The 72089-nt window shown below is 42.3% G+C and overlaps 1 protein-coding gene across 1 annotated transcript; it reads left to right on the top strand.

Moving 5' to 3' along the window:
• Window positions 1–14168: 14168 nt before the first annotated feature.
• Window positions 14169–56507, top strand: LOC144817789 (uncharacterized). Its single transcript, XM_078674605.1, has 3 exons — window positions 14169–14311; window positions 18691–18813; window positions 53643–56507. The coding sequence occupies exons 2-3, from the start codon at window positions 18729–18731 to the stop codon at window positions 55694–55696; spliced, it is 2139 nt and encodes a 712-aa protein (XP_078530731.1). The 5' UTR covers window positions 14169–14311; window positions 18691–18728; the 3' UTR covers window positions 55697–56507.
• The last annotated feature ends 15582 nt before the right edge of the window (window positions 56508–72089 follow it).

Genomic DNA, 72089 nt, shown 5'->3' with positions numbered 1-72089 from the left:
TATAATGCGCATGGCTGCCTCAGCAACTAGGCGTCCCAGCACAACCAGAAACCCAAGGAAAAAAACAGAGAAACGTAGAAGCGACTACACCTTAGACAGTAGGAAACAGCCAAGTTTTTAGAGACTTGCAAAACGCCACAAGATGAGGGATATCACTGATATGCGCTGGTAGGGAGTTTCACAGTTTGGCCGCCAGAAGGCCGAACAAACGACCCCCAGCCCTCGCTCTCCAGACTCGGGGGACACAAACAAGCCCACGATTGGCAGATCTCAGAGCTCGCCTGGGCATATAGTGCATCAATAGACCAGATATCTCTGTAGGTGCTTGGTGCATCAAGATTTTATGAGAGATGCACAGCACCTTAAACTGAATGCGTTCTTCAATGGGCAGCCAGTGTAGACTAGGAAGCACATGTGGCACCGACTGAGATCTTGGTGGGGCCACTAACATACGTGAAGCCGCGTTCTGAACCCTCTGCATGCGTTTAATACAGGCTTTGTTGGCACCCAGATATAAGGAATTACCATAATCGAGCCTAGCAAGAATGGAGGCCTGCACGATAGTTTGGCGCACTATGGTAGGAAAAAAGTAAAGCAAGGGCCTCAATCCTTTCAAAAGCCCAAAGCAGGCAGCGGCAACAACTCTTGTCTGTTTCTCGAAAGTCAGCCCAAACACCCAAGTTCTTTACAACCTCCTTGGGTTACGGGGCGTGTTTAAGATGGTCAGGCCACCATTGTTCGGACCAGAGCTCCTGGTCCTTGCTGAACAATAGGATCTCGGATTTGCTGGCATTTAATTGAATACATTTAGCCTTCATCCAGTTTGAGATGACCGACAGATCCTCCTTAAACTTCTCTAGATTGGTACGACAGTTTTTTGAGAAGGCAATCACCAGCTGGGTGTCGTCTGCATATGACACCAAGGACAACCCCCTGCCTCTAGCCACCTCAACCAAGGGACTCACATAAAGGTTGAATAACAGCGGGCTCAGGATAGAGCCCTGAGGCACCCCATGGCGCAAGCCATGGTCCTGAGAATGGAAAGGTGGCACTGAGACTTGGAAGGATCGCTCTGCCAAGAAGGAACGTACCCAGTCCAACGCACTGCCCCTGATTCCAGCCACCCAGAGGCGATCGAGAAGGATCGAATGGGACACTGTATTAAAAGCGGCGCTTTGGTCCAGTAGGACCAAGGCCGCAGATTCCACCATATCCAGCCTGCTCCGGATGGACTCCGTTAAAACCAGGAGTGCTGACTCAGTGCTGTTACAAGGGTGAAACCCATGTTGGGAAGAGTCAAAGATGTTACGCTCGTCGATGTATTTAGTGGAATTCACATGCGCCTCCACCAACTTAGCCATAAAAGGCAGCTGGGATATGGGGCCATAATTCCGAGGGTCTTCCGATCTAACAATGGCTTTTTTAGCAGTGGAATGACTTTTGCATGCTTCCACACCCTAGGGACGGAGGCTAGTTTCAGAGACAAGTTGCCCAATACAAGACCAACCGGGGCAATAAGTGGCTGCTGCTGGTGAAAGTGGGTTGATGACAGCGGGTCAGCTGGGGAACCCGACTTAATTTTAAGGCATAAGGCCTCAAATTCCGGGGGCAACAGCAGGGGGAAGACTGACAAACAGTTATCCTCCATGATGCCCGTCCCTACAGGCACAACGTTCTCAGCAGGGGTATTCCCTTTGGAGAGGTCCTGGTAGAACAACTCCACTTTAAATGGTCTTGGCGGGATTAGAGCTGGCCAAGATTTTAATGGCTACAAACTCCGCCCGCATTTCGCGAATGACCTTATGATATTCCTTGACTGCCGCTCTATATACTACTTCGGCAGAAGCCTTGTAGGAGCGGCGCCAGGCACGCTCAAGTTGCTTGCACCCCTTCTTTGCCTAAGTTAATGAGTCAGTGAACCATGGATTTGAAGGCCCACGTCCCTTCCCTCCCCACTTGGCCGGGATACAGCTATCTAGACCAGCCACCAGCCAATCGTGAAAGTGCAACTGCGCCCCCTCAACGTCTGGGGAAAGCTGGGGTCTGTGCTCCGCTAACCAAGTTGCGACCATCTCCTGGTTTAGCTTGTGCCAGGCCCGTTTTTCCACAAGGACTGGATGGGCCACATCCACTCTACCCTGCCACTGTAGTGAGAATGATATTAGTGAGTGATCCGTCCATGTCTGAGGGACAGGGGAGAATATTTTTAAACAACTCAAATTGGAAAAGATGGGGTCATGCAAATGTCCAGCCGCGTGTGTACTCTCAGGAACAATGCGGCATCTGGAAGGCTTCCAGATCCCCTAAAAAACTGGTGATCACGGCCTTTCCTTCCAGCTCGAGATGCAGATTAAGATCCCCCACAATGGTAAAATTTTCCGCCTTACTAGCCATTTGTCCAAGTTTGTTCACTAGGTCCTCTTGAAATGTTCCAGAAGGCCCAGGAGGTCTGTATATTAAAAGACCGGACATAGTCAGGTTGCAGCTGAGCTTAATTTTAAACAAAGCACTGCTGTTCCTTCCTTGGTCAAGCTATAATAGCAATGCCAACTCCTCTCCCTCCCTCTCAATTGATACTATTTAAAGTATATCCCTCAGGGAGGGCTAACCATGGCACTGCCAATGTTTCCAGGGAAAGCCAGGTTTCTGTGAGAAAGAGGGCATCTGGGTCCCCGTCCATAAAGAGGTCAAATACTTCAAAGTGATGTCTCCACCCACTTTATCCCAGGGTCCGGACCCGTACATCATTGTGTGTCCTCAAATATCCAGCCATCTGCTGTATGGTCTCACGTCTCGGATAGCACCTCACGCTAATTCTTGGCTGGCTGGCAAGTGCAGCCTGCATCTCAGCCAATCCAGACGCTGCTCTAGCAGCAGAACTTGGATTGGCTTTAGCAGTAGTGTGCATGTTCTGTTTAGGGCCCAAAGATTTTTGCGACCAGCGCGAATATGCGCACTAGGCTGCTCATTAGAAGAGCGGCATGGAACAACCGTCGGTCTTCTAATGAGCAGCCTAGTGCACATGTTCAGGCTGATCGCAACATTTTTAAGCCCTAAAATGGAAAATGCGCACTCCTGCTGTGTGCTCCGCCGGCCACCTACTAAATTCTGCACTTACACTGAACTCTGTCCTACTGTGGCTGCCCGCCCCCTTCTGAGCTGACTGCCTTCTGTGAGTGACTGAGACTGAGAGAGTGATGGTAGCAACAGCACGCACGCTTGAAACTCGACTTATTTTATTTATTTGCGGGTTTGTATAGCGCTTGAATCAACTCCAACGGAGTATCTCTGCGCTTAGGAGCCAAGGACATGAGAGAGCAGGCTGTTAGTGATGGAATTTAGATCTGATTGCAGAACAGCAAGGTTTTAAGCTGTTTCCTGAATTTAAAATGCTCTGCGCATTGTCTGAGGGACAAGGGGAGTTTGTTCCATAGTAGGAGGCCCGTAATTGATACAGCTTTACCACCATGTCTTGCCTTTCCGGCACGGGGTACCACCAGAAGACATTGGTTGCTGGATCTAAGAGAGCGGGTGGGAATGTATGGGGCAAATTTCCTTATCAAGTATGCTGGTCCGTGTCCGTTGAGGCATTTCTGTATCAGACAGCATATTTTAAACTTCGTTCTCTGCCTGATTGAGAGCCAGTGCAGTTGGTCCAGAAGAGGTTGCGATGCTGTTCTAGGGGGAGCATTTAGGACTAAACGGGCTGCTGTATTCTGGATGACTTGTAGTTTGTCCAACACGCTCTTGTTAGCAGCAAGTAGTAGGCCATTACAATAGTCGATTCGACTTAACACTAGAGCCTGTACTAAAGTTTTCCGGAACGAATCTGGAAGCAGGGGAAAAAATTTCGTAGTAGGTTGATGGTATGGAAACAGGAACTTACAACGATGTTACTGTGTTGCTTTAGTGACAATTCTTGATCTATCTTTATTCCTAGATCCTTAACAACCTGTTTGGGTTCATGAGCCGCTCCTAGGTCTTGTGGCCACCAGTCTGGAGACCATAGCATTTTGGCCTCCCCGAATAACATGATCTCTGTTTTGTTAACATTGCACTGGAGGCAGTTGGTAGACATCCATTGTGCTTTAGCCTTCATGCCAGATGAGAAGGAGCTAATTACTTCAGTGGAGAGAGATTTAAAGGGGAAGAGGAGTTGAGTGTCACCCATGTATGACACAGGAACGAAGCCATACGTGCGCATCACTCTTGCCAGGGGTGCCACATAAATGTTAAAAAGGGTTGGGCTCAGACAGGAGCCCTGTGGCACCCCTTTTGAAATCTCCACCTCCTCTGAACGGTAGGCACCCATGGTGACACTCAGGGTGCGATTAGTTAGAAAGCTCTTTAGCCAGGCCAGGGCTTTGTTCTTTACGCCGATGTTAGCCAACCGGTCAATTAAGATAGTGTGTGACACGGTGTCAAGCGCTGCCGACAGGTCTGATAGTACCAGGATAACGGCGTAGCCCTTATCCTGGTACATGTGCAGATCGTCCGTAACAGATAGAAGGGTAGACTCAGTGCTATGCTTAGGCCTGAATCCGGATTGTGAATAATCCAGGCCGCCAGCAAGTTCAATGTATTTGGACAGATGATGATTAGGGTGTTTTTCAATCAGTTTCCCTAAGAATGGCAGTATTTAATTAGTGGGGTATGAGATTGTACAGCGGGGCCACTGAAATATCGAGGGGAGACACAGGTTGGTTTAGAGATTGTATTTTTATTTGCACGTTTTTAAAGAGTTCCTCGTTCCTAAAGTGCTTGAATATAAGGCAGACAGCAGTCTTGAACTCTTCCTTCTGACTTGTCTTCCCGGGAGTCACTCTCAGCATCTCACCGACCGGGCAGGCAAACGCCAACCAAAACAAAAGAAATAAAGAGCTTTAGGAGACGTGTTACTTGACCATACGTCTCTAAGGGAACGGGTGTGAGGAGTTACCGAAGGCTGTCACCGGACTAAGGACAATAAACCCCGAGGGGGGGTGTAGACCAGGAATGGTGAATGGTGAGAGGAACAAGTACAAAGAAAGAAAATCACCACCAGTACAGCCCCGTGACCTCCCTGTAACTTTACTCAGTCCCTCCCCGTGAGAAAGCGTTCCGTATACGACCCCGTACCTTTTCCAGCCACACTTCCCTTGAAGCGTGGCGGGGCGATTCGTGGTCTCATTGGTTTCCTGGCTCCTTGGTGTTTTCGTCCCTTCCGTCTCCTACTCGAATCGTCCGTCCTCCGCTCTCCTCCGAACTTGCCATCCGTCCTCCGCTCTCCTCCGACGTCGCCTCTTGTCTCGCTTCTCCAAGTGTCTCCTCCTCTCCAACACCGGCTTTCGCCCCGACAGGTTCCGTGAAGGCTTCCTTATCCGCCTTCAGTCCGCTTGATTGGTCCGCGTCGGGTGACGTCAAGATGAAAGGCTCCTCCTCAGGGGAAGCCCAGGCTGAATTAAAGGGCCCGTAGGCATCCTGTGGACGGGGTGGAAAGGAACAGATGTGAAAGTCCTCACCCCGTCCTACCTCGGCAGTGGCCCTGTGACACATCCCTCCCCGGGATTTTCCCGATCGGGGGAAATCGGGAAACGTGACAAGAAGTCCACATTCCCCTGATCCGCACCCTTCCGATGACGGACGTCGATTTGATACGGCTGCAAGGCCAAAAACCACCGGAGGATGCGTTCATTATGACCACGGTTACGCTGCAGCCAAGTTAGGGAAGCGTGGTCTGTATACAAAATGAAGGGAGAGGATATGCATCCTGCTTAGAGACTCGATTGACCGCTCGAAAGTCAATGCAAAACCGGATGCTGCACGAGGACCACAGGCAAGCACCAGTTGCTGTGTGATGGGCCTATCATACCGGATCATAGCATGTTGTTCACTTCATTCTGGAGGGCTAGACGTCGCGCCTCAGGGATGCGGTACGGTTTTTGTTTCACCACAACACCAGGGGGGTGGGAATGGAATGTTCCGCTAGGTGGGTCCTACCTGGCTGGTCTGAAAACACACCGGGATAACGAAGGAGGAGGGAGAGAACCTCTTCTTTCTGGTTTGTAGTGAGGTCTGGGTTGATCGGGGTATCTCTGACAGTGTGAGGAGGGGTTGAGGCAGTAACAACCGTATGAACGGCTTGAGGGGGGTACCAAGCCAATTTTTTTAGAATATTGATGTGGTACAATCGGGTCTTGTTTCTCGATAGCTGTAGCAGGTAGGTAGTACGCCCTATCTTCCAGGTAATCTTGAAGGGACCCTGCCATTCCTTTTTCAACTTATGGGTAGAAGTGGGTAGCAAAATGAAGGCCCAATCACCTACACTCAGTTCTCTCCATTTTTTTCCTCGGTCATAGAACACTTTCTGTTTTGTCTGAGCAAGGGATAAATGGTCATGGGCTAAGGTGGCTTGTGGAGCCGGGTTTGTAGTTGGCGGGTGTAGTCCAAAAGAGCCTCGGCTCTTGTGCCCCCTCTTTCTCCCAGCTATCCTTCGTGATCTCCAACAATGTCCTAGGTTTTCGTCCGAACAGTAACTCGAACGGAGAAGTGCCCAAACTAGCTTGGGTCTGGCTGCGGAGAACAAAGAGGGCTAGGGGAAGCAATTGGTCCCAGTTTTTACCATCCCCAGACAGCAGTTTCTTTAGGGTGAGCTTCAGAGAACCATTGTAATGCTCAACCAATCCATCTGTCTGAGGATGGTAAACAGAAGTCCTTATGTGTTTAATCCGGAGCTGTTCGCACACGTGTTTCATCAGGTGAGAAACGAATAGGGTACCCTGATCGGTAACGATCTCCCTGGGGAACGCCATGCGTGAGAACACCTCTATTAGTCTCTGTGCGATGGCAGCCGAGGTGGCAGCCCGGAGGGGAAAGGACTCCGGGTAGCGGGTGGCGTAATCTACCAACACCAGGGCATATTGGTGTCCCCTGCCGGATTTGGGCAAGGGCTCTATGAGGTCCATCCCTAACTTGTCAAAGGGAGTACCGATTATGGGTAAGGGATGTAAAGGGACTGGGGGTGGAATGTAGGGGTTGCGTCTCTGACATATCTGACATTCTTGGCAATATTTTTGTATCTGTGCGTACACTCCTGGCCAAAAGAAATGTTGGAGTATGGCCTGTCCTGTCTTTTCAGCCCCAGATGTCCGGCCAATAGATGAGCATGAGCAAAAACAGGATCTGCTCTCGAAACCAGAATGGGACCAACAACTGGGGGATCTCATCTGTTTTTGCCATTCTTTAGAGCAGACCGTTTTTCTCAATAAAAGCGGGGTATACTCGGGACAGGGGATTCTGGTAATCACGGGCTTTTTGCCAGGCGTTGGTAAGGCTAGCGTCGTTTAGTTGGGCTGTCCTGAAATGAGTGTCCCTCGCCCAAGGCTCTGACAGAAGTAGGGAATCCAAAGTTTTATTTAAGTGTTTGAGGACTTCGAGCATAAGGGAGTTGACACACGGGTTATCGATCCCTATGATGACTGGTTCTGGGAGATTCGACAATACCCCAACCACTACCTTGGTTTCTGTCCCTGCAATAGTATAGAGCGTGATCTTAGCCACGGGGTACTTTTTGATATCTCCGTGGACACACCGGATGTGAACAGTTCTTCCGGGTACAAGACAAGAAGGCACGACCAGCTCGTGCCTTACCACAGAGTGCTTACATCCCGAATCCAATAAAACCCTTACAGATTTCCCATTTATGGTCACACTCATTAGAATACTGTCCCAGTATCTTGAGCGTACAGAATAGAGCGGGGCGCATAGCTCACGTCCATTGGCTCTTCATCTTTCTCCTTCCTCTTCCGACAATATCGGGCAATGTGGCCCCACTCTCCGCATTCATAACATTGGGGCCCCGAGGCGGTGGGAATATCAGGTCGTGAAAATCGAAGACTTGGAGGTTCCGTTATCCCTTTTTGAGGCTTCTTGTCTACTTTCCCGGAGGTTGTTTTTTTAGCGTGTTTCTCGGGTTCCCTCATGTATCGCCGACCCTGGGCCCTGGCATATGAAGTAGCCATCTCTATGGCATGTTCTAAGGTTAAGCCTGCATGTTGTTTTAGCCAGCGTTGAGTGCCCTAGGGAAGGGCCTCTAGGAACTGTTCTAAGTATACCTTGTTCATGACCTCTTCCATGCTGGATTCTCGGGGTTTAAGCCAGAGGTTGGCTGCCTCCTTTAATTTGTAAACAATGTCTTGGGGAGGTCCCCTGGGGTCCCTCGTTCCTGGCGGAACCTCAACCTGTGCGTTTCTTCGTCCACTCCTAGTCGATCCAGGATATATTTTTTTACCACGGCGTAAGCACAGTTTCCATCCCTGTTCACCATCTGATAAGCCGCTTGAGCCTCCCCATTAAGAGGGGGGCAAGATAGAATGGCCATCTATCCCCTGGCCACGCACTAGCCCTAGCGGCACTCTCAAAATTTAGAAAGAAAGACAGGGGTTCATCCCCGGGGGCATATTTTTGTAGGGGGACCACAGTACCAGCGGGTGGAGCGGTAGGTCTTCCCTGTTCCAGGGCGGTCATAAGTTGGGTCTGCCCCTCCGCTAGCTTGAGTAGGTTATCTGCTTGGGTTTGTATGGCGTGGGTAATGGTGGTCCGGCCCGCCTCTGCTTGGGTGGTAGTCTGTCCTATAGCCCATTCTAATTTTGCCTGTCCATCCTTCATTTGCTGAATCAGAGTCTCCATCCTTTATCGGACGGTGGTTCGCCTCTCCAGGCTCCTATCTGGCTCGCCACTTGTGAGATTGTACAGCGGGGCCACTGAAATATCGAGGGGAGACACAGTTTGGTTTAGAGATTGTATTTTTATTTGAACGTTTTTAAAGAGTTCCTCATTCCTAAAGGGCTTGAAGATAAGGCAGACAGCAGTCTTGAACTCTTCCTCCTGACTTGTCTTCCCGGGAGTCACTCTCGGCTTCGCTCCGACAGGGCAGGCAAACGGCAACCAAAACAAAAGAAATAAAGAGCTTTAGGAGACGGGTTACTTGACCATACGTCTCTAAGGGAATGGGTGTGAGGAGTCACCGAAGGCTGTCATCGGACTAAAGACAATAAACCCCAAGGGGGGGTATAGACCAGGAATGGTGAATGGTGAGAGGAAAGAAAATCACCGCCAGTACAGCCCCGTGACCTCCCTGTAACGTTACCCAGTCCCTCCCCGTGAGAAAGCGTTCCATATACAACCCCGTATCTTTTCCAGCAACATTTCCCTTGAAGTGTGGCGGGGCAATTCGTGATCTCGTTGGCCTCCTGGCTCCTTGTCTCGCTTCTCCAAGTGTCTCCTCCTCTCCAACTCCGGTTTTCGCCCCGACAGGTTCCAGGAAGGCTTCCTTATCCGCCTTCAGTCCGCTTGATTGGTCCGCGTTGGGTGACGTCAGGATGAAAGGCTCCTCCTCAGGGGAAGCCCAGGCTGAATTAAAGGGACCGAAGGCATCCTGTGGATGGGGTGGAAAGGAACAGATGTTAAAGTCCTCACCCCGTCCTATCTCGGCAGTGGCCCCGTGACATGGGGTAACGCCCAAGCACCCTAATGGACGCTGAGCTGCTGGTGGCAACTTTGACTCGTCCTAAGGTAGCACAGAGGGTTAATATTGCCTGCTTAAAAAACATGCTATTATATACAACAAGGGAAACCCAAAGTAGCAGTAAGTGTGGGACCTTGGGGGTATGCAATATTTCAAAGAACAGTGGTCCCAGACATCAATCACAATTTAAAAACAAGCTACAAATAGACCAAAATTGGAATCTTTGTTCAATGTCCAGCCGGACATATTTTAATAATAAATATACTCAAATGTAGCAAAATATACAGAAATTCCTAAGTGGAACACAAACCTGCGTCCAGCTACCACATATACACAACCATAAAAAACAAACAATTACAAGGCAAGAAAAAAGTCTGTCAAGTAATCAAAGAATTGGAACAGACAGTTATTAATTACATACACATTCTGTGATTTACACAGTGGAAAAATGTACAAATCATCACGTGTACAGTGTCGACGACGTTTCGATCCTTATTTAATTCAGGACCATCATCAGGACATATCAATACATGCCTTTACTAAATATTTACAAGGATTGCCGTACACAAATAACAGCAGATACAATAAAAGAAAGAAAACAACACAATGGAAGAAACAGGGAAGGAGAAAAAGGGGAGAGAAAAGAAAATCCATGAATTAGTGCATTTCAAAATTAACAACAATGTCAATTCATTTTAAAAAGATCACGCTCTATACATTAAAGTGTGTACATATCAAACCATGAAAATACACAATCTTAGAACCATAATTACACTGACAGTGTATGCTGGAGTCTGTTCATATCAGAGTTTGCGGCCATATGGACAACCCCACAAATCGAGGCTCCTCCATTGCATTTAGGAAAATCCAGTATTAAAAAAGGAAAGTCAAGTCTCTACATTTTATATATTAAATAGGCCAGACGGGTTCCCAATTCACAATGAAAACGTAGTTTTCTATGATAAATGTTCTTTGGACTTGATGCTATTGATAGTAGAGGAACTTTCGAAAGTCTTGTTGGAACTAGAAGAAGAGATTAAGAACCTTAAAGAACAACTGAACAAAATTCATGATTTGGATAAAACACTAGAGGAGATCAATCAGAGACTAGATCGATACGCTAAAGAAGTGAATGAGAGAAAGCTAAGAAAGTATCGTCGCGATACTTTAGACTACAAGTTAGATGAAGTATATTCATGGGCCGAAATATACCAACAAAGAAAATGGCAAACTCAACCCAAACAGAAGCAATCTGTTTACCTTTGAGTAAACATATTACAAAAGTCCAAAAGTAACATATTTTTAGTAAGCTTGCCAGCAACTTTTCTTTTCTTTCCATTTAACGTGAGTGTTGTAAATAATTGTACTCTGAAAGGTTCATGTATGTATGCTGAGGCATTTATATTCACCACTTCAACATGGCTGCTGAAAATGAACGTGATATCTTATCCATGTACTTGTGTCTCTTTATTCAGAAACGTCTGCTAATTGATTTAATCTATGCGTCAGTTGTGCCACGTCAAGTCGATACTGAGGTGGTTGCAAGTTCCAATTTAGGTATCATAATCCGGCGGTTTACTGCCTTTTTTCATACAGTGACCTAATATTGCACTGTAGCTCGATGGTGTGAAACACGTAAAATTGGGCACATCACTATGCTCTAGTGTCCTGTACTTCGCGTGAGGAAGTACTTACATAACGTACTCTTATGCACTATTGCAGTTCATAGATGGCACCCATCCGGCTCACTAGATAGTCCTCGCTTCCCCTCGCGCATCACATGACCTTGATCACGTGATTCTCTGCGTCCCTTTAACTACATTACACGGCGCGGCGCTCAGATTGAATATCACCTCCCCGGATGCGCCAGACCCCCTATTACGGGTGCACCAGTCCATGCCATTGGTAAGACTTATTTTTGTCGTCCTTACATTGAGATGTCTGAGCTGAATGGGCTGTAAATTATTGATACTGAGTGCCCCTTTGGTCTGTCCCGCTCTGCTTTTTTAGGCAACTGACGGAAATTTACCGAGCTCTTCTAATGGTAGAAGCCTCCTTCATGCAAATCGCCTTTGTATCTTCAAAACGCGATAGACTCCCCATTTCCGGTACTGCCACCTTACTTGACTGGTAAGAGAGCCTTCCTAGTACGGTGTTATTCTCTACTAAGCTTGGGAATCAGTATATATTTAGAACGCCCTGCGTTATTTTTTCTGTAGGTGTGCATGATAAAAGCATTTGCTTTTCTTATCGATAATCGCGATTCGCCACTCCCGTATTAAATCTGAGGAGCCCCAGTCTGGTAAGCGACCCGTGGTGATACGTAGAATTTCTGAATAAACTATGGCTACGTAGCTATATTGCCCAGTACTGACCATTATGCTCTTGTGTCCATTTAGGTGTAGATTGATCATCCTCCCATAAAATAATATTGGGAGAGTGAAACACAACTAGAGGTACGTGGTGCCTATTTAATATATAAAATGTAGAGACTTGACTTTCCTTTTTTAATACTGGATTTTCTTAAATGCAATGGAGGAGCCTCGATTTGTGGGGTTGTCTATATGGCCGCAAACTCTGATATGAACAGACTCCAGCATACACTGTCAGTGTAATTATGGTTCTAAGATTGTGTATTTTCATGGTTTGATATGTACACACTTTAATGTATAGAGCGTGATCTTTTTAAAATGAATTGACATTGTTGATAATTTTGAAATGCACTAATTCATGGATTTTCTTTTCTCTCCCCTTTTTCTCCTTCCCTGTTTCTTCCATTGTGTTGTTTTCTTTCTTTTATTGTATCTGCTGTTATTTGTGTATGGCAATCCTTGTAAATATTTAGTAAAGGCATGTATTGATATGTCCTGATGATGGTCCTGAATTAAATAAGGATCGAAACGTCGTCGACACTGTACACGTGATGATTTGTACATTTTTCCACTGTGTAAATCACAGAATGTGTATGTAATTAATAACTGTCTGTTCCAATTCTTTGATTACTTGACAGACTTTTTTCTTGCCTTGTAATTGTTTGTTTTTTATGGTTGTGTATATGTGGTAGCTGGACGCAGGTTTGTGTTCCACTTAGGAATTTCTGTATATTTTGCTACATTTGAGTATATTTATTATTAAAATATGTCCGGCTGGACATTGAACAAAGATTCCAATTTTGGTCTATTTGTATCTTGTTTTTAAATTGTGATTGATGTCTGGGACCACTGTTCTTTGAAATATTGCTTAAAAAACATGGGCACAATGCAGGTCGCAAAGTGGGTTACTGCTTTTGTCAGAGAAATCCGTTTAATACTTGCAGTTTATAGATTAAAATCCTAATATTGAACAGTGAGCTATTAACTGTCATCAAAGTACTGTATGGAATAAGTGATAGAGTTATTCATTATCCAGTCTTTCATTATTCAAATGCTATAAAAAGGGTTCTTTTGGGTAGAAATACATTCTTATTAGTAAAGAGAATCGCCAACCATTGTGATAAGTTTTAAATGCTTGGTTTGTGCTTTTCCAGTCCAAGCACCATTAATCTATACTTCCTACCAGTATGGGTGGCATGTGACTCCTACACCTTGTAGTCCTCTGTCTTATGCAACATTTTCGGTACCCTGATTTAGGCACACATGATAAACTGTCTCTGTGTAATATGTGTGATGCAAAGTGCTCTGACACCCTCCACCGTATGAGTGGGGCAATAAAACAAATGAAATGCATGAGAGAGATATTGGTCATGGAGACTCAAGGGACACTGTTAAAGGGTGGTAGTGAGGGAATCCATGGGGGGTCATTGAGGCCACCAAAAAACATGGTCCCACCGGGTGTCACCAGCGCTAAAGAAATTTAGGAAAACATTATTATGCTCTCTTTTTTTAGGTGTTCTGTAGTAGGAGCTGTCAACCCTCTAATTACTTCCTAATTTCTTGCTTTTTTGGCAATTAGTATAAATGTTGGGAGGTCTTTATTTTATAATACCTATTTAAAAAGTAAATATGTTGCTTTTTTTTCTTTTGTTAAAATTCTTGTAATTTGTTAAGTGGACCTCTGCTTGAGTACCTCATCATAATAAAATGTTTGTTCTTTGTATGAAATGCAATACTTATTAATGGTGTTAGATAAATCAGTGTATGTTTTAGAGCTGTAAAGTCACAGTTCCTAATCATGCTTAAACATGTTGTCACTTTCAACGTCACTTACAGTCTTCCAGAAGTTAATGCTTGTCCTGTGCACCCAAACCTTCAGTGACATCCTTACTGCACAAACCTGGGTATCTGCATCTGCGGAATTAAGTGATTGGTTTGGAGAGTGCAATTTTATTGTGGTGGTCAAATATGATTTAATGCATGGACAGGGCTCTGCTATGCTTAATTCAATGTGTGCGACCAATTTTGGATTTGGTCACATTTTAATCACCTCTTACTCCCACAGTTAGGTCTGAGCTCCACATGACAGGCCTAAACTTATTAAAACCAACAATTATGCTCACAAATATTTGCCGAGATACCTCACTGTCTGCTGGCGCGTTGCAGGTGATTGATAGCTTTGATTGTGTGGGAACAGTTTTTCCTCTCAGACCTTCCCAGTAATTTGCATTGCAGGTTCTATATCAACATAGATCTATAGTACTCCATCATCACTCACTGAGTGTGAGAGATCCCTCCTGAGCTGACGGAAGATAGCAGCAGGCAGCAGTGAGACCTGACACCATCCCTCACTGAGTGTGTGAGATCCCTCCTGAGCTGACAGAATAGAGAAGCAGGTAGCGGTGAGACCTGACTCCGAGTAATCAGACAGAAGGTGAGCAGAAAGTAATTTGACTGGAGCGGCTTCTCCTCAAGAGCGGAGGAGTAATGCCCACCTACTGCGAGTGCAGCAGTTGCACACAAATAAGTAAAATGGCATATCACTGCCATTTTACTTATAAGCCACAGTGTGAGTGCAGGAGGGAGGACTCAATCATGAGATTACTGGATTACAGCTGCACCTGCAGTCAACATGTTGGGTTGGCCAGTTTCTTTGCTATGGCCATCCGGACATGTGAACTGTAGACCAAGTAACCCATGGATGTGAAACAGCTGGGAGATTGCTGGCACAGGTACCAAGCACTGTATGAGAGGAGGTCCAAGATTAGTTGTTGAAGTCCCCCCTGTTTCCTGCTCGTGAACGCTAATCGGGGAGAGAATTGCCTGGGGTGTAATATCTATGGTGAGTTTGGCGCCATCATGCCCCACCATGTTTTTATAGTTCTAGCTGGATATTCAAGGTGTATTCTCTTTACAACTTTATGATGTTTGAATAAATCAAAAAGCTGATTTCTCCGCTGGAATTTTCAGCTTAATGTTTGTTTGAGAAAACAATAGCGACAGGAGAAATGTATTTGCAACAAATGTTTTGAGAGCAACTTACATTGCAAATCCTTCTTATATGTGGAAAGCATGTCCTGCATGACATATATAGGGAACTTGTTGACACATAAACCTACAAGACGTATTCTTCCATCATAAGTGGTCCCATCAACTCATTAAAATACCCTCCCTGATATTTCCAACATAGGACCCGAAGAGGTTAAGACTGGTCTTTCCCGGAGGATCTCCACCTTGCAGCCCTTTAACGACTTAGTGAGCTTCTCAGATTCTGACCACCAACATGCCTGACACTATCTACATGGATCATGCCATCCCCTCAAACATCCTTGTCCAACATCACCACACAGGCCTATAGGATACTTCTCCCTATGATTGTGATTATGGGCTGATTGGCACTGTGGCAACAGCACACTATTGTGTTCCCCTCTCTTCTGAAACATCAGTATCCAGAACGTATCCAGAACACCTCTACTCGCCTGATCCTCAACATCCCTCGCCGCAGCCAAATCAAACCCCACCTGAGATACCTGAACTGGCTCCCCATCAACAAGAGGATTACCTTCAAACTCCTCACCCACGCTCCCAGGGCACACCACAACACCAGACCAGCGTACCTCAACGGCCGACTCAGCCTGTACACCCCCACCTGCCAGCTCCGCTCCACCGACCTCGCCCTCGCCACCGTCCCCCGCATCCGAAGAGTGACCGCTGGCGCCAGATCTTTCTCCCACCTCGCCCCCAAGAGATGGAACACCCTCCCCATCGTCCTGCGGCAGACCGAAGATCTTCTAACCTTCAGGAGACTTCTGAAGACCTGTGCATTCGAACAGTAGCAGCCCCCCACCCCCCAGCGGCTTGAGACCCTCACTGGTATGTAGTTCGCTTTATAAATGCTATGATTGATTGAGTACACTCCTCCAATGCTCTGCGGTTCCACTAAGGCAAAAAGGTACTGCCCTCTTCTAACATATATGTGCACTCCTGCATTACATGTCTCATCTATAGAGAAATTCTGTGATAGGTCACTTGTGTTTCTTTCAATGCTCCTGAGATCAGCCTAGACTGGCCTACGGCATATGATGTCATTCTGTTGAAATCTGGCACAGCCCTGTCACAGAGTATCATTTCTGTTCTCAGATGCAACAAATTGTACATAAATCAATCCTGGGAAATGATGCCTAAGAGCAGGTGGTGTGAAGACATGCTGGCATTAACCTCTTCTAATAATACATGACCGGCATGACATGTCAGCATCTGGCTACACACTTCTGTAGCTGTCTGGTGGCAGCAGTAATAAGTTCAACACTACCAGAAAAATCAGATGAGATGGCCACAGATACTTTCTGCTTCACAATTTTAAATCAAGGATCAATAGCGCCACTCCCTAAATCTGGTGTATTGCAGGCATGCCATATGTGTGAAAGGCTTATTTTGTAAAATCATTTGTATAGCAGATGTTGGCAGTACTAAGTATTTTAAAGAATAAAAGCTTTTACCCACTCTATTGGTACACAATTCATCTGTCTTAGAATATTCAAAGGCTGAGCTGGACAATCCAAAAATACAACTTTTATTTTTTTAGTGGAACCCTCTTTCGTTTAAGTGTTGGCAGTGGTCCTCTGGACCTGCTACCTGCTCTTCAGCAAACTTTTTGTAACATCCACAAAGTGCTTGGGGTCCTAAGGGGGCCTGTGCCCTTTAATGGATGCATTACTATCACCTTTGAGGTGTTAGTAAAATATAAATGTTTTGCGACCAGACTGAAGCTGGGAAACATTAATACATAAGATACCAAAGCAGTATTTGGAAGGGACGCCTGAAGTCATCCCTCTCTAGATACCAAACTGGTATCCATGTGTCCAGGTTTAGCAGTCAGTTTAAGTTTTCTAACTTCGAAAATGTGCTTGCCACATAAGAAAATGAATTGTTACAGTTGTAAGCCTTTCATGAAAGTGTTTGTGTCTGTAAAAATCCCGGCATTAAAAATAAAGTCTGCAATGTGCTGCTCTGATGTAAAACTGCTAATTCTCTTGTAAATCACTCTAATGCCTTTGGGCCAAGTTTGCGCTATATAAAACTGCAAAAAAATACAAAAATAAATTAAGTGTGGCTGAGTGGTTGATTGCTTGTGCGGACACAAGTATGCTGAAGTGGCCCACAAGACTGTGTGTCTCGAACAATACGTGGCAAACAAATGATTTGAGTTAAAGCTCACATCCTCACTCCTATTCGTGACACACACACGCATTATTCTAACCCACACATCCAAACAGCTGTGTAATGTATAGAATGTAAATATGTATCAATTTAATGCATGTTATTTTACATTAACTTCGCACCTTTGATATTATAGGTTTGTATCACCCAACTAGCCAGAAATACATCTATGTATACCATAGGTTCACTTTGTCAGGAAATGAAGGAAAACAATAAATCTTGAATTTTTGGGATGCACCTAGCACATTAGTAATGTGCACAATAAGCTGAAATTGCAAACATTTATTGTCTATATACCAATCAGCTCCTATTGCCAAATATAGTACTATGGGCATACCAGATAGGGCTTGACAGGTGCAGATTCAAGGGCACCCCTCTTCATGGACAGATATTTTGACAGCTGTGCCAGGTGAATATTTTGTTGCTCCACTTCAGGAAGGAGGGAGATGTGCCCCTTCTGCATTGCACCCCTCAGCTCACTCACTCCATGTAGGATGATAAACATGTCCTGTACCCTCGGGGGCTAATGACTCGCTTGAGTGAAGGGGTGAGAGTCTGTGGAGATCTGAACTTCCCTCCCCCTCACTGCAGCCTTACAGCACGTCAGTCGGACTGATGCACCACAAAGCATCACTCCCTCCCGAGCACAGGAGCTGACCGTGTGGCTCCCTCCCTCCTTCACTAAAGCTGATTCCTATCAATTGGAATGTTTGGCCACAGATTTCTAAGATTTGTCTGCAATAAAAATCAATGCAGAGTGAGAGCAGCTCAAGGATCTGCCTCACCATGTTTTATGAGCTGCCCTTTGGACTGCTAAGAGCTACTGTCACATGCATGAAGAAGGGAGTCAGCTGTCTTTTTAATGACAAGCATTGTCAAAGCCAATGGGTATTGCCTTTAGGACCTATTGGCTGTGTCACTTGCTTTTAGTGGTGCTGCAAAATAATAATATGTAAAATAATGTCCCTTATTCCACTGACATGCACATGCGTCAGAACATGCGCACATCAAGATAATGAAGCTGGCACCATTTAAAGATGACAGATTCCTTTCAGCATGGTGAATTAAACATGTTAGATTTTCTTTGTAAAAGCACCTCTCATAAAAAGTACCACAGGTCTTGAGAGGTTGGGGGTGAAGGATGGATAGGGGAAAGCAGATAATAGAGGGAGGAGGGGAGAAGCTCAACAGGGAAAGAACACAAAGACGAGAGAAGGCAACACAGAGTTTGGGAAGTAGGAGAGAAACATAAAAATGTGGGAGAGCAGCACAGGGGAAGAGAGGCTCACAAAATAGAGAGCTGGAAAATATATGCATTGTGGGGTGCATAGGAATAAAGATAGGAGGCAGAGGAGCTCGAAGGGGAGAGAAACAGATGGATGAGAGAGAGAAGCACAGGGTAGAAAGACGAGAAAGACTCTCATGTGCTCATCAAGTTAATGATACAGCTGCAATTTTTTTTATTTACTGATCCATGATGGCAGTATTTTAGACATGCTGCTGCTCTTGATTGTTGTAGCTTCAGATAGGGTCTTAAGTTGTCTGTATTTACTCCATAAGTGATAAATTATATTTCTCTGCCATCCTATCCAGGAAGAAAACTTGGACAGCAGATCATCAGACCCGGCACCATGAGACCCCGAATACTACCTTACTCTCTGGTCATCGTGCTGTCAATCCTGGAAATGTCCTTTTCTGGCTCAGTTTCCATTTACAGTAAGTTATCTGACATGGGAGCCTGGTGTTACCTCATGATATTCGGTGATTTCATGCAGTGACAATGATGATCATGACTCGATTGGACATCTCCTCCTCCCACAGATAGAGGGCAGAGGCCATCTCAGCTTTACAAACCATACTATGAACAAGGGATCATAGGTTGGGTGGTCGAGTAATTCTTTTGAAGTATCCAAGATTTTGTCAAATCAATGCCACACTCCACATATGCTAAAGCTCTCAGCTTTAATGATGTCTCCTTACAATAGTGAAATCAATTACCTTTTTTCCTGAAACACAAATCCCTGCAGAAATGGCTGTGACAGATACTTCTACTGGAAGAGGAAGTTGAAAATTATATTTCAGAAGAACATATTGCAGAGCAGGCTAACACAATAACATATCACTTTACTGTCTGCACACTGTGCATATACTAAGATGATGTAGAATCAAGGAGGGTGAGGAGGAAGTGGTTGTGATCCATTCAGCTTCCATAATATATAGTTAAAAAAATCATAGGGGGAAGGATCACTTGTCCTGGGTCACCAGGGTTTTTATTCTTTCGTTTCACAGTACCGATAAAAAATACTCAATCACGTGCAATGGCCCGAATGGGGGTATATCTTGATTCTCAGCCTTTGAAGGTACGTGGCAGCATCATCATTGGGTTTAGTGGTTATGCTTCCTCCACCTGGAGGTAAACCACTGGTAAGGTGATCAGTGATCGAAAAATTGTCAGTAGGTGAATAAATGAAAAAATATTGTTAAAAGGTTTTTATTGAGTCTGGGTTCAGGCTTGATAAAATTATCCTTGTGCTAAGGAAGAGGAGTAACGGGTCTCCCGCACTGTAATTAGTCCATTAAAAAGGTTGACATGTTTCAGCTTTTGTGTACCTAGAAGGGGTCAATTAGGCTTTCATCAGGACCAAAAGTAGTGAAAAATTACCTTAATATTTAGATTTGATCAGTGTAGGAATATTATCCTGACTGTGGTGAGGTCTGTAAGTACCTCTGTGTCAATGTTGTCTGACCTCATCGAGTGATCCCAGAGGCATGTGCATGCTCTTGTGCAGGATGCGCACCAATTGTGCTGTTGCTGCGTCCGGATCCCCTAGACTGATCAAACCTAAATACTAAGATCATGCACCTATGGAAAGAACACTACACCACAATGCATTAATCGGTCACAGCTGATTCCTGTCCTGTTACACATTGTCTTCAAGGTCGTGAATGGCCATGTACAGCTCTCCTCTGTCTGTATGCTACGTTTAGGCTATAGAAATGCCATATACACACATACATACAAATTCACAATTCTGATTTGTGGATTCTGGTTGGTTGGCTTTCATCCTTACAAATATCATTTGCGAATACAGAATTCCAATCAGTGGAACTTCCACAACAGCTAATTAATACTTATTTACAAGTTCAACTCCATTTTTTGTAGTCCTAATTACGAACTACAAGCTGAGGTGATTACAAACCTTTACCCCCCCACCCCCCACCCTCCCATGGGTAGTTTCTCATGCACGGTAATATACTCCTCTCATGGACGGGGATAAGTATGCACGTCATGAGCAGAAAGGAAGTATACACTCCTTTAATGGGGGTTCACAGCAAGAACTTTTATCATTCAAAGCTGTTTTTCTCATGCAAAGAAATAATACTTAAAATGAATTTTTGTGCAGGAATCTGGACTAGCGTAGAATGTTATTAGCCCTTCTATGATCCTTTGAGAATCCCAAAAATGTGGACTACTAACTTAAAATGTAGGAGAAATCACAGAAGAGAAAATCTCCACCTTGGCAATATGACCAACTATGTGACTTTCTTTCAGTGATGTGACCAGTAATAATTCTTTGCAGAAATCCGACATGGAGGGAAACAGGGAAGTAGTAGTCAAACGTATATATCAATTCCTTCTGTTAATGTGGAAGAAATGCGGCTACTAACTAAGGGATATTGAGAGAGAATCAAAGCAATCCATGATTTTTGACAAAACGCAGCAAACATCTAATCACCAGGCAGGGCTGGCTTCTCCATGAGAGTGGAGGAGTGTCAGCCTGCCAACTAAAATGAGCCCAAAAGCCCCTGAGATGAAAAATAAAATGGTAATAAAGTGCATTTATTTCCATCCACCCACCCCGAACTCAAGGTCAGGATGGGTGAGGCTTGCTGAGTGGCAGCAGCAGGGAGGAGGGTGGGCTGCAGGGCACTTCAGTTCATAGTTCTATGGCCAGCCAGACATGGGCACTTTGAAAGTTTTCTAACCCATTTTGTAACCCAGCTGTCCTAAGGCAGCTGAGTTAGAGCAAGAACAGGGAGAGCTGAGAGAGTACACTCCCTCCAATCCTGGTGATTTCCTTGTGCTTCTCTCGTGCTGGCTAACAGCATGAGAGCAGTGGCAGGATTGGTTAATGAAGTTGGCTGTGGCCAGCGCTGAACACCGTACTGCAGCAGGAGGAGGACTTGCAGTGAGAAGGAGGATGTTTCAAAGGTAAGTGGATTTTTAGAGACTTATTTCAACCCTCCATCCATCTGCCTGTCACCCAATCTCCCCATAGATGCCAGCTGCCACTGCTAAACACTTTGCTCTTGCTAGCCCTGTGGCTACTGGAACCAGCTTCTTCCAAAGACCTGTGAAGAACGTTTCTTTTTGTCTTCCCTCCTCCACATGGTTATTGTTACAGACATAGCAGTCTGGTATGGGGTGGTCTTTGCTAGGATATTGCTGGACAAGCGCAGCCTTCTGCTCTGAGGTTTCATGTCCTAGGATGTGTGGTTGAGCGGCAGAGTTAATATTGTTGTATATTAATTGACTTTCTTGAGCCCTCAAAACATAAATGTATAGTAATTGATGGTTTATTTTCTCACATGCCATCTCATATGTTAAGAGCATACTTAAGGAGGGTGGCAATGTTTAATCTTTCACAAAGAAAATAGTGGTTGAATCAGAGAGATGGGGCACCACTTACAATTTATAATAATAAAACAAGCATTGATAAACTAACCTGTCTTGCTCTGCCAGTGATTATATTAGATTTGCCAATACTTGTTCAGCACAAGCATTTTCAAAGCCATTTCTATTGAGAATCCACATTAGAATTCAGTCAATCAAGCTGGATTTTTGACATGTGGCTATTCATCCACGAGGGTCTCCAGGTACTAAGACACAGCTACTAAAGAGACTGTAGTTGGGCAGCAAGGTCTTGAGTCTCTTTCTGAATTCCAGAAGAAAGGATGAGGTCACTAAGTGAAGGGGAGGTCATTTCTAGGCTTCATGGCATCATAGGAGAAGGAGTGTCCTCCACTGTTGCTTCAGCAGATGCGGGTGCTGTACGAGGGAGAGGGAGGTAGAGTGCAGGTGTCTGGTGCATTTGTGTTTGTGAAGGGCTTTGTAGTTGTGGATCAGCATCTTGAATTTACATCTCTTCTGAATGGGGGGTGGTTGAGCTTTTTTGAGGTTTGGGGTGAAGTGGGTCCTTTTGGGAAGGTTGAGGATAAGCCTGGCCACTGAGTTCTGTATGGTCTGCGGTCTCTTCAGATGGTGTTATTACTATGTAGAGTGTGTTGCCGTAGTCGAGCTGACTGGTGACTAGGCCTTGGGTGATGGTACATCTGCTGCTGACTGGGAGCCGTTTGATGATCTTATGAAGCATGCAAAGTAGGCGGAAGATACTGCATTGATCTGGCTTTTTAATGCGAACTAATTTTCCAATGTTTCTACATGAGCTGTTCCTTTTAAAGACAACATGGCAGCTATCTAGGCAGAGTATAGAATATTATAGAATATAGAATACATTACATTTAACACAATAGATTAAAGAATACAGAGAGTGGGCGTGTATGGTAGAGCAGTGCTTGAACCTGTAGCTGATAGTGGGAAAATATACCACTGCCTGATATTGCCCACTATGCCTGGCACTCATGGACCTCTCAACTTCCTTTGACAGTGTGAATCAGATAGTCAGTGCAGGTTGCTGTGATCTTAGGCCTGGATCTACAGTTGGCACACTTCTTGTACACCCTTCATGAGAATTTGACAGTCGGACAGTGGTTCGGACCCAATGGTGAACTAACTGAAACATTCAGCATTTTCTTCTGGTGTGGGACAAAGTGGTGTGATGGAGCCACATCTTTTCATTTTGTATATTGCTCTGCCAGTGATTATATTAGATTTGCCAATACTTGTTCAGCACAAGCATTTTCAAAGCCATTACTATTGAGCATCCACCTTAGAATTCAGTCAATCAAACTGGATTTTTTAAACGTGGCTATTTATCCTCGAGGGTCTCCAGGTACTAAGAACCGGCTACTAAGGAGACTGTAGTTGGGCAACAAGGTCTTGAGTCCCTTTCTGAATTCCAGAAGAAAGGGTGAGGTCACTAAGTGAAGGGGAGGTCATTCCCAGGCTTCATGGCATCATAGGAGAAGGAGTGTCCTCCACTGTTGCTTCAGCAGATGCGGGTGGTGTGCGAGGGAGAGGGAGGTTTAGTGCAGGTGTCTGGTGCATTTGCGTTTGTGAAGGGCTTTGTAGTTGTGGATCAGCTTCTTAAATTTCCATCTCTTCTGAATGGGGGGCCAGTGGAGTTTTTTTGAGGTGTGGGGTGAAGTGGGTCTTTTTGGGAAGGTTGAGGATAAGTCTGGCCACTGAGTTCTGTATGGTCAGCAGTCTCTTCAGATGGTGTTATTACTATGTAGAGTGTGTTGCCGTAGTCAAGCTGACTGGTGAGTAGGCCTTGGGTGAAGGTACATCTGCTGCTGACTGGGAGCCATTTGATGATCTTATGAAGCATGCAAAGTAGGCGGAAGATATTGTATTGATCTGGTGTTTTAATGTGGACTAATGTTCCAATGTTTCTACATGAGCTATTCCTTTTAAAGACAACATGGCAGCCATCTAGGCAGACTATACAATATTAAAGAATATAGAATACATTAGATTTAACACAATAGATTAAAGAATACAGAGCGTGGCCGCGTCTGGTAGAGCAGTGCTAGTGCTTGAACCTGTAGCTTATAGTGGGAAAATATACCACTGCCTGATACTGCCCACTATGTCGGGCACTCATGGACCTCTCAACTGCCTTTGACAGTGTGAATCAGATAGTCAGTGGAGGTTGCTGTGAACTTGGGCCTGGATCTACCGTTGGTACACTTCTTGTACACCCTTCATGAGAATTTGACAGCCGGACAGTGGATGGGACCCAATGGTGACCTCACTGAAACATTCAGCCTTTCTTCTGGTGTCGGACAAGGTGGTGTGTTGGTGCCACATCTTATCATTTTGTATATTAATAACCTGAGGTATTTTTTATCTACTGAATCCAAAGATGTACCCTTAATAGGCAGTGTTGCAATTCCAGTATTGCTGTACCCAGATGCAGTAGTTGCAATGGTTCCCAAGCCTTACACTCTACGTCAGCTAGTTGATAACTTTATTCATTTTATGGCAGACTTTGATTTATCTACCACCTTTAATAACTTCCAGACAGGAGCCTATGGCTCCAAAAATTTTAGGGTTTCTTCACCAGTATGGGGAGGCAAATGTTTTATTAGTGTGCACATTTTGCCTTAATTAGGATTTGTGTTTGGTTTTTCATGCACATGGGGTTCTCATATCTCCAGAATCATTTTAAAACTATGGCTCACTCCCAAACATTCAGTGGCCCTGTGGCTGTAAGGCCTTGGCCATAAATAAGACTCACTACATACCAAAAGTCAACATTGGTGCAGGAGCTCAGGGCTATTCAAACAGCTATTCCTTGTAACGCACCTGTTTGGTACAAGTTAAGGGGGATGCAATTCCATGCATTGCGTATGTTCACTCTTCCTAAAATTATCTTGGTAGCCTAGAGCTATTTCACTCAGCATTCCAGAAATGGCATTGAATGTAGAAATACCACAGTACAATATTATTTGAACTTAGAAGTAATTGATGACATGAAGCTTTCCTTACCATGGGATGTGGAAAGGTGGAAAATAATTAATAATAATAATAATAATAATAATAATAACAATAGCAATATGCTAGCTGTTGGACTTGGCCCTCTCTGCAGGGTTATCCCTAAGTGTTTTGCCTTCAACGCTCCAGCTTTCTGGACTCTGTGCACTTTGTCACTAATACCTAGTGCTTTCTCCTCAAAACATGGTAAAATAAGCACAGGATGATTCAGTGAAATATTCTGGCTTACCCTGACCTGGATAATGACTATTGCTTGAGAACAGCTAATAGCCCCTCTCAAGCAATAACCTATATTATCACACTAATAATGAATGCAATAAGGTTTTCATATTGTGACAAACAAATGAGCAAAGTAAACCACTGATACTTTCAAACACAAGTATCCACTATTTGATTTGACTTATGGTTTGTAAAGCGCCCAAATCACCCCGTGAGGGGTCTCTCCGCACTAGGACTTTGCTTTCATTGGCCATGTAAGGGACTTTTTAAAACATTGCTTATCGGAGGTATTTGAATTTGGCAATAGTACATTGCATAGTGTATGATGGTGGCACTAAATTGTGCATGGGTCTTAAAAGAGATTTTTTGTAAATATACAATACATTTTGCTTACCATTTAAGAATGACTAAAGTATCTACACATACAACCAATACAATTTCAAAATTAAATGGACATACAAATGCCAATAATTACATTAAAATTCAATGGGGAGTTGCAGTTACCAAAAAATATCCCTGGAGGCTTATCAGTACACAGTCAAGTTAGCCCTGAAATACAGATGTGATCTATCAACACAGCTAGATATCATGCCACAGTGATTTTACCTTCTCAGACATTTTACTTCAAAATTTCTTCTAAGTTCGAAGTTAAGATGAGGCCAGGTTGAATCCTACTCTTTAAATTCGAACACGCTCCTTTGAGGTTGACCTTAACTTTTGACTTTGCCCTGGCCTTGCAGGACCAGATGCCCATGGTTGGCCCTTTGACATTTTAGGCACTCTGCTTCACTAGAAACTTTCAAAACCATAACTCTAGTTAAACTGATTATATTTAATACATTTAAGTGTCATTTTATTTATTATATGAATTTATTATTTACTCTAAATTGGTGTGGAATTTTTCTGCAGTTATTTTTTCACTATATTACTGTTTCAGTGCTGTATAAATACTTTGCACTTTGCCTGTAATTTAAGCCTACTGATTTTGTGCCAATGGACCAGAGGGCTTAGCACAGGATAATTTTGTAAAATTGTGCAGCTCGCCCTGACAAGGATAATGGATGTTGCTTAAAAAACAGCGTTTAGTCCCCTCACGCAATAACCTATATTCTCAAACTAATTATGAATGCAATAAGTGTATCATACTGTGATAAACAAAATGAGCAAATTAAACCACTGATACTTTCTAACAAAAATATCCATGTTTGTCAGTGGTATTTGAATTTGGCAATAGTACATTGCATATTGTATGATGATGGCACTAAATGGTGCATGAATCTTAAAAGATGTTTTTTAAAATACATAAATATATTTTGCTTACTATTTAAGAATAACTAAGGTTATTTACACATTTCCCACAACCAATACAATTTAAAAATTTGATGGACATACAAATGTCAACAATTACATTAAAATTCAAAGGGGAGCCGCAGTTACCAAGGGTGATCCCTAGAGGCTTACCAATACACAGCCAAGTTACCCTTACAATCCAGATGTGATCTTCTTCTGAAAATAATTTACACAATATGTTTTTGGATTACAGCAGAACAGTGCAAGGCAGGTTTAAGAATTGAAGAGGTGATGAAGCAACCATAGAAACTTTGGGTAAAACATTTGAATGGTAGCAGAACAACTAAAAGTCAAAACACACTTTAAAAATACTCATAGTGGAATTAATGACTGACAATGTTTTTTCTGAAAACTTTGTGAAGTTGTATTTTTCAAAACTTTGTCATGTCTTACTTATAAGGCAGAGGATGTGATGTAACAGCTAGAGGGGTGGAGTTTGAAGCTGGGTAACAGGGTTAGAGCATTGACTGGAGGCTCTAGATCCTGTGATTCTGGGCAAATCACTTAATCACCACATGCCTAAAATGAATGTGTCCTTCTGCAATACAACTGGTGCTCATGTAAATTGCTCTGATACATTTGTGTTAATGTCACAGCATATAAAACTATTATATTGTAACAAAGGAATAAAGAAAGTTATGAAAATCAGCAAAATTAAGGTTTCTCAATTATAAGCAGCATCTCTGGAAAAATATATGGCAAACATAGTCACATTAGATAGGAATCTTCCTGACCCTCACCAGCCACCTACCACTTACCAGCACTATTTGTTTCCTGTAATTAAACCACCTGCTAATGTTTTACCCTGTTGAATTTGTCTCAGCAGGATGAAGGCTGGTCCATAATAGCTCGCTGGGCAATTTAAAAATAATTCATTTCGCAGAAGACTGGATCTATTTTAATTCAAAGTAAACTGAAGTAAAATATTTACTTATCTTTCTGGCAGTGCTTAGAGCACAACAACAGCGCAGAAATGTGAAACAGCCTTTGCAATATAGCTGTTACCATGCATTAGCATTACCACTCATCCATAACAATGCATACGTCTTTCATGCGCAACCTTTTACCTACCATGTACCTTTACCATGCATGCCTTTATAGTAAAAATCTAAGGATTTTGGCACTTAAGTACAAATCTTTATATATATATATATATATATATATATATATATATATATATATATATATATATATATATATATATATATTCACTGAAAAAACCATAGGTTATAGACCATATATAGTTAGGAATTAGCATTTACAAAACCTTGAAAATTCACTGAAAAAACCATAGGTTATAGACCATATATAGTTAGGGATTAGCATTTACAAAACCTTATTTTACTCACACAAAACCATTGAAATTCCATATATAGTTAGTTGTACTAACTATATATCGCGCACCCGCAATCCACTGCTGATCATGTCACATATTACATCATTCATGACATGGTCAGTGACATCACTGATGACATCACTGATGACATCTCAAATGACATCACTGATGACATCACTGATGATATCACTGATGACATCTCAATGACATGACTGATGACATCACTGATGACATCTCAAATGACATCACTGATGACATCTCAAATGTCTTACATATTGAAGAATGAGTGGATGTATAAGTGTCTGGATGAAGGATTTAGTAGGTGCGTGACTGACTGTATGAGTGAGTGATTAAATGTGTGTCACTGAGTGCATGGGTTAGTGAGTAAACTGTCTTAATTTGTGCATCATTATGTCTGTTGTTCTGTAAACTGCTGCATGTGTTGATCAGTAGCTATATGAGTAAGTATATGGGTTATTGATTGATTGCCCAAGTATTTGTATGGGAGACTGAGTGTGTGTGTGGGTGGCTGGGATGTGTATGACTCTGTGTATAGATGTGTAAGCAGTTGATTCACTAGATATATGGATTCAAAAGTGCATGTGGAAACAGGTGTATGGGCGGTTGACTGAGTGCATTGGTGAGTGAATGGATATCTGAGTGCTACATGTCAAAGTAAGAACATATGTAAAACACAGTACATGTGAGAGTTGACATATATAAATAGCTGTGCATAAGAGCCAGTGAATGTGTGAGTGGCTGTATTGATCATTGTGAACTTGTATCAGGGATTGTAAAAGAGAGTAAATATGTGTTAGTATATGTTTGAATAAGTAAGGTATGTATAACTGTATAGTTGAGGAAATGGAGGTGTAATTGATTCTTTGCATGACTGAGTAGGTGTGTGAGTAACTCCATGGATGAGTGACAGTCTGTGAGTGTCTGTTTACACTGAGTGTATCTAAGGTTATTTTAGAGTCTGAAGAAGTTCATCGTATTATCACATGAATGATGTCATCAGTGATGTCATCAGTAATGTCAAATGAGATGTCATCAGTGATGTCATCAGTCATGCCATTGAGATATCATCAGTGATGTCATCAGTGATGTCATTTGAGATGTCATCAGTGATGTCATCAGTGATGTCACTGACCATGTCATGAATGATGTAATATGTGACATGATCAGCAGTGGATTGCGGGTGCGCGATATATAGTTAGTACAACTAACTATATATGGAATTTCAATGGTTTTGTGTGAGTAAAATAAGGTTTTGTAAATGCTAATCCCTAACTATATATGGTCTATAACCTATGGTTTTTTCAGTAAATTTTCAAGGTTTTGTAATAGCTAATTCCTAACTATATATGGTCTATAACCTATGGTTTTTTCAGTGAATTTCAATGGTTTTTTAATAGCAAATATCAAATCCTTTACAATGTATTCTTCTTTAAATCGAAAAATATTTTTTACATGTTTTTAATACAATTTTTTTAAAATTATTTTTATTGTTTCGCTCCCGGTACGCGAACCGGTTAGCTTCCCGTTAGCTCAATTCGGAGCCGCGACCCGGTCCGCGAACCGGTAAACGTTCCGTTTGCGCAACTGTCGCGTTAGAAAACAACATCGTGACGCGTCGCGTCAGCATGACGTTTCGCGTTTTCGCGTGATACGTCATATGACGTGCTACGTTAGCGTACCCGGAAGCGCAGCGGTACGCGAACCGGAAGCGATCCGCGGCGCGGCGCGGACCGCGTAACGTAAACACAGCAGGTCATGTGACTCGGTAATAACACTTTTCATTGGTTCATTTCACTTTTGGTTTCCTAATGATGTAATACTAGGTCATGTGATCTAAAATTAAAACTTTTCATTGGTTTAGAACTTTTGCTTCTCCCAAATGATGAAAACCCCTCCTTCTTTCCTCACTCTGACTTTCATCTTGGTGAGAGAAAGACCCTTTATTTACATTGTGACATGGCTTCATTAGTAGCTTCAGCTGGTTCTAACCCACCACCTCCACCAAATCCAAAGAAGAGAGGACCACCTGCTGAAGTAATTTTACAACAAGAAGAGGAAGAACAGGAAGAGGAGGAAGAGGAGGAAGAGCCAAGGTTTTTGCCAGAGGAGCCCAGGAGGTTTAATCGAAAAGAGAACTACATTTGGCAATTCTTTAAATTTCCTGAGGGGCAAAAAAAAGTAAATGCACGCTACGTGTTTTGCCGTATATGCGGTGATAGACTGTCAAGGGGGACTGAAAAAAAGTACAGTTACGGCAATTATACTATGCATCGGCATATGAGTAGGTGGCATCCTAATAATTATAGTGCTGCCCAGCTACGTGATGAGCAACAAAATCCCCCTGCGATGGCAAGAAGATCGGTTGTTCCAGAAGTGTCGGGACCAGAGGCGAGGGAGATGATCCCAAACATTCAAATGTTGTTTGGGGAAGTGAAGCAAGTGTGCGTGCACTGCAACCAATTCATTTGCTACAGGGAAAGTAGCATCATTTTGATTATGAGAGCTATTGAAAATCATGTTTGCCCGAAACGCCCCAAAAAATAAATTCTTTTTTTTTTGTTGCTCCTGTTGAGCCCTTTACAATGGATCGTTTTCGTTTCCCCCCCAAAAAAAAACCAAAAAAATATAAAAACGTTCAGAAAATACAAAAAAAGTAAAAAACATGTTCAAAAAATACTAAAAAAAATATAAAACAAAAAAAAAATTAAAAAAAAAGTTCTTTTCCGAACTACCTCCCCGTTATAAAAAAATTGGTAGAATATTTGGAACTCTGCCAACCTCTATTTCTTTTAGTTCGCTCCCCGGAGCGCTACCCGGTACGCGAACCGGAAGCTAACCAAAAAAATTATTTTTTAAAAAAAGAACAGTAAGTATAAGGGAAGGAAACAGACAGTTATGTGAAAAGAAAGACAGCTCTAGGGAGTAAACAAGAGATACTGTTACCCACAATCCACTGCTGATGATGTCACATATTACATCATTCATGACATGGTCAGTAACATCATCAGCAGTGGATTGCGGGTAACAGTATCCTTAGTTTACTCCCTATAGCTGTCTTTCGTTTAACATAACTGTCTGTTTCCTTCCCTTATAGTTACTGTTCTTTTTTTAAAAAAAATTTTTTGATCAGTCAGAAACAGTGACATTAATAGAAACAGAGAGAGTGAACAAGAGTGAAGAACTATGGTCCTCCTCAGCCACCCTCAGAAAACCAAGGGGGTCAAGATACATCTACCGTGCCCCCTTCTACCCATTCTGAACATTATTTGCCCTCCATCTTGTATCTTGATTCGACCGAAACACAAAATGGTGGACTCCCGTAACGCTGCTGGTTTGCGAACCGGGCCGCTTCCCGGGAAGCGGTCCAAAAAAAAAGGTGGGAAAGTAATTCACAGACACTAAGAGTAATAGAGACGGAGTGAGTGAACAAGACTGAGGAACTATGAGAAGAGAGGGACTGAGAAAAAGAGTGGAAGGAGTTGAGTAAGTAGGTAATAGAGAAAGGAATGAGGAAAGTAGCAAAGGCAGGAAACTGAGGGTTAAAGAAATGAAGCAGTGGAACTAATAGTAGGTGAATGTGATAGAAATGTAACGAAAAGAGTTCAAAATATTTACCTTATAATTGCCGTTAAATTACTCACTTTTTGTTTTTATACTTTCAATCTGTGAAAGAGAGAACCAATATTTGAAAAATATTAAAACATGTATTTAAAAATTACAAAAGACAAGGGAAAAGATTGAAGGACAAATAGTTTTTCAACAACTTTGACACTGACAGAAGCTTCTGCTTCTCCAGGCCCCCTACACAGTCCTAAAGATATACATTTTAAACTAACAGTATCTTGATGCAGATGAAGTGAGGCCTATCTTAAAACATGGTGCATCTTTTGCATTGCTCTTGTTTCAGAAAAGTGTCGCTTCAGGATGCCAATAACATGTCTCCTATCCAGAGGTTTGTTTGAGGTGAGGCCTACTCAGAGTTCAAGTAGAGATTTACACTTGTTGAAGTGTACAGAGGAGATAATATCTGTGAAAGTCTACCAATGAAGTGAGTCATGTCCACTGCACTCTTCAACAAAGTACAAACCTCCTATGTTTCCCTGGACAGACCTAAACTTGATCTGCACAATGTGATTCGTAATGATAGGAAACACAGGTGATGTAATTGAAATACGTGCAATTTATTTTGCTCATTTCACAATCACATCACTTGTGTTTCCTTTGCTTAGGTATCTCATTGTGCAGATGTAGTCTAGCATATGAAAGAATACGCAGAAGTGCAGCACTGTATGCAACACCTTTGACACTTACAGAAGCCTCACCTTCTCCATGCCTCCTACACAGTTCTACATGTACATCATAAATGCAAACAGTACAGAATTAATTATACATGTTAAATGGTTTATTTTTGCTGTTCTCAGAATGTATCAAATTTCACTAAAAACAGTGACTTGAAGGTATTCATCATGTAACAGCGGGGAAAAAACCACAATCAAAATGATTGTGTTTAAAAAACCCATACAACATCAGAAATCAAAATTCAGAACTCCTTAAAGTTAACTTACTTTCCATGACGTCCAAGGATGTCCTATGAACAGCTTACACTCTTTTGTGCTGTTATTACTTTCAGCCCGCCACTTTCTGAAAGAAAATCTCCATCGTTTTTAAAAACACGTTACATGCAATAAATGACTTCTTGCTCTCTACCACAATTTTCCACAAGGCCAAATCTGGTCAGAGCCATTTATAACTCTTGGATTTCTTGTAAGCCAATCCCGTCATTTGGCATTTCCGCAACTTTCAGAATTAAAATGTTGAAGATCATTTTCACAATCCTGGAATAGTAATATCTTCCCCTTCTTGCTCAGTCATGTTCTACATTTCCTATGACACTGATACTGCTTACTATGAAGCAGACTTACACTACCTCTATGACTACTACAATTATTTAATTCTCTACATCACTTTTAATCACAAAGCAATGTAAAACAGTAGACAGCATTGCAGACTTACATTCCCTCTACTCCATGTTTTGATTGGCTGCTTCAATTAGCTTATAAAAAGAAACAGTTTTTCTGAACTCATTGAAAGTGCACGTATTTCTCCATGACGTCCAGTCCTATGGTTAGAAGTTATGTCTCTGAACTACACTTATCCTCAAGGCCAAATTGTGTAGGAGCCATTAGAACTTCTTGAAATTCCACAGAGCACATCCCGAGATTATTTCCCTAAAATTTTGGTTTTAAAAACACCAGGTAAGAGTTTTTAAGGTCATACGGCAATTTTTTTTTGAAAATTAAAACAGAATCATTGCAGAATGACCAGCCATTTCTAGACTTTAAATAAGCTGTGTAATGTCCTGATGTTATTGAAGGGCCGTCATGATATATAATTGCTGCAGTTACAAAAGTCCTTCCTGATATTGACAACTGCGAAGCTACAAAATTTTTAATTAAAGTTGTCAATTTTGTTCCATCAGGCCTACATCGTTGGAACATTAAAATGACATACTGGCCATATGTTCGTATAAATAATGTGGACATCATTTCAGATTTACATTGGCTACACTCCATGTTGTGATCAGCTGCTTTTACTAGCTTATTAAAGGAGACTGATTTACTGTCTGGCAAAGTTAAATATATAAATCTTTCTGAGTCTACACTAGTAGTACTTGATACCATACAGTTCTCGCAGTCATGCTGCCATTGATAAGAAAGCCCAAACAGATGATCTACATCTACACCTTCAGCATGTAATACATCAAGCATATACATTAAAAACTCCTGACAATCTTGCTGAATATTTTGAGAGAATTGTGTTTGGCCTGAACATCTGTCTAACAGATTTCGAATTTCAGACACACTTTCTATGTTTCTTCTATCAGTGCTACATTTCTCTAACACAGAATTTAACAAACTGCAAAATCTTTGATCAGAATTGACCACAATCTCTTCTTTTACATTTTTTAGAGAAAACAAAACATTAACCACTACATTAGCATAGCAGTTGACACCAGAACTGTTTTCAAACTGAAAACCAACAACATCTTCAACAGAATCCTTTTTGTTTCTGCTTGTAATTTTAGGTTCATTGACTTTTTGTCTTTTTGCTACAACCTCCCCAGTATTGTTCTCATTTCTTCGTTTCCGGCCTACCACACGTTTCTCAAACAAAGGATACTGAGGCAAATGTGGCGCATACTCTCTTCTTAACCTATTGTATTCCTTAACATAATCTAGATCCGCACAAATGTTTGTGACATCACACTCAATCAAGTACAATCCCGATAAAGTTCTAACTCGTGACAATGCCACATATGCCATACCCTCCTTGAACACAGAACTGCCAATATTCACCAATGCACTGTCTACACTTAAACCTTGCGATTTATGGATTGTCACCGCATATGCCAAGCAAACAGGAAACTGCTTACGGCGAACATATAAGTCTTTTACAAGCAAAAATCTAGCAGAACAACGAGCAATTAGCTGTACTTCCTCAATGCCATCAAATTTAATTTTTAAAAATTCAATTCCATCTCTATTTCTGTATTTCACAAAATCAACAACATTACCCATTGATCCATTTACCAGACCTCTTTCAACATGTAAATTCCTTCTTAAAATTATACGGCAGTTCAAGCACACATTCAGAGTCTTTTCAAAACCTGCAGTTTTAGATATACTCTTCTCTAATGAATCCAATTTTGTTTTCAGATTCTCAGACAAAATAATTGTTGATCCCATATGCTCTACTCTATCAATAGCTTCCAGTTTCACAATCTCTTGCTTTTCTAAATGCAACATTTTGTTGTTAAATTTGGCACATTCTGCAAGAGTTGGCATCAAACATATTCCAGATTTCTTCTCAGTAATTTTCTGAAAAATATTCTCAGGCACAACATCTTGTTCTGGATATAAATTTGACAGTAATCGTGCATGTAAAGCTTCTTTCCCATGCTCGGTCACTTTTCCAATTCTAACATCTTGTAGAATAGTCTTGTAAACTTCATCCTTCGCCTGACGCATATTTTCATGCAGTTCAGCATAATTGAAGTTTAACCATATATTGACGTTGCCAATGCTGCCTAGGCACTTCCTGGTATCTTCATGCGTGAGCATTTTGAACACAGGTTGCCCTTTCACTGGTGTCAGCTGAAGAAGATCTCCAAAAACAATGATGTGTTTGCCACCAAATAACACATCATACTCTGTTTTGAGAACTTCTTGCATCCTCAAATGCACAAAGGCAAGCATGACATTGGAAACCATGCTTACTTCGTCAATGATAAGAAGTTTCATTTTCCTCAAGATTCTTGAAACTTCAAAACAAGCATCTCCAGATAGCTTGTGATATTGTAATTTGTTGTCATGCTCCACTGGCAGCATCAGTAAACGATGTAAAGTAATCCCTTTAATATTATGTGCTGCCAGTCCAGTTGGAGCAGTGACAACACAAGACAGCGATGACTCTGTCCTTTCCTGCAAATAGCATGAAATTGCTTTAATGAGGAAACTTTTTCCAGTTCCCGCTTCTCCACTCACGTACAGTCGGACAGGCTTCAACGACGTACATGAGCACTCTTTCTTATCATGACTTAATCCATGATCAATTTGCATGGTAACTTCGTCATATATTTTCCTCTGCTCAACGTTGAGTTGTCTTTCCAACTCTTGTAAGTTAACCGCATCCTCTTGAGCATGTGCCATGGCTCTTTCCACTTCATTCATAGCAGTGGCAGCTTCATTTTCAATAACAGGTCCTCCTAGTGGATCCTGACTCAATGAAGCAGAACTCTGACTGTCCTGAGAACTGTCTCTGGCAATCTCGGCTGCAATCGTTGCTTCCTGCTCAATTTCCGCATTCAACATTTCTACATATTTGGGAAAAGCAGGACATTCTATGGTCTCCTTGGCGGCATTGAAAGAGTCTTCATAACAGAGGAAATCTCCAAGCAGTTCCTCTTCTGCACGCCAAGGCTTGAAAAGTTGCAAAAGTGCTAAATAGAAAAACTCCTTTTTTTCAGGAGATTCGCCACTCAATTTTCAATGATTTACCAAGTGGCATTTTCTTTGCTTGACCAGACATCCCTCACTTCCTATTACAGCATACACTCCTTTCTCAGTATCTTCTTTGATGTTCCTCTTGAATATGTCATTTTGCAGAACCTCATACAGACAAGCATTCTCGAGGTGACTGCTTCGATTTGGATAATATGTATCCAACATGTTTGTCTTCAAAATGTCGGTACTGTTTGGCTCCTTTTCCGCCAAATACTCAATTTCCCGCACAGGTTTGAGAACTCGATTACGCGTTGCTGCAAGACCAAGACTCGCCCAAACGATACTCCTGGACTTGGCATAGAGACTTGCTGAAGACAACCGGTCAGAACATTCGTACGCTCCGATTTCTCGATGCAACAACATCTTCAGACTGAAACTGTACAACTTCTTGCTGAGGCTCTTTTCATGGGAAATGTCCTCCCACATATCCTTCAATTCTGTCTTCTCTTTTTTGGTGATGTAAGACGTCACATACCGAGCCACAGCCATACAGTTATCAGCCACAAACTGTATATCCATGTTAGCATTCCACATGGACAAAATCACCGGGTTGTAGTCGTTGATGTACTTGGACTCTTCGTTCCTCTTCAAATTGTAAGTGTTTTTAGGTGATTTCTTCATGACATTGTGTCGCAGCGAAGACATCAAACTGTTTACTCTTCCTTTAGAAATCACCGGTCGTGGAAAGCCGAAACAACATTTAGTGTAGAACTTGTCCTTGTTTCGGAATTTACGACGGCAGTACTTTCCACATCGATGGCTTTGGAAACGCAGAACTTTTTCTCTTAGGCTTTTCTTCTCCTTTGCGTTTGGAACAGCACACGTAGAATACTGTTGGATGAAACTCATCACTGAGTCTTCTGGATCCGTTCCAAATTTAGGTGCATCCTTGATCCACAGCAACATATGTATATGAGGAGCACCTCTTGCTTGGTACTCCTTTCTCCAGAAGAAATCCAACACCTCTCCAAGAGGTGGATTCTTCTTATTCATGATGAAAGACATCATAGCTTCAAATCTATGATTGAAGTACCTACATACATTGACTGGATCCAAAGAGCACAGTTCTCCGGGTGTCTTGAATTCGATGTTATCTACGTTAGCATTTGCCTCTCGTAGAAATTCAAGTAAGTCTTCCCAGCCATACTCGGCACAGCTCAGAGTGAGGAACCATGTGGGAGTACCTAAGTTCCTCAACATACATTTTAAATCACCATGACGACGGTACCAGTACTCATTAGTACCACGCTGACACGCCATGAGATTAATAAGGTGAGAATCCAAAATACTGTCTTGGACATTGACTTTATCCATAAAGTCACTTGCCGAGATGTTTTGCATGTGTATACCACTTTTCAAGATGTGGTTCACTGCATATGACAGTCCAGACAGATCGCTTTCAAACAGGAGATGAAACAAATAAGGAATGCATAGTCGAAACCTAGCATCTCCTGCATACAATCGCAAAGTCCGGTATTCAGAAGCAGGAATTTGATGAGGTCGCTCATCATATCTTCCTCCCTGACCTGTTGGAAAAAGCTGTGGGAAACACCGAGCTTCCAAACTTTCCTCCCAAACACTAATGGGACTCCCTTTGGCTTGTTTCATTTGAAACAACTCAATAGCATTCCCCATGACTTCCTTGGAATGCAAAGGATGAACACTATAATGTTCATATATTTCTTCACTAGTAGAGGGTTCTACTTTCTCAATTTGACCAGCACACAAATCGCTATCCTCTTCCTCACTTACTTCCTCTTCTGCAACATATACATTCTTATAGTATTTATTATTTTTTTTCAAATACAATGTTGCCTTTTTAACTTTCCTAACATCTACTAAATCTTGCCATATTTTCTTATTCTTTGTCGGAACCCCATTAACTAAGATAACCAGAGGTTCCTCTTCCACTTTTTCTACTCCAATTGTGTTAATGTTTTTCTTCAAATCTAGAGGCAAATAAACAACTCTTCCCTTTAATCCTCTCTGTAAATCTGATGGAGGCAATTTCCCTGTCTTTGGCTCCATTCTTACAATAGCCTGAAAGGGATGGATACTTTGAATCAAAATAGATTCATAAGTATTTAAATCCTTCAATTCAGAAGGAATCTCAACCAATTCCAGATTATTATGAACTGCTCTAGCAGGCATCTGGTTTTGATTCAATTTGCAACAACAATAAGTACACACACGTTGATCCAATCCCAAATCAAAACAATTTTCTACCATCAAGTATGTTGCGAAATCCTTCCATTCACTATTATTTTCCCTTTCACTTTTTGCATATAAATCCACTAACTTAGTCTGATTCTTATAATAAGTGCGTCGACAACACACACAAGTGAAATTAGGCTTCTCACTTGATTTCACCTCAAACGTCGCAATTTCCCTCTGGAAATTATCTGTACTGGAAACCTGTACACTATCTTCCACATGACCCTCTTCTTCTTGCTCAATTTCAACATTCTCCTCTTTACTTCCAAAGTAACAAAACTCAATTTCTTCACATATATTCTTCACATCTATTTCAGAACCATGCAAAAGAGCAGCGCATAATTGTTTAAGCATAATTGCTGGACTCTTAGCATAATACAACATTCTAACTAATTTCCTCACTTTATTATGATGCACTGCTAGCATCCTGAAATGATGAAAAACACTCTGGCATACTCTCCTGGAAAGACAAGCCAGTGAATGACCATGCAAACCTGTCACTTCTCTCACTCTGCAAGGATCTAATTCTTGCAACAACCTTATTTTCTGCTTCAAACTTTTCTTATTAAATGACCGTACAAAATCACAAAGCAAATTGATGGAATCCTGTCGCACACTGCAAATACTACTACACTTCCAGGTGTACACAGGACCCTTAGCACGTCTTCCTAAAACCTCATTACCTAACACCTCTTCTGCCTCTGTTGTCACAAGTTTTTCTTTTTCAACTGGACAACCATCTTTCACTTCATAAGCACGACCACTGGTGTCAACTGCATGCACCAAATCATTATCCTGGAAATAACTCTCCTCATTAAAAAATGCCTCACAGCTTGAACTATGCATCCATTCTCCAGAAAAAACTTCACAAAAATTACTACAATTAACTATTCTCTTCCATCTACTATTTCTTTTGAAATCATAAATTGCCTTGTTTAGCTTCCTAATTCTATTGATTATCAAAATAAATAACTTACGTTTAATTTCAAATGCCTGATCAATAACTTTCTCAACTTTTTTTTTTCTCTTATAAAAAACCAGTTTCTGTTGACCTTTCTTAATATTTTTTAACAAATTGCCAATTATCCTGTTGCGGAACATTCATTTACGAATCTCCCTAAACTGTTGTTTCCTTCTACTATCATGCACAGAGTTATCTCTTGCTCTAGCAGTAACATTTTTCATTGGCCTTTCCTTTCCATTTGAATTCCTTCTCGTTTTATGGACTGAAACATTTTCTGTAGTAATATTTTTTTTACTACACATATTTCTTATGAAATATTTTGTGCTCTTACCCGGTGCTTTCTTCGTGACTTGACAAATCTTTTTGTTAGAGGACTGCTGCTTATTTTCTTTCACCTGCTGTCTTTGACGTTTTGCAGCCTTTCTCTGTCTTTCTATTGTTGGCATGGTGAAATCTTGAAATGATCTGCAGTTGAATCTGTGGTAAAATATAATAAAAAATGTTATTAACCATTATTACCAAACAGTAAAACAATAACAGTGATCAAAAACTTAACACACTACTTGACATTTTAAATAGATGATTTTTTAGTCCTTGCAAATTTACAATACAGAAATAGCAGAAAAGAAATGACATTTATATTTATGTTACCTGTGCTATTTTATATGTGAATCTGATCTAATTTTATGAGCATATTTTAATATTTTATTGAAGACACTACACATAACCTGCTTTTGAAGGTGTCTTTATTTTTAAATTAAACGGTTTACCTTTTTACTTTTTATTAATTATACATTTTAAAAATAAATGTTTATATTTCCATAGGCTCAAGCAGGTCAGCTTCCCATCCTATGTCATATAATTCGGACAAATCTGCATCCTCATCACGCTCTTCTTCATCCTCAGGATTTAAATCATCCAAGGGATCAACATCCACTGATGTTTCAATTACAAGTTCAATGATGAGGTCAAAATCAACTGATTGCAGATTGTCGCTCATGTTGAGGTTGTCTTTATCTTTAAAGAAAGATAACAACAATGAGATGTTGCAGAGTAAGAGACAAATCTCAGAGATTATAATAGTAAAATTGTTTAACAAGAGTAATATTTTGCAGCTATTATTTAGCCATGTCCATCAATGCTGAGCAGGTGAAGACTATGTCTAAATTTTCAGTGAACAGGACTCATCTCTTCTTAACCTTGGATAAGCCTCACCGACTCTGTGTGTCCTGCACATACTTAAATGTAAAGGGGCAGATTTATGTTAAATGGCACATCCCCAGGCATGCACCAGTTAACGTGCACCACTACTCTGCCACCCATGGTGTGCCGTATTTACAATCAGATAGGAGAAAGCTTCGTCAAAACCCTGCGCCTGCTTTAAGCAGGCATAGGTCTTGACACAACATTGTGGAGATGGGGCACCCCTGAGCCTTGCTTGAGCTGCATCGCACTTGCGATACAACTCCAGCAATCACTACCTTTACAGCACAGATACGTCACGCATCTGTGCCATTTTTGCCCCATGATGCCCCGCATTCTAAATGCAGCACACCATGGGTGGCGGAACAGCGGCGCAGGATGACTGACACATCCCTGGTGATGCACCAGTCATCATAAATCTATCCCTAAGCTTCTTATCTTGTTACAGATGAACCGCCATATGTAGCATGAAACTATTTTGCATTTCCTAAATAGCGAATTTTAAGGAATAAATAGCAATTCTTTACCATTCCTAATTTGCAATGAGCAAATTGCTAATTGCAAGTTACCCATTCATTTCCCTGGGCTAGGAGGCTCATAGGAATGAAGGTTTAATTTGCGATTAGCAATTTGCTCATCACAAATTAGGAATTTTTCCAAGGGTGCAGGGGTGTCTCAAGAACACCCTGCTGCACCCCTGAAAAAGAAATTTGGGGGCATATGGCACACATACATGCCCTAAGGGCATGTGTTGGCGTCATATGGCACCTTTTGTTTTTTTTTAAAAAAAGCTTTTTGAAAAGAATTCACAAATTACCACCAATTTACCACAATAGTTTCCAAATCCTTAATGTCATTTTTTACATATTTTTTGTTTGATACATTGCATTTAAGTAGTCACAAAATTTGCAAATCCTTCAGTGCAATTGCAAAATAAGGAATAGCAAATTTTGCTACTCCTTATTTTGCATCAAACTTGTTTGATACATACCATTTGTCTAATTAACATTCGCAAAGGCCGAAATTCGTAGAATTTTGATCTTTGCGAATGCTAATTAGCTTGATACATATGGCCCCAAGTGAGGCCTGTCTTGCGACATGGTGCATCTTTTGCATCACTGCTGCATCGGTTTCATGTGGTACGTTTTTTTTACACCATGACATATCTGCCTAAATGCATCAATTTGTAATGTTGTCGCCTCATAGCAAATCTTTTGCACCGCCGCTGCATCATAAAAGTGACGCACAGTGGCGCAAAAGAGGCATACACCTATCATAAATCTGTCTCTACCATTTTAAATGATGAATTCAGGATGACGATAAGGTGTGGCCTATCCAGAGGTTTGTTTAAGGTGAGGCCTACTCAGGATTGCAGATTAAAGTTACGCTTGATGAAGAATACAGAGGACATAATACATGTAAAGCTCTACCAATGAAGTAAGTGATGTCCACTTCATTGCGCCAGTCATCATAAATGTATCCCTAAGCTTCTTATCTTGTTACAGATGAACCACCATATGTACCATCAAACTATTTTGCATTTCCTAAATAGCAAATTTTAAGGAATAAATAGCAATTCTTTACCATTCCTAATTTGCAATGAGCAAATTGCTAATTGCAAATTAGCACCGCCGCTGCATCATAAAAGTGACGCACAGTGGCACAAAAGAGTCATACACCTATTATAAATCTGTCCCTAGCATTTTAAATGATTAATCCAGGATGACGATAAGGTGTGGCCTATCCAGAAGTTTGTTTAAGGTGAGGCCTACTCAGGATTGCAGATTAAAGTTACGCTTGATGAAGAATACAGTGGAGATAATACATGTAAAGGCCTACCAATGAAGTAAGTAATGTCCACTTTATTGCGCCAGTCATCATAAATGTATCCCTAAGCTTCTTATCTTGTTACAGATGAACCACCATATGTACCATCAAACTATTTTGCATTTCCTAAATAGCAAATTTTAAGGAATAAATAGCAATTCTTTACCATTCCTAATTTGCAATGAGCAAATTGCTAATTGCAAGTTACCCATTCATTTCCATGGGCTAGGAGGCTCATAGGAATGAAGGTTGCAATTTGCGATTAGCAATTAGCTCATCACAAAATAGGAAATTTTTCAAGCGTGCAGGGGTATCTCAAGAACACCCTGCTACACCCCTGAAAAAGAAATTTGGGGGCATATGGCACACATACATGCCCTAAGGACATGTATAGGCGTCATATGGCACCTTTTGTTTTTTGGAAAAAAATGCTTTTTGAAAAGAATTCGCAAATTACCACAAACTAGAAGTTGGTGGTAGTTTCCAAATCCTTAATCTTCATTTTTTACATATTTTTTGTTTGATACATTGCATTTAAGGAATCGCAAAATTTGCAAATCCTTCAGTGCAATCGCAAAATAAGGAATAGCAAATTTTGAATTAAGGACATTTTAAGTAATTTCCACATGTGCAGTGTTTTCAAATTATGATTTGAAAATCGTTTTTGGGGAAAAGTAATGGTTAAAAATTTATGACAAGGACATAATGGTGTATGCTTCTCTATAAGGCATTTCAGTGTCTCTGATGTCATTTTTCCCATATTACATTATAAGACCTTTCCCCATAGAGCACATTCCTTGTAAATATGCTCCCGCCTGTGCATGGTGAATTTAGATTTTGACTGTTTGAGTCACATAGCCATGTTAAAAGTCACCCCAAAAAATTGCAAACGCTTTAAAAAAACACATTCATGTGTCTTAAGGACATTTTAAGTCATTTCCCCGTGGACAGTGTTTTGTAAGTGGCACAAAAGAGGCATACACCTATCATAAATCTGTCCCTAGCATTTTAAATGATTAATTCAGGATGACGATAAGGTGTGGCCTATCCAGAGGTTTGTTTAAGGTGAGGCCTACTCAGGATTGCAGATTAAAGTTACGCTTGATGAAGAATACAGAGGACATAATACATGTAAAGCTCTACCAATGAAGTAAGTGATGTCCACTTCATTGCGCCAGTCATCATAAATGTATCCCTAAGCTTCTTATCTTGTTAGACATTAACCGCCATATGTATCATATAACTATTTTGCATTTCCAAAATAGCGAATTTTAAGGAATAAATAGCGATTCTTTACCATTCCTAATTTGCGATGAGCAAATTGCTAATTGCAAATTACCCATTCATTTCCATGGAGCAGGAGGCCCATAGGATTGAAGGTGCAATTTGCGATTAGCAATTAGCTCATCGCAAATTAGGAATTTTTCCAAAGGTGCAGGGGTGTCTCAAGAACACCCTGCTGCACCCCTGAAAACGAAATTTGTGGGCATATGGCGCACATAAATTTTAACAACATTCCTTTACCTCAAAAACGATTTTCAATTCATAATTTGAAAACACTGCCCACAGGGAAAATACTTAAAATGTCCTTAAGACACATGAACGTGTTTTTTTATTGCCTTTCCAGCATGGTTGGGTCACTTTTAACATGGCTATGTAACACAAACATTTAAAATCTAAATTTCCCATGCACAGGTGGGAGCATATTTACAAGCAACTTGCGCCACAGAGAAAGGTCTTACATTAAAATGGGAAAAATAACATCAGGGACAGTCAATTGCCGTATAAAGAAGCATACACCATTATGTCCTTGTCATAAATTTAAAAACAATTCCTTTTCCCCAAAAACGATTTTCAAATCATAATTTCAAAACACTGCACATGGGAAAATTACTTAAAATGTCCTTAAGACACATAAAAGCGTTTTTTGATTGCCTTTGCAGCATGTTTGTATCACTTTTAACATGGCTATGTAACACAAACATTCAAAATCTAAATTTTCCATGCACATGTGGGATCATATTTACAAGCAATTTGCGCCACATAATTCATAATTTTCTCCTTAAAGCACACTATTCTCTATCTAAATTAAAGAAATATTTTCTCACCTTAGCAAATACTTTGAGTTTGAAAACAGTCTCAGAAACACACCAATTTGTCTTCAGCAGAGCAAAAGGTATGCACTCCAGAATCTGCAGCTATCAAAAGCACAGAAATGCTGTAAATCTTCACACATATCTCTCATGTCACCCAATCAAAACTCTTCCCTCACTTTTTTTCAAATGAAAACCCTTCCCCCCTCTGCCATTTCATGCCTTTTCTGCATGGCAACCACCTCATTGGAAGACTTCTGGTGTTTGCAAGTTCACACAACTTTGTTGCAATTGAACTCTGAACTCTCAGTGCACCTGCATATCCAGTGCATTCTTTCATTTAATGATTTTTTATTGACCATTCAAAATACATCTTTCAAAGAACACATCCGTGCACCCTAACTTTCTGTTTTCAGCAATCAAAATCCACCAATCACTGTTACTGCTTCATGAACACAGAAACTCCACAGTTTTTTTCATTTTAAACTCTCATTTTTTCAACTGCCATTTCATTGCCACACTTCATCTGACTGCAGGAGAACCTTCTCTCACCATGTTTTCTGTCTGGATTGTTGGACATAGTTATATTCACTGGGCTCAAAGGTACGTTGAAAACAGGAATTTACCTAACCTCAATTTACAAGATGTGGAAATTAAGTGGTTTGGCCACAGAGGATTAAAATGTCACCAATTGATACCATTGGTGAAAACCTTTATGCATTTGCCCAAACCTGACCTGTTAATTGTGCACTGTGGAGGTAATGACTTGGGCACTTTGACTGGGGTAGGTCTGGAAATGCTTTTAAAGGACACCTTTGAGCAATTGATGGCACTTTTTCCTCAGACTGCCTTGGTATATTCAAATATATGCCAAAGACAGAAATGGAGGTGGTCAAACCAATTTTGTCCACAAATTGAGAAGTCGAGGAAGCATGTAAACAAATCTGTTTCAGCTTACATGAGAGACCATGGAATGGGCTCCCTGTACAACAATAACTTGCGTTACTACATGCAAGATATCTACAGAGGAGATGGAGTTCACTTCTCAGATGAGGGCAACAGAGTTTTCACTCTGAATTTAAGAATGTGCATTGGTACCTACTTATAAGTACCTAAATGTACCATAAACCCAAAAGCTCTTCTCAGAGCTACCCTACATCTAATCACTCACAATTATTATTTTACTCTAACATTTTTCACTAATTTTCAACAAAGTACGCTCCCCGGGGCGCTACCCGGTATGCGAACCGGGAGCTAACCTCGTGAAATTTTTTAAAAAAATGGTTTTTTTCCGCACATATAAGCCTCCTCAGCCACCCTCACAAAACCTAGGGTGTCAAGATAAGTCTACCGTGCCCCCTTCTACCCATTCTGAACATTATTTGCCCTCCATTTTGTATCTTAATTCGACCGAAACACAAAATGGTGGACTCCCGTAACGCTTAAGGTTCGCGTACCGGGGCGCTCACCGGTTCGCGTACCGGGTCGCTCCCTGGGAAGCGCACCATCAAAAAAGGTGGGAAAGTAGTTCACAGAAAAGCCACTGGAGACAATTTCACCAAATATAGATTAGCTCATACTACATACCAATCCCTACCATTTTCACAAATTTGATTGGAATTCCATTTAGTCATTTAGCCTGTAGACCTCTCTAAATAACCTGAGGTACATTACTTCACAAAACACATCTGAAGTGTTGGAATTGACAACCAATGAAAATGTTACTTTCATTTTCTACTTTTTTTACCTGACATTTCATTGGTTATATACCTGAATATATATAAAGGAAGAGAAGATAACACAGCCATTTTGACTACTACTTCTTGCTGTACATTTCAATAGTATTTTCACTAATTCCTTCAACTTCTTTCTAAAGGTAAGTTTTTATTTTTAAAACTGAAGTATATTGTGCACTATAAGTTAATATGGTAAACTTTTTCTGATAGTTATATACTATCCCTCTGTAGTAGTTATAGATTTAGATAGACTTCTCTGTTATAGTTATGGATGGAGTTAGGCTTCTCTTGTATAATTATGAATTTACTTACGTTAAATCACATACACTTTTTTAAATTCCTACTTCCACTCTGATACTATACACTGCCCAAAGATAAATTCACTGATAAAAAATGCCTATCTAAAATTATTCCCAACATTGCCCTATCTCTACTAATATATATTTTTTTAATCCAAATTTCAGGCAAAATGGAAGGCGAAAACCAAGTTTCTTTTGAAATGGACCTGCAAGAGAGCAGCCAAGAATTGATTGATACAATTGATCAAATTGACATTGAATTTTTCGATGAAACTTGGGACAATGAACTACTGCAATGTGTACAAGCAGTAGATAACCTCCTTGCAAATGAGGACATTTTACACCCTCAGAGACTACAATGTATATTCCATGATAATTATGAAATTTCTGACAATGAAATGTTAGAAAGTTTAATAAATTATGAAACACAATCACAATAAAAAAAAATGCTTAAAAAATAAAGAAAATAAAAAATAATCAACAAAACCAACAATCAATTAACATACTGCATTTGAAAAGTCTCTCATTCTTTTTTCATTGTAGTACGCTGCCCAGAACGCTTCCCGGTTCGCGTACCGGGTGCTACCCACGCAAAAAAACAAAAAAAAAAAATATTATTTTTTGCCCCGCGGGGCCCTTTTAAAGCCTCCACATTAAACCTAGGGGGTCAGGGAGGATCTACTATGCCCCCTTATGGTCATTTCCCCCTTTGTTTTGGCCTCCTCTTGTCTCTCAATCCTACCGAGAGACAAGATGGCGGCCGCTACGGACTGTTTAGAATGTTGACAGACACCGGAGAGCCAATCAGCTTCGCTACGCGAAGTTCCGGTACGCGCCCCGGTCCGCGAACCGGGGCGCGGACCGGAGCGCGCTTACAGATATATATCTTTTTTTAAACGTTAATTTCTCAAAATCCACTGGAGCACATATATTGAGACCTACAAAAGGCACATCGGGCTACCAGTCCCTACAATTTTGCCAAGTTTCGTGCAAATCCATTCAGCCGTTCGGGCTAAAAGTGAGGCCAACCGCCCTATGGAAAACTCAATGTTAAAAACACGTTTTGGGACCCCCCTTTTTTCTCGGCCCCCCCTTGACGAACCCCCCCCAAATTTTCAAGGGCTGCTCAGAAACAAAATGTTCCATTTTCCAGAAAATTTCAGCCAATTCCGTCCACAAACACCAAAGTTATTAGACATAGAATTTTCAAAAATCCCATAGGGAAAAAATCCTAACTATATATACCTCAGTCATTTGAGATGTCATCAGTGATGTCATCAGTGATGTCACTGACCATGTCATGAATGATGTAATATGTGACATCATCAGCAGTGGATTGCGGGTGCGCGATATATAGTTAGTGCAACTAACTATATATGGAATTTCAATGGTTTTGTGTGAGTAAAATAAGGTTTTTTAAATGCTAATTCCTAACTATATATGGTGTATAGCCTATGGTTTTTTCAGTGAATTTTCAAGGTTTTGTAAATGCTAATTCCTAACTAGATATGGTCTATAACCTATGGTTTTTTCAGTGAATATATATATATATGTGTGTGTGTGTGTGTATTTGGACCCTCCAAAATTGTATAACCACACAGACTCCTCTTGGCAATGCAAATACAGTTTTTACTAACTGTCGTAAAAGGGTGAAAAACTTCAGTGTACAATACAAACTGCACCTCAGTCATACTCAGACTTTCTCAGGCTTTCTCCATTTTCTGCTGGCTGGCAGGCCTTTTTATACATGATATTACAAAAGTTTATTACAGGCAGTAAATAATCGTTGAGTTGGAATTTTCAGATTTAGGATGGAAAAACACTTGAAGTCATGTAGCTCATAATCCCAAATTCTAACCGATCAAATTACACCTTGTATATTATACTCTCAGCAATGGCTGGCAATGAACATTCTTCTGGTTGAGAATACGCGTGCACTTCATGATAAATATAATTAAAGTGTAGTGTTTGCTTCCACTAATGTGCCTCTAAGACCTCCGTGTGCTCAGAACTAATTTGCTGACCTGCACCCATTGTCTCACCAGACACCCTAGAACTCTGTGTGCTGTGGGCTTATTCAATTACCTGTTTCCATTGTTTAATCAGTCATGGTCTGTTTGAAGGCGTGGGGTGCTTGTTGGTGAACTTGTTTTTAGAATCCTAAATGCCTTTATGCCTTTTAAACCTGAGTTGGTCTTTAACTGAAAATCCTTTTAGGTTTCCTTTTTCATTGTATCCTTAAGTGATCTTTTTACATTACTCATGTCAATTGGGGATTTGGGCCTTAACATTAGCATTATATTTGTGTGTTTTATATTTTTTGCAGTGCAGTCATCCTGTTATAATTTCTACAACAATACCTATCAGTGAAACACCTACAATTGCATTGCAAAGGCATGTGTAGCAAAGGTATATGTGTGGTAACATTTTGCCTGAAAAGGAATGCTTAGTTAAGACTTATGCAGATTGTTAAGTCTGGGTTGTAAAGGCATGCGTTGTAAGCATACCCGTGGGTCCGTCATACATCCCCCAGAAGGTGAATGATAAACTAACAACATTCATACAGGTACATAGAACAAAGTACAGCTCAGTTAATTGAAGCTAAGGTGGGTTTTGAACCCTGTAACACCTTACCCTTCAGTAAGGGACAGCCACTGAGTAGAGCAGTGAAAATGATCTTTAAATTACCTCTGTTCGGAGCATGCACTTTGCAAATTAATCAATAAGTAGGAACATACAAAAACCGGTGTTTAACAAATTTCAATACGTAACCAATTCAACATATGTAATATAGCTGCTATGCTTACTAGAAGGCAACATTTGACTTAAGAGACTGTATAGACACAAAAATGAGAACACAAAACCCTCAGGTCTAGATAGAGAGATAAAGCTACAAGAGGACAACGAGGTGTCCCTTTAAAGGATAGGTTCCCTCACCCACCAAAGGTGGCATGCTTCATCTCTGTGGAACAACAGTGCACCATGAAGCACAGTCATGGTGTGGGCTACAAAAACCTCAATTAGAGGGTGGAGCTCAGGGATGTTTTAATTGCTAGGAGGGTATCTCCTAAGTACCCGATGTGAGCTAAAAGCTGTGCTGAGAGATGCAGTGCAGCACATGAGGAAGTATACAACTATTGGCAGTGTTCATCACACAACTTTATCTAGCAACTCTGTGCAAGGATTAAAAACAAAGACAAACAAGCATTTTAGGGAGTATTAGGGCCACTTGGGTGCTTAAAGAGCAACATGTTACGGCCTGAGATCTAGTTTGTGTCATGCCCTTCATCCTGCAAAGAAGAGAAGTGTGAAACAAAAGGATTAAACAACATTTCTTTAGAAGAGTCATGCATACAATACTGGTGCTCCAATCATTTGGGAGTGATGGCTTCGCTGGTAGTACATGTTGGAAAACCAGAGAGAATATATACAAAAGGTGATTCATTTTTTTGTGAAACCACTGTTGTGCTGTCCAATAAGCCTGTGTTTCATTCATGTAGTAGAAAATATTCATTATAGCATATACTTCGCTGACTCTGAATCTCTGAAGAAATAAAGCAACACCAAGTGTGGCTGTGCCAAAAACCCAAATGTGTGGAAACCGGCATACAGAACACAATTTTTGGTATCCCAAAGGAAACAACTACCCGCCTCAGTTGGATTTCATTCTTCAGCTGTATTAGGCATGGATGCTCTAACGCAATCTGGTTTACAATCTGGGTGGCAACATTGTGTAAGAACAATCATAAAAAATAATTTTGATGATTGTGGACCAATTTGGAGTATGACGTCGACTGGGGTAGCAACGAGTGCTGGAACTTGATGCTTAAATCAATCTGGGTGCTAGTGCTAATGGTATGCCAAAGTATGGCAATGGTTTCGTTTATCTCTCTTCGTAGTGAGAGTATCATTCTAATATGAATGGCGAGAGAGCGCTTCATGGATGCAGTCGTAAGAGGTAGCCCTGTTAGAGATCACGGTGTCCAACGTGGTGACTACCAATCGATACATGCAACTGATGCTCCCATGTTGATACATAGAAAATAAATGTCCGAGTGACAGGTGCACTTTTAAATGTCCCTGACTTAGAACTGTAGGTGTGGATGGGAAAACAATACTTTCAGACAGTGTCTGCATACACGGGTGGTCATAAAAGAAAAGTGCTCAGTCCCGCATGTGCCTCATGTGTGGGCCAGACAGGGAGAAACTGTCGTTACGCTACTGGCAGTGTAATACATATATAGTTTGATTCACTAAATTGAAAAGTGGCAGTCAGCCAACCAGGCCAAGACGCAGTACCTGCTGGGTCACGCAGTTTACTAGTGAGTATTATACTGCTTCCAGGTAAAAGGACGGAATTGTGATGATTTGTTATGATTTTTATGACGGAGTCTTAGCCCTCACTGTTCCTACACTATGTTGCCACACTTATCTTGTGTGATTATAAATATGTCTCCCTTGACTATCACACATATTGTAAACTGGATTGCCTTAGAACAGTGGTTCCCAAACTTTTTTGACCCCTGGCTCCCGTGACCTAATTGGCAGTTGCTCGTGGCTCCCCACCATTTTTTTACCGGCGCACCGGGGGCAGTGGCGCACACTTTGGGAACCACCGCCATAAAGTGACGCACCAGCGGCGCAAAGGGCTTGTAAACAATGGGCTTGTAAATAAGACACACATGGCGCTTATTAACTGAACATCGACGTTTAGATTCTTAGCTTCGATATGACGCACTCATCTAAATTTTTTTGTGGAAAATGTCATGGTGTGCGAAAAAAAAGAGAGACGTGCTCTGGAGTTTATTTGCGGAACATTGTTTTACGCGTATTTTAATTGGCTTGCCCTAGCAGCACCTGCCCTCTCTGCTTACTCTCACTTCTCTCAAATCAATGTGACACTCCCCAACCAACCAACCGCCCTCCCACGCTCCAGAAATGAGACACGGAGAGTCGAAGAGTCTGTCTCAGCCACGAATATTTCTCCATTAATTAGAAAACGCCAGTGCTCCGTGCAATGTAACAACTGTCTACAAAAGAAACGCCAAATATAACTGTGCAACTCCCCATTTGCCCCACCCCAAAACACATACCTTCCTAACCCGGCCGGCACCTTATCTATCTCTTCCTTTAGGCAGCTACAGTTTTAGCCATTTCGCCCGCCGTAACCTCATCGAGCTCTTAATTGAGCCATTTAAATGCAGAGGGCGAGGGCTGGGATCATGTTCAGCACAAAGGAGCCACATCCTGGGCGGCGGCGTGGCGCCCCTGGCTTCTCCTCACGGCGCACCGGGGTGCCGCTGCGCACACTTTGGGAATCACCGCTTTAGGTAAACAGTATCTGAAACCAGAACTCTCTTGTTCCTAAACCATGGCAGTGCCACAGACTACTACGCTACATAGTAATCCTTGCACATTGATAAGATGTGTAAAGACACAGCTTTGCTATTCTGTAAAGCTCTTCATACAGGTAACACTGGAGACTCAACTCCTATAAGGAGCTTAAATAAGGCATCATCATATCTGGATATACCTTAATTAGAAATTCCCAAGCAATAGCCAGGTGTCATCAAATGTCCTTACACAAACATAGACCAGTACCTAGGACAGCTGAAGCCGTTTCGAATTTCTTAATGAACCTTAAGGTTCCATTTAATATTGGATTGCATTTTTATCACCACCTGAGTAATCGTTGCCCATTTATCAGTTACTCCGGGTGTGGGGAAATACTGGCCCATTTTCTGGGCTTCTTGTCTGTGAGAGCCTACAATGGATTGTATGTGATACCACTTAAGTTTGAAACGCTAAACTGAGGTGCTGCTGAAACTAATGTCTTTCAGACAATCCTCATTAGTGTGTGTCAGATCCAGTATTATACTTTGATTGCCTGGAACGTGTTGTGTGAGGCATATCCTGCACTATGTCTAGAACGATCATGTCTGGTATTACCATGTATGTGTAGTATGTCCATGTCTGGTATCCCCAGGTATATGTGTAGCATGTTCATGTTTGGTGTTACCACTTGCATGTGTATAAAGTCCAGGTTTGGTGTCACTAGCTACATGTTTGTATACCCATGTCTGTTATTACTCGGTATATGTGCAGTATGCCCTTCTCTGGTATCACTAGGTACATGCGCAGTATACTCATCTCTGATATCAGTAGGTGCAGTGTTAACATATCTTTTGGTATGATCAGTATACTTAGTTGATTTGCTTCATGAAAAGTCTTGTAAATCTACACTCAGAGAATTACGCCATGGTGCATGGACAGATTTTCCACTTACTTAAGTTCACAAAACTTTGAACTAGATGCCCTGAGCACCGTTGCAGTTTTCCAGCCATGATTGAGGAAAACATTAGTGCATTCCTATTTCCTGCTGTGCAGTGTTGTTTCCAATGGAGAATTTGTAAATAATGTACCATTAATCCCGGATAAAAGGCAACTCCTTTATGCAATGGTATAGCTTTTTTTATATTTTTCTGTTTGGTGAAATCATTTACCTGACACCCTACAAAGTATGAGGTTGTTTTTCTAGCCTTTTCATCCTGGAATAGAATGTATTCTTGCCCCTGAAATGAGACAATAGCCAATACATTTCAGAATTGGAAAAGGTCAGAGGGGAGCTGGCGCAGGACACAATCGTATATACATGTAGACATTGAAAAACATTTATGGCTGCCCATGTCTTGAATCTTCCACTCCTGTCCTCTTGTGTGAGATTCACTCCTGTAAAACATTGCTCTATCACAGAGTTATTTGTGGAATTAGCAGACTGTATACAGCATGGTCAACTTTTGTGAATTCAGTTACCTGCCAATCCTGACACTGCAGTCCTAAATCTTTTTTTAAGAGTTTCGATTGGCTTTTTGAATTGGGATTGGTATGTCTAATCTGCCTATGTATGTTTATTATTTGGGATATTTCTGTGTCTACTATGCCTGTGTTGACTAGTATTTTTTCCATGTCTATTATGTATCTGTTTACATTCAGTTTGGCTGTGTCTGCTAGTAAATGTAACAGTTTTTCACAGTGTCAATGCCTCAGAGTTTACAATCTCCTAGCAGCAGCATCTCACCTTCACTCCTAAAATAACGTATGCCTGGGTTACTCCGAATTTTTCTAGATGTCCTGTGGTTTAGTCATTTCAAGAGATTACACATGATGTCATCTCGATTATTACATGTAAGGTCAAGGGATCATTCTAGATAGTTATATTATATTAAAGACATATGTTTACAGCTCAATCGCTCATGGTTTCTTGCTACTGCACAATATAGAGCAAGGGTTAGATTTGGCCCAAATGAGGATCTTTTGAAATGGGAAGCTGGACCTTGCTCTAGGAGCCCTAATTTGAAGTCTGGTTTTGTGAGATAGATTAGCTAGCATATGTTGTTGTCACATGGTCACATGTCAGAATAAATGTGTTAACCCCTCAAACTGGACATATATTTCTGCTGATGTTTATTGTTAGCCCTTGTTGTCTCTCATTCTCGTAACATGATTAATGTCACTTTTTTCTGAAACTGTTTTCTCTAGGGGACAAGAGGGAAGCTGACTGTAAAACATCAGCTGCTAATCTAAAGGATGCAGTGAAGAGTGTCACCAAAGCCCAGGATTTAAGGTTGGAAGCCGAGATGATGATGAAACCGTACGCTAACTGGGAAGAGTACCTGATGCCAGCCCCCATGTCCGTTGCTATCCTAGGAGAGCTGGCAGCCATTTCTTCAGCCAGTGGGGACTTTTCTATCAACCTGAATCCACCAGCAAGTGGATTCAAGCACATGAAATACCCAGAGTCCTTTTCTGCCACCCTAATGCAGGTCTGCAATAGAGCCTGGCTTTCCTTCAGCACAGCAGATAAAAACATGGATAAGATCAGGCTCCTCACAGGTTCCATGCCAACTACCATTAGAGATGTGGTCAGGATTCTGTTCATGGACACTGAATCTGTTAATTTCCTTCTCCCACGCCGCCTAAGCGCTCTTCTCAGTATGTCCAATGAATGCACATCCTTGGCTCATTCTGTGGAGACAAGCTTTATGGATACCATTCATTTAATCCAGGAGGTGCTTGAAGCTTGTGTGAACTCCAAGAGGGGCTACGAGAAGAAGTTGGATGATGTGAAGATTGCCCTGGAGCAGCTTAGCATAAAAGAAGCCTCTTCTAACTATTCAGTGAAAATGGCAGAGGAGTTCAGGAAGTCTACTGAGAAACAACTAAAAGATGCCACAGATATGTATAAGGAAGCTCTGAATAAAGTTCCCTCTGTGTGGGAAACCTTGGCTGCTAATTTTGTGGGTGGCATTCTTGACACACTGTCTTTCAGTGGAAACAAAGGAGGAAGCGTGGGGCTTCAGGCAAATGTTCCTGCTACTGCTGACATAAGTGACGTGAAGTCCACTCAGGCAACCAAAACTATCTGCTCCAAGTCCAATCAGATGACAGCTATTACAGACAACCTTCGGAAAATTATAAATATGAACGGGGAAACTATTAACATGACAATGGTTTATAATGAGAGAGATCATACCGTGGTGTCAAACTATCCTAAACAGCTGACATTGATATTGAAAAAGGATATAGAGGATGAAGCTGAGTGTAAAGCACAAACACTAATGGAGGCTGTTTTGCAATCTGCTGTTGATATTTTTGAAGACCTGGAAAGAGTTGCATTATCTAAGAATACAGATGAGAGTTACCAGAAAGCACTTGTTAAAAGGGTAAACTCAATAATTAGTAGGTCAATAAGAGTTGATTCATATTGTAAATCAACAACTAATGCTCAGCCATTGCAACAAAACCCACCAAATGCAGCCAGCACTCAAGGCCCTGTTGGCATAGGCTCTCAATCTGCACAAATGGCCCAGGCACGAGTGGAACAAGCCAACCTTCAATTAAAAAGAACTCAGGAAATGTACAGGGAATCCTTTGAGAACACCAAAAAAGAAAATGAGAAACTAACAGCGATCCTGGTTGAAATGAGGGGCCAGAAAATGGACAAAATTGAGTTTGACATAGCCAAGAAGATGCTCATTAAAGGACTAGAGTCTCTGGGGAAGGTAAAGGAGCAGTGGGAGAAAATGGTCCTCTTCTTCCAGATGATATCCAACCTCATTAAGACCTGCCTAGATAAAAATGTCAATGAGTTAGTGCAGTCTGCCAGATCAGCGCAGAGCATTCCCAACTATTCCACTGATGCCTTTGTGAAGGACCTGATGTACAACCGAGCATTTGCAGCCAGTAGTGTTGCCCACTTAGTCAACATGATCGCCTCTACCTACTGTGAGGTTTCCCAACGCTACTTGATGAAACGCGTGAGCGCTTTAGGTAGACTTCTCATCATACCTCCCTCAGACCCACAGTTCAAGGTCGAGCGTGAAAAGTTACAAAGTGGTTGTGATGATGCTCGAAATTCAATCCAAGCCTTGGTGATTTCAAAAAAACAAGAGTTTGACCTTGGGATTGAGGCAAGAGTTAAAGCAATAAATTGCCAGCTGGGAGAAGCCATCCCACCCATGTCAGCAGCAGAAAAGAAGCGCATCAGTGAGGATGTAAATGCAGGGGCAAACGATGCAGCAGATTACATATGATTTATCTAGACATAGATAGCTTTACCTTAGAGGGCCAACATATTCTTTATGTCATGTTTACTGCCTTAAGCTTTGCTAAGACAATAATGAACTGGAGTCAGTGGGTGGAAGATATTTCCATTCAAATGGGTGTGGGTGGCAGGCATTTCACAGTTTTGTGTATCACATGTTTTGCTCTAGATACATGTTGTCCATTGCTTTGGAATTTTGCCTCATATGCCATTGTTTAAAAATCAAGCATTGATAGCTCACTAATGTACACTGTTATGTCAGAAACCTGCATGAACTCAAGCTCATTCCAAATACATCTACCTTGACATCAAAGCACAAACGATTCCTGTTCTTGACCTCAAGGGTGTGCCAAATATTTCTTCTCTAAAATTAAACTGCTGCAAGATCCACCTGTCCTTGAACCTGTAGGCACACCACTCACCATTTTTCTTGGACTCATTTGAGCCTCCACTATTCTGGCCTCTGAACTCAAAGATCTGCTGAATCACATGCCTTTCTCCCACCAAGAATTCAAGATTTAAAACATCCCTACTTGAAAACATGCATCTGCATAGTAGATGGTTCTCAGATCAAGCCCTCCACAGACCCAATGTTTTAAGTAAGAGTTAAACATTGTAGTTTGAGTATGATGTACACAGGGCATGAACTTCTCATAGGCTGCCCATTAAAAATAATTGTATTAATGTTCAGAAGTTAGCTAAAACATGTACAATGTCTTTGTATTTTATCCTCAATCATGCATGTGCTTTTGTTTCTAGCTATTGTAATCTATAAAACAATAAAAGTTACTACATATGAATTAACGTAGTTTTCAGCTCCATTGCTTTGGTAGGTATGTGTTCTTCCTTGCAAATTTGTAGCCACAAAACTATTCAGTTTATTCACTGGGTGCTTCTGCATTTTAAGGCAGCAGGGATTGAATGTTAAAGAAATTCCAAGATAACTAACCTGACACTAACATAGTAAAACAAGACTCCAATATCAACGTCCACACGTAAGTATTAGTCATCAGTAACAACAAATCAAATTGCTAGTTAAAGTGAAGTAGGGGTGGGCATAAATTGCATAACTACATGTAGTAGAATCATGCAAAATGCCCCCTTGCTACTAGGTAACTCACAGTTTATTGCTTAGTGTCCCATCTTTGGATCATCATACCTACAGAACATCATATCTGTAGATCTACATAGCTATTGTTCATCAACATGGCTATGGGTCATCTACACCAACACACCTATGGATCACCACACAACATCGACATAAGACAATTTTCCTGTATATAGGTTTATTAATAATCACATATAGTTCAGTTACTCACTTATAGCTAAGCAATTTGCAAATTAAACTAAATATAAATATGAAAGGTTTAATGTGCTATTAAATGCAACTTAGGCAACTGGAAAAATGCAGTCCAAGAGTGTTACTTGGGTGTTCCCATGCAACCACCCATGGTTTTCTATACAAATCCCAATCTACTAAGAACAGCAGACAGCACTTTGGGCCATCTTTGATGCTGGAGTCATAAAAGAGAAATACCTTTATTTCTCCTAACTTGTCCCACTTGGCACGTGTGCTGCAATGTAGAACACACATCTAAAGTGGTAAACTTTTTAAAGTTAAACTAAGCATATTATTTTCTACAGGAAGGGCACCCTTTCAGTACATTAGCTATGCTGGAAATAATGCAGACACCCTTCCACTATGGTGCACAGGTGTGTGAGTGGTGATAGGCTGCCTGATCTTGTGTCAGCGCTGGTGAGAGAGCAGAACACTACCATATCTAGTAGATGGCACTATCCTGATCTCTTCCTCTCACACAATTCAGCACAGCAAATGTGTTTGCTGCACTGTAGTGTTACACGTCTGTGAATGTGCCCCTTACAATTGAATCTCTCCCTAGTAACCCTTGATCCATTGTAGGACTCTAGGAGGCATTCCACATATTCTGGCTTGGCAACCTATCCCTACTACTATTGTGGGGGTATTATCCCTCTGATTTTGATTTCCTCCTTATTCATATTTCTTTATTTAGTTATTTAATGTTCAGGTTTCCATTGTCAACACACCAGGGAACATATTCTATCTCAGAATAGCAGTGTTGTCGTAAGATATATACCAGTTCATTAGAGTTTTTCATTGCCACAACAACTGCTCTGGTCAGTTTTCACTGATAAGGCAACATGCCACATGTAGAGAGGGAGGGTTTGCAGGGCTAACATATGATACAAGCAATGGATATATGAACTGGAACTGAAGAAAGTGAGCTGAATGCACAAAATGCAAGGATCTTTAAAAAAATGTGTGCTTCTAGTCTTACCTACCCTACACTTCCCTAAAAAAGAAAGCCATTCTTAAAGGGTCCATCAGAAATGATGAATACCCAGAGATACATGCGGGAAAATGCCTCTATTAGTGTTTTCCCTGTTTTGTCTGTAGACTGATGGTTCTGGAATGTTGACTCTGTGCACTGGCACACTGTTAACCAGGCCCATAGCATTTGCTCTGACTCCTAAAACATATAAAAGTTGCTTACTCCTATTTGGCATAATCAACTTCCCTATGAGTCAAGTAGCATATGCAGTACCAAAATACACCCATGGCATGGAAGGTTAACAGCCACATATTTACTGAAGCAATACTGTGCCATCTGCTAGTATGACACGACAAACATGATTCCAGGCCTACCAATGTTGCATCACTGCTTCACTATTTAAACTGCTGCATGACCTTTTAAAATTACCTTTTTTCCATAGATGAACACCTCCCTTTTATAAAGTAACAAGCCCACTTGCAGCTGACAAAGAAGGGAGCATGGTATTTAAAAGATGGACGTGTGGAGTTTCAAAGTTACAGTGACTAGCATCCAAAAGCTATTTTCATTGTAGGAAGGACAACTGGCCCATACAGAAACACTGGGAAGTAATATTTTATCTCAGCTTGTCACTAGCTCTGATAAAGTGTGAAAACTGCTCTCATAGTGGAGACAATGGTGTGGGTGTGCGGAGGTGTTGTTGTTTTCCTGGAAGGAGGATCAGTTGAAGTGTACTCAACAACTTACCTACTTCAATGCACCCTCCCCTGTAGTAAGCAGATATCACATGGTACCTAAATACGCTCTTCCTTTTCCTCTCCTGTACAGGCAGGAACCAAATCCCCTCTTCCTTTTACAATTGTGGATATTGCTACTGCCAGATCTAGTATACAGTGATCACAGAGTAGGGTCTGCTTATTTCCATGGCCACACCATAGGGTGTGTACACAGACTCTGCACAAAGGAAAATGGGGTTCTTCGTCTAGGATTTAGTGAGTGAGGGGCAGTTTGTGATTGTTTGAAAAAAGGTACACAGGAAGTGCTGCAAGAGTTGCTTGGGTTACCTATGGCAACCTTTATCCTATTGCCCTCGAACATTTACTATTTTTTAAATAAAATACAATATATGTATTCTAATTATTGCACCTCAAGTCTGAAGGAAAATGATGTTGTATCTGGCTACCCTGGCTAATATCACTGCTGTGGAGATGAAAGCCCTATATAAGGAGATACAATTGAAGCTGTACCCTCAGGACTAGGAAAAGGTTTCCCAACCTCATATTCCTGCTTAGTATAAAAAGAATGAGGGAACACCAGAGAAAGAAGGGGCAGGAGACAAACTATCTTACAATATATTTTCAGGTTTCTTCCCTAGAGCTGGAAGTGATGCAGGCCTAAGCAGCAAGTCCTTCTGAGCTGCTTTTCTGCCAGATAGATCACAGTGACAATCAATCAGCAAGAGATGTGCAGGCCTAGCTGGCAGCCATAGCACCAGAAGAAAAGACACTTCCATTTGAAGAAAATAAATTGGCCTTGGAAGAGAAGAAAGTGAGCCTAGGACTCATGAGGTTCAAGAAAGATGGTGGCAGTAATGGTGAGGTACTTTTGTGGTGTTACACACCCCTTTCTTGGACAATGGTATCATGACTAGCTTTGTGGTGGTAGACAACACTAATAAATGGTTTGAGTCCAAAGAAAATTAATACAAAACGGACAGCTTAGGAAAACATCACTTTGGTGTCTTATTGTGGACAGTAGCACCTAAACCGGTTGGGGTTATACAACTGACTCTAGAGAAGGGCTTAGATGACTCCTGCACTAAAATGAATGATGACCTACTGCAGAAGTTTGGGCTTACACCTGATAAGTACTGGAAGACATTTTGGGACACAAAAAAAGATTCACAGCAATCAAAGGCTGATTTTGCAAAAACACTGGAGGACAGGGTGAAAGACAATACAGTCAACACACATGATCATTCAAAGTTACACTGGAATCCTGTGTATTCCAAGCTGTCTGATCCTAGATAGTTTGGGAAGGCAGTTGACAGGTGGGTGTGCACAACGGTGCTTAAGAAATACAAGAGGTCGTTAATCCCAAGAAATCGGGTCTACCCCCAAGAGGGAAAGGAATGGATCACATAAATAAAAAGAAGATAATCTTACGAGAACACTAAAAGTCTAACTAGGAAGGAAATTCACATACATTTTCCAAACCAAAGTGGGATCGGCACGAGGGGAAAAAAACCTTTGATGACTTCAAGGCGGGGGTATAACTAGACTGTCATAGGCTGGAACAAAAGAATGGAGATTCTATTTGTTACATGAAGCCTCCCACTGTTGGGCAGTCCCAAAGGATCAGTCAAGCACAAGAAGTCCTCGGGTCTGAAAGAGCCACTATGACAAAAAAGAGAGCACAACAGTGGTCTCAGGGTACTTCTGAAGAAGTCCTTTAATTAGGATGTAATCCCCTCACCCACTGAGGTGGCAGGCATGCTTTATCATCTGGGATTCTCCTCTTAGCGAGGACCCCTAGCCCTGCCAAAGGCTACAACCCCCTCGATGTGAGGGAGGAGCTCAGGGATTTTTTTTCCTAGGCTGTTTAGGATACAATAAATCCTTCAGAGAGGAATACACGTAGCTGGTTGGGTAATGGGTGCAGTGCAACAAACAAAAAAATGGGTTGTAAAGTGAAAGGAGTGATGCTAAAACTAGCTACCAGGAGCAACAGACTAATTATTAGATCGGGCCTAGTGCCAGGACCATACCAGTCTCAATTATTTTCCAACCAGCCTTTTTTAGGGCCTGGCCATGGACGCTCGAAAGGCAGAAGAAGAAACCAGCCAGCCCAAGTGCATTGGGGCACACTGCCCTCCCCGTGGTCTACTCACAGCCAAAAGAAACAGACAGGAAGCAGCAATGAGATGATTTAGTGGTGAACTTGAGAGATCGAGAGACCACCTCTGAACTTGCAGCATTCAACAGAGGACTGGAGTTTGTCCCCACGTACAATGGTGATTCCTTTCAAATTCATCAAGAACTGGTGCTGTTAGGGGGTGTTGCCGGCAGCCGATAAAAATGGCCGCTGACTAGAGTAGTTCCGAACCTCCAATGGCTTCCTCTGCCATCCGCATAACCATCCAGATATAAACCCACCCACAAACAGCGGTGAAGGCGTCGGAACAACATGGGCCTCGAACAAGTTGCCCGTGACACCAACCTTTTACTATCTCACACAATTCCACCATGTGAAGTAGCTGCAGCCTGTGCAACATGCCACAACCGGGCCTCAATTAGCTTTCAAGCCCAGGAAGGTGTGGGCATCCTGCTCCCCCCTGCTACGCAAGTGCAAGCAGCTTGAGCGGCGATTGCATATCGGAGTGACAGATCACCGAGAACCAGATCTGACAACTGCTGTGCTTCCAAACCTGACCTCAATGCAGACCTCCCTTGGAGGAGTAATTATGATATACGCACCAGCCGCATCTGTGTAGACTGAGGCCGAGCCCAAATCAGACTCCATCATGCTTGGGAAGGTATGTGACAGCTCAGATTCGAATAGCACTGGGGGGCGAGTCTTGGCACTTCCCAGCAGTGAGGAGGACTCATATCATGCTACAGAGACTGGCTGAGGACCCCCCCACACTATCCAGCTGCATGAAGGAGAAGTGACCCTTTGCGGGGTGTAATTAAACTTGCTCTGGGTGGGGAAACGATCTTGCCAAAATACGCCAACATTCCAAGCACTACTACCGAGTGTCAGTAACCGGCAGCATAACCAGCCAGCATATTGGCTTGCAGAGTCAAACCAATGGTTCATGTTATCCTTGTGCCAGCGGGTAAAACAAAATAGTCACTCATTGTAAAGGGCCCAGTGCAGCAAGAAGTCACTCCTCCAGTGCCCACTTGACAAGGGGAGGGTACGGGCTCACACATAACGACGCCACATTACACATGACGACATAGTGGTAAAAGGCTGCCACAACAGAGATTGCCCAGCTTCACCATTCGGTGACACCAGTGACATTATCAATGAGTAGGAAACCCGACAGGCCACGGGTGATGGTGTGTCACACTGGCAGGCAGCGGTGAGTACTGCCAACTAGGAATCTACCACTATGTGAAATCACTACGAGCACAATGGGGGGATGTGGCCAGCGTGCCACAAACCAAAACAAACTTGACAAATACACTTATACAAAACCCACACAAAATTCACCGGAACCCATCGAGACAACGGTGTCGGACAGCCGCGCAACGGCAGGAAGGAAATTACATTGCAGGACATAATGACTACGCTGACCAATGTCCACATGTCCTTTGAGTCTCTAATAGACACTGTGACCATTGAACTTTTGCTAATGTGTGAAGACTACAGGATACTGAGCTCGAGAGTGACAAAATTGGAAATATCAACAGAAACCTGTGTGCAAACACTACTGCCCTTAAGCGACACTAAAACAGTTTGAAACGGAAAATACATCTATGGCTGCAAACCTGGATGATTATGAAGGCTCATCTCGGCGCAACAATATCCAAATTGTAGGAGGGTCAGCAGCTGACCTCTGCATAGAGGACCTTATCAAGAACTACCTACGACCATGAGGACTTTCAAACTAGTTCTCAGTCGAAAGGGCTCACCGTGTCCCGGGTGGCAGACCTATACCGGGTGTGCCCACCAGGCCCATACTGGCCCGCATTCTTAATTTCCGTGACCAAGACTTAATTCTTGAAGCAGTCAGAGCGGCCCCACCAGTAGGCTATGAACAAAGCACTATCTCCTTCCAGGACTACACGGCGGCAAAACAAAGGAGAAGCTTCATTGCAATAAAACAAGAACTGCGAAACCGTGAACTTAAATACTCAATGATGTTTCCTGCAAAGCTAATAGTGGAGGCAGATGGGAAAGTATGGTTCTTTATGACACTGGAAGAGGCACAAGAATGGCTTGAGGGATAACGCTGAATTTCCAACCATGGAAGAGAGAGAAGGAAAATTAATGGAAATGTGACTGTAACGACCCCGTCAGAACTGGGAGAAACTGTGACTGGAGACAAGGTCCCCAACAAGGAGAATTAAGTGGATACAGGACTCGCTTCATTGGTAACTACTGTACACAGGTTTACTCTACCACAATGTCATATTTCCATTTGATGATTACGGGACTGACCTCATTGTTCACAAATGTGTCTGAAGCACTGCGACCCACAATTGTGCGATCAATGACACCCATCACAATCACAGGCATACTTGGAGGCCTTCACTGACCTGTTGTTGTAACTGGGCAACATGGAACTGTGATATCCGTGATAACTGCAATAATTTACTTTCTAATTGTAATGTGTTGTAGAAAGTATAAGCGGATGTCCTGGGGAAACTACTGAGGGAACTTCCCCCCCTAAGATAGTACTGGGTAATGGATATTAGAAAGTCTGCAATGTTGGGTGAGGCGGGTAGTTCTAAACCATCATACAGTGAGGCAGGGACAGTGAATTGGAAACATGGTTAGTTTCATTAGTTTCTGTTTTACTTTTCTTCCTTCTTTGATACTGTCTATGGTACAACTTGCAAACACTCATAGGGGCACTGCGTCTCTATACTACAGTCACAAATATGTTAGATACAACTCCATCACCACACAAGATTACGCCACCTAGTCCCGCCACTCCTAAGTCCACACGTGTTCAGCACCTACCACTGATATCCTTGAATGTGAATGACCTCCGGGATAAACTAAAGAGAGGACTGGTTCTGCAATATTTTGAACGCAGAGCACCAGCGATAGTCCTACAACAAGAGACCCATCTGGTTGGGGTGACTTGCAAGGCCCTCGAAAGGTGGAGTTTTAAATTGGCAGTTCATTCTGAATTCTCATCAGGATCACAAGGGTTGGGAATTTGAATCAAGAAACAATGCCCAATCATTGTCAAACATACACAAACAGATGACCAGGACCAGTTTGTGGCAGTCTCATGCCAGTGGGAAGGAAGTACAATTAACATTGTGACAGTTTACATCCCCCCTGCACTCCACTCGCTGGCATTCCCGGCACTGAGTGCATTCCTACTCTGGCTTCCAGAGGGAGACCTGATTGTAGGAGGCAACTTTAATACAACTCTTGATGACTTCTTAGTCCAAACACTCCCCCCCGGCGACAACACCACATACATTCCTACCTTGCAGACTTCCTTGACAGAATAGGATTGGTGGATGTTTGGCGTTCACAATTCCCACAAGCACGACAATACACATATCATTCATGCGCACATAACAGCCTTTCTAGAATAGACCGCATACTGGCACCAGCGGATGGTGTGGGAAGATTCAAGGAAATACCACACTTGCCAAAGGGAATGTCAGACCACTCCCCTGTGTCCGTTACATATCCATGGCATACTTCAAAAAAACATTGTGTATTCCCAATCAACCCAGGCTACCTTAAGAACCTCAAGATTTGGAAGGGACTGACCAACACTACAAAGCAATACTTTAGCGAAAATGAGTCCTCGGTCTCCTCCTCCCTCACTTTGTGGCAGGCGTATAAGACTGTTCTCCATGGCCACGCCATCTCACTGATTACTGATCACAAAAGAGAAAAGGAGAAGACGATAGTAACACTGAACTGGGAGGTGAGCAACTTAGAGATGCTACATGCGCAAGACCCCTCGGACACAAATACGCTCAAACTTCACCTTAAAAAACAAGCTTTGGCATTGCCAATAGGTCGCTCTTTTGGGACCTTATACGTATTTAGTTGTGCAGCACAATATCCTTGGTGTAACAATATCAACCGTTGCATGGCAAAACACTTATAAGGTCCCCAAGGCGAGACCTATTGGCTATGCCAATGCTTGTTGTCCCTTGCAAAGGTTGGTCTCCACAAAGTGCCAGCATTTTCAAGGGAGAAAAGCTATAGTCCAATGTACAAAGTGATATTATGAGTGACAAATGTCGCTGTGACCCATAGTGTCAACATTACAATTCTTTTATGATTACAAATAAATCAAAGTGGAGGCAATGGGATAGTCCTTCTTCCTTTCGGTTCTCAAGAAAATGTATCAACATTTATGATCTCTTCTGCACTTGCAAAGCAGAGACAGGTTACAGACTGCGCTTGTTAGTCAACAACCATTGGCTTGGGGTGTAGGAGATTAGGATCTACTTACTATGCTGGTGGTTCACTGGTGTTTCACTGTTTTTCAATTTAGTCTGGCTGGGGCCCTGCTAACCAGGACCACAGCCTAGCTGATTCCTCTCTAAAATGACTGCATGTACTTTAGGTACACTCCAGATTAGTTATTGGGTTACCCTTGGGAGTCCCTAGTATATGATACCTTAGGTACTAGGGGCATAGGTACCCCAGCGGCCTACCAGGGGATTAAGCATGTATTATGCCACCCCTGGAAAGCCTTCCAAAATGGCACCACATGTCAGCTACTGAAGCCTGGGTAAGGTAGTGCATGTACCCTTTACTAAGATATAGGTTACCTATATCTACCTTTAAACACTGACGCATATAAACCTATAAGTCATTCCTATGGCAGGCCTTATCATTCCTGAAGCTTTCGTAATCTATTCTCTGAAGCTGTTCTGTGATGCAGACCATATACTCTTAAGTGCATGATAACCTGGCTGTGAATTCTAACTTTGGAATGGCTCCATGGAAATATGTCATGTTAGGTGTCAAACACTTTAGAATCCTACCCCCCCAGCCAGTCCTGACGGCGGGGGTAGAATTCCACCCTTCTAGAGGAAGAGACATGTACACTCTGACCTAACCGGTAATAGTTTAAAAGAGCCCCAGCATCAAAAAATGGATGCTGCAGCCACAGACACAAGTCTAACCTCCTGAAGCTGGATGAAACTCTGGCAGGGGAGGCCTGGGCAATAGGTTTCCTGTCACAGGGAGGTGCAGCCACCTCCCAGACAGGCTTTAGTGTATTGGGGCTGGGTGGGTGCATTCATAGAATGCTTTTCAGACAGTTCTGGGGGCACACTTGGTGTCCCTGTGCATATCCCAGTTCAAACCGGTTGCAGGGGCACTCAGCCCCTGCTCTGGAGAGAAACTGGACAAAGGTAAAGGAGTGTTGCCACCCCCTCTCTGGATCCTGCCATAGGTGGGTCACCAGAGTATGTCCAACCCCCTAACTTAGTTTAAGTATGGGACCCCAGTCCTTAGGACTGGTCAAAACTCTGCAACACATATCCTGGAACTTAAACATTATACACGACTAGGAAACAGAAGAATCTCCCTTGGGGATCAAGGAGTGACTCCCCTGCTCAAGCAGACACCAAAGAAGCATCTTGCCAGTCTGCATTTCCGAGGCTCCTGCTGGACTCGAAGTACTTGTGACTCAGGACACGGACTTCCAGACTTCTCAGAGGCCAACATTAACCCTGGTCGAAGTACTACACTATGCTTGCGTAGTTTGCAAAGTTTGTGCTAGTTCGCACTAGGCGAATTGCACATAGCACAGAGTAAACACGCTTAGAGTAGTGGTCATTGTTCACTTGCTCGCAGTCCTCAACGTTCAGTTGACGACCGCGAGCGAGCAAAATTACATCATGGCAAGACTTTTTCCTCGTTCGCAATCAGCAACATCAAGTTTCTAATCGCAAGCATGAAAAATAAACCTACCGGCGATATTCTCAACATGGGAAGGTCAATTTTCTCATTGCGAGTGGTCGCGTATGCTCGCATCCACTTACGATGAGAATCTACCAGTCTGCATTGAGAAAGCTGCTGCTCGAGTAGAAATCTACTCGAGTGGCAGAAAACGACCACTTGTACTGTGCAAGAGGCTGTTCGCACTGATTGCACAGTGCAGACAAGCATCCGGCACAGTGCAATCAGTGCGAACAGCATTTTCGACAGTGCACTATGCAGGTCACGTTGCTATGCATAGCTCGTGTAGTGCAAAGTGCACTTCGAGTAGCTATGCAGGAAAGTTTGGTTCCATTTGGCAGGGAGTTGTGAGTGCCAGTCAATGGCCATTTCTAGTACTCTCATAGCAGCTTTTTAGGGAACTTCCAGCAGAGCTTTGCTAGTTTATCCCCATAAACAGTAATTGTTTTCCATCCTCTGGGGAAAAAGATAGACATCACATTATTGCCTCACGGATGGCTGCAAGTACCTTTACATTGCCTTTTCTTCTGGGAGATGTTTGTCCCTTAACTCTTACTCGGGATTCTGGTGTGGTGAAGAGGCTGGAGCGGTGGTGGGCAGCAATGTGCAAATCCGCCCAGGGCCTCTATCCAGGACTGCCTGAAGCTGATCTTTGACGTCACCCCCAGTGCTAAAACAAAGGCACCCCATAGGAAGTCAGAGGAAAGAGCACCTCTACAGACCTGCCAAACCCTGTGGTGCCACAGTGTGTCACACAATAACAGCTCTTTTCACACAGTCTCCTGGTGAAGAGCCTATATCACACTGTGTGTAGAGAGTTAGCTGGAAACCCATGTAGAGAGCAGGTAATCCGAACATGAACACAGGAATCCCAGCCAAACACCTAAGACGACTACAACTCATCCAAAATGCCTCCGCCCGACTGATCGTCAATGTCCCCCGCCGCAGCCACATCACCCCCCACCTGAGAGAACTACACAGGCTCCCCGTCGACAAGAGGATCACCTTCAAGCTCCTCACCCACACACAAAAAGCACTCCACAACGCCGGACCAGCCTACCTGAACAGCAAACTCAGCTTCTACACTACCACACGCCAGCTCCGCTCCGTCAGCCTCGCCCTCTCCGCTGACCCCCGCATCCAACGAACGACCTCCGGCGGCAGATCCTTCTCCTACCTCGCTGCCAAGACCTGGAACACCCTCCGAACCCACATACGGCAGACCCAAGACCTACTCGCCTTCAGAAGACTCCTCAAGAGCAGTAACAGCACTCCCCCTCCCCTTAGGGCCTTGAGACCCTCACGGGTAAGTAGGGTGCTTTACAAGTACTCTGATTGATTGATTGATTGATTGATGTGGGGGCTCTGTGTAACTAAGGTTCATCAGATATCATATTTACAACCACCCATTTACATTGGCAGCAGCCTCCGAAGCTATTAGTATTTATTTTTCAGAGAGTGCCGGTTTGGGCAGTGCAGGGCTCAAAGCTCGTCTTCTCCATGGTTGACCATGTGGTGAAAACCTCAAAGGTCTGCCCCTTCCAAGGCTGGCCAGGTGGTGAGGGTCTAAAAACCCCGTCCTCTGTTCAGACTTCTTCACTTCAAGCCCCCATCCCCTCTCACATAGTATTTTAAAGATGGCAGCTCTGCCTCTGGTCTGAGTTGGGAAACCGGCTTATAATAGTGAGCAGCTGTGAAACGTCTGTCAGCGGGCACCATGACCCCTTTTGAACTATAAAACAAACTTTCAAAATCACAAAATTGCACATTCCTGAAACCCTCATTATCAATTACAGGGACTACGACTACATCTGATCTTTACACACGGAGACTGCTTTAATGCAGGCTTGTCCCATAGGTGACAATTTTCTAACCCTGAGCGAAGCACTACGCTATGCTTGTGTAGTTTACGATACTTCACACTACGCAAATTGCACGAAGCACAGTGCAAACATGCGTAGCATGGCGTTGCAGTAATTTTTGGCTTGCTCGCGGTCCTCAATGTCAAGTTGGTGACCGCGAGCGAGAAAAATGACAACCCAGCGAGACTCTTTCTTGTTCGCGATCAACAACATCAAGTTGCTGATCGCGAGCATGGAACATAAACATCCCGGTGATATTCTCAACGCGGGAAGGTCAGGTTTCTCATTGCGAGTGGTCGTGAATGCTCGCAATGAGAAACTACCAGTCCACACTTAGAAAGCTGCCGCTCGAGTAGAAATCGATTCGAACGACAGAAAAGGACTGCTTGCACTGTGCAAGATGCGGTTTGCACTGATTGCACAATGCGGACAAGCATCTGGCACTGTGCAATCAGTACGAAAAGCATTTTGCACAGTGCCCTACGCCATCCGCGTAGCTACGTGTAGCTCGCGTAGTGCGAAGTGTACTTCGCGTAGCTATGCTTAGCGCTACTATGCAAATTACTTCAAGGGTTACAAATTTCAAGTGTGCTGAGCCAGGAATGTGCCATGTTTGTGTACCATTTGCCCCTTGTTCCTCGTAAGCAGCACTCCTCCACACCTTCTGGCGTTTCAAGTAATGTAATTTATTTAAAGTGAAGTCCACTGCAGCAAGGTGACTGGGAGCCATTAGACAAACTGCATAATGTTAAACCTGGCTGCAGGAGTGAGTCGATGCTCTGCAGGCTGGGCGAGCAGGCAGCATGCAGCACTGCAAATCTGCCCTCACTGCGATGGGCATGCAGGAGTGGCGGGCACGGTCTCGGCACAGCTGCCACTCGAGAATGTAGAATCTGGTGGGGGAACCTGCCTTTCATGAACCCACAATTCACAGGAGAGCGATTAATATAGTATGTTTGCTCCATCCTCCCAGACCTTTAGTGCATAGAAGTCAAAAAAAGGGACAAAGAGATTGGAAGCCAGCTCATTGAAATCTATTGTGCAGGACGTACGATTCACAAATCTGTAGAAATTGGTTACAGAAAATACCTCAAACAGCAGGCAGCAGCAGGCCTTTCCCCTTCTACTTTTTCACACGGAAGCCCTGATCATTCAGAGTCATGAGAAAACAAGCGCTGAAAGTAGAGCACTGCCCCACGGCCGTGAAAGTTAAAGTGACGCGCACTCTGGAATTTCGAGTAAGTTTGAGCTCAGTCCATGCACAGCGTTTACCTTGCAGGAGAGAGTAGCGGCGCCATCTGTTTCCAAAGTGCGGGCACGATAATTGCAAACAGATGGCAACGCTGCTCGCTCCCACAAGGTAAACGCTGTACATGCATAAGTGCTCATTGGAAACAGTGCAGTACGTGCATGAGTTTCTGAAAAAGTCCGGAGTGATTCCAAGAGGTCACTCCAAAGCCACTCTTGTGCGCTGCGTAGGCGAGACCTAACAAGAATATAAAGACCACCTACAGAAAGATGCAAAAATGCGACTGACTACTACTTTACATACAATATACGAAGTGGGGGCTAAAGCCGGTAAGCTCCTTGCCTGGCTTGAAAAGCAAGAAAAGGCAGATAGATGGGTGGCTGAACTCCAACTCTGACACTTTGGCGCTTCATTATAAGCAGGTATACACCCCAGCAAACAGAATACAGCAGGAGGAGGCAGATGCATTCCTCCAGGACTTCCAGCTCCCCACACTCACAGAAGACCGGAGTAAACTGCTGGAAACAGAACTCTCTACCAAGAATTATCAATATTGATAGTAAATATCCAATTGGAAAAGGCCCTGGGACGAAACAGTATCCCAATAGAATTATATAAGCGAAGTGAAACTACGGTCTTGTGGAAAAGTAAATTCTGCCATGTTCTGTGTCCCTACGTGTCATCCATCATATGTTATGTGTGCATGATTAATATGCATATGTATTCCCTATGTTCGATTCAAGACGCAATTATAGTTGTGTCCACCTCTAGTATGTCAGTTTCCAGTCCTCGTGAATACTACGAATATCAGGCCTATGTAAAGCTACGTTGCCACGTCTCTCAGTGTGCACGTTATTTCATTGTAAAGTCCCCGTTTCTAGGCCTCAAAAGGGCCTGGACACCAGATTCAGCTCCTGTCTCCTGAAACCTCGCTGAGGAGCGATACAGCCCCCACCTGTATCCTCGACCCTTCACTTACTTCCTGCCTCGCAGTGCCCGGTTCAGCCTGGCTCTGCCTCTGAGTCTGCCAAGAGTATGTTATAGTTTCAGTTATCAGTTCAGTCCTCCTTCTCTGCATTCCTAAGCTACTGAACTGCATCAATAGTTTCCGTCATTGTCTAGCCTTCACGTCTCCACGTTAGAGAAATACTGTATTTAATGGTCATTTCGTATTCTTCATCACGCACTACATGTAGAATAATGCATGCTCCAGTCTTAGAGTCTGTTAGCCTTTCCCCTCCTGACTTCTAGTTTATATCAACATGTTCTCTAAACATCAGATACTAGATACTGCTTAGGTACATGTCGCCCTGACTCTCCAGACTTCAGTCTCTGCTCCTAGCACAGAGTTCATAGCCCCCAGCTTCTCCTAGTGATACGTCATTGCTAGTTTGCGCGCACCATCAGGTTAGAGGTCCCGGCTCCTCAGGTAGCCCCCTCCATGGTTTCCGCCCCATTCATGACATATTCTGTTACGTTTGCATCACATGTCTATGTATACGCCCTGTTACACCCACTTTCACCCTTATCTTTCGCGACTGCTACGCGTCACACCCTTTGCTCCACCCACTGCTCCGCCTATCATATGTACTGTAATGCAACTGTTTTACTATATATGCTTGTGTATTGTTATTAAATGCTAGCGCGCTCATCCCAGATCCAGCCCCGGCAGCTGCTGGGCCCTGCCATCCTATTCCTATGCAGGTTGTCCTGTTCCTGTCCTTTATGCTGTAATAAACCTGCGAAACTCCTACTACCTCGAATCTTGACTCTTATTTATTGAGCTATCTGTTATTCATTTATACATTCAAAAATAGGGTATTATTTATTTATTTACCACAGTCTCACCACACCTATTGAACATGTACAACGCCAGTTTAGAAATGGGAAAGCTCACACAGGACCAAAGGACAGTGACCATAGTGGCCATCAATAAGACCGGTACTCCAGCCACAGATAGTGCCTCATATTGACCCATCTCCTTAATCAATGCAAAAGCCAAGATCTTGGCCAAAACATTGGCTAACAGTCTTACGACACATCTATCCAAATTAGTACATCAGTCAGGCTTTATGCCGGGCAGAAACACAGCCTTGAATATTAAGCGCCTTCACAGTGTGCTGGGACGCAAATATACCATAGAAGAAGAGGCCATAATATTTTCTCTTGACACACACATGGCCTTTGACACGGTCGAGTGGCCCTTCCTTTTTGTGCTGTTCTCATTTGGATTGGATTTGGGCCTAAATGTTGCTCATGGGTGAGGTTACTGTATGCAAAACCACTTGCTCATGTAGCGGCTAATGGACAATCGCTCAAAGAGTTTATCTTGGG

Source organism: Lissotriton helveticus, chromosome 2_1 (genome assembly GCF_964261635.1).
Source record: "Lissotriton helveticus chromosome 2_1, aLisHel1.1, whole genome shotgun sequence".
NCBI lineage: Eukaryota > Metazoa > Chordata > Amphibia > Caudata > Salamandridae > Lissotriton > Lissotriton helveticus.
The sequence above is the reverse complement of the archived record's forward strand: the minus strand, read 5'-3'. Positions and strand labels throughout refer to the sequence as shown.

Bases quoted from the DNA above. Each gene is read 5' to 3' on its own strand.
- LOC144817789 (XM_078674605.1), top strand. From the start codon at position 18,729: ATGAGACCCCGAATACTACCTTACTCTCTGGTCATCGTGCTGTCAATC. The intron at 18,814-53,642 runs GTAAGTTATCTG...TGTTTTCTCTAG, and splicing joins TGGCTCAGTTTCCATTTACA to GGGACAAGAGGGAAGCTGAC.